This window comes from Mytilus californianus, unplaced genomic scaffold (genome assembly GCF_021869535.1).
Source record: "Mytilus californianus isolate M0D057914Y unplaced genomic scaffold, xbMytCali1.0.p SCAF_8, whole genome shotgun sequence".
NCBI classification, from domain to species: Eukaryota; Metazoa; Mollusca; class Bivalvia; order Mytilida; family Mytilidae; genus Mytilus; species Mytilus californianus.
In genome coordinates this window covers 114,603,347-114,675,435 of record NW_026262734.1, presented here as the reverse complement: position 1 = coordinate 114,675,435, position 72,089 = coordinate 114,603,347, and the positions used below count along the sequence as shown (strand labels likewise).

General features: G+C 31.7%; 1 protein-coding gene across 1 annotated transcript; it reads left to right on the top strand.

Annotated features, from left to right (window-relative positions):
* Positions 1–21,748: 21,748 nt before the first annotated feature.
* Positions 21,749–59,816, top strand: LOC127711895 (uncharacterized). Its single transcript, XM_052218055.1, has 4 exons — positions 21,749–21,775; positions 33,401–33,487; positions 56,451–56,552; positions 59,366–59,816. Exons 1-4 carry the CDS (start codon positions 21,752–21,754, stop codon positions 59,411–59,413), a joined length of 261 nt encoding a protein of 86 aa, XP_052074015.1. The 5' UTR covers positions 21,749–21,751; the 3' UTR covers positions 59,414–59,816.
* The last annotated feature ends 12,273 nt before the right edge of the window (positions 59,817–72,089 follow it).

Below are 72,089 nucleotides of genomic sequence, written 5' to 3'. Positions count from 1 at the left end.
TAGACTTTCAAACATGTGTCATGAATAATCGGTGGGTATCAGACAATTTGAAAAAATTACGGGTAATCCGACAAGGCTGTCCTTTATCATTTTTTTGTATGTTTTGGCGGTTGAAATTATGGCTCTAACATTGAGAAATAACAACGAAGTAAAAGGCATCACTATTAAATTAGATAGGAAAAGTCACAGAATTCAGATTTCGCAATTAGCAGATGACACAACCTTAACCTTATTTTGTAAAGATAAACACGATGTAGTAAATGGAATGAATGAAATAGAAATGTTTGGTTCTTTTTCAGGTTTATTGATAAATAGAAATAAAACAGAAGAATTATGGATTGGGAAATTGAAATTATGTAAAGATAAATCAGCCCAGATAAATTGGGGGATAAACCAATCAAAGCTTTGGGGCTGTTTTTGGGCATGATAAAGAGGAATGAAAAAAAAATAAATTAGGATTGTGAAATAGAAAAAAATGATAAAAATGTTCAAGACGTGGGAAAAAGAAATCTTTCAATTTTAGGTAAAATACTTATTATAAAAACACTAATCTTGCCTATATTTGCATTCTTGGAAAGCTTTTGCATAATTCCCGAAAGTTATCTTAAAGAACTAGAAACACGAAGCTTTAAATTTATTTGGGATGGGAAGTCTGACAAAGTAAAAAGAAACCTGATAATACGTCCATATGAAAAAGGGGGCTTACAAATGGTTGATTTTAAAAGCTATTTTATGTCGCTAAAGGCATCATGGGTATATAGACTTGTTAATGGTAAATTTGCCAACTGGAGGCTTATACCTTTTAAATATCTAAAAATGTCTAATAATATTTTGTTTATATTAAACATGAATTTAAATGATACAAAACATTTAGAATATTTCAAGAGTGTTCCAGATTTTTATAGAGAAGTAATAAAGTCTTGGATTTTGACTGGGGGTGGGCAAACAAAGCAACCAGTTACATATTTTGATATAAGAAAGCAAATAATATGGAAGAATAAATCTATTACATTTCATAAAGAACCAACTATATTTGAAAACTGGATTAAGAATGGTATGATATACTTAAATAACAATCTATTCAACATATTTGGATTCATATTGTTAAAAAAGAAGATTCTGTTAAAAGTACAGTAAAAGTACAGAGAAATAAGTTCACATGGAAAGATCGTTATTTTGAGACTATATGTTTTTCAAATAAAATGTTATATGATTCACTCGTGAGCAAAATAAAGGAATCATCAGTAGGGATAAACAAGTGGCTTTAAGTTATATCACTGTAAGAAACTACAAATATGAGATCATTGTATAACTTTATTTTTTAAAACATTTAACTGAAAATGAATTCGAAATTTTCAAATGGACACAGAAAACAAAAAATATAGATGTCAACATAATCTTTGGGAATGAATATACTTAGAGAGTAGACACGAATGATCATAAGATAATTAGTCCAATGTTATTAAAAATTAAAAGGAACATAATAAAATGAATAATTTTATAGTATTGTTATTCTAATGTTAACTTTACAAAATGTAAAATAGGTCAATAAATCTGATCAGCTGATTCTTCCCTGGGTAGTCATTGGAGTGTAACAGGGTACGTCAAGAGAAGCTTGAAATCGTGTTAGTATTTTGTAACAAGGAATATTTGATGAATAAAATTACAATGTTGTTAAAAAAAGAAGTACAATAACATAATTTAATCCAATAAAAAAAAAGAATTCTGATAGACTAAAATAATTCTATATAAAACTATTTTATTACATTCGACTGTTAAAATAATTTCATTTTAAGGATGTTGTATGTGTGTTAAAAAAAACAACAGTTAACTACTACGGAATTTGCAGTGTTCGCAAGAAAACATAAACAAAAGTCATCTCGTTTGCCAATGTAAGACATTGTTGTATTAATTTGCGTTTACTAACGACATTACAAAGCAATTGAATTAAATTCTGCAACATCAAGCATCCTTAGCTATTTTGTCTAAAGTTCAAATAAAATGACACTCAATTCATGTCAAAACAATACCTTATCTTGAATTGTACTAAATAAGTCAACATAACGTTAATTGCATATTAAAGCACACTGGTTTCCGGATGATTGGTAGAACAAAATCTGGTTCTTCTGATCTGAGCAACAGGGCAAATGTGACCTTTTATACAAATTCAAAATATATATAAATATTTTAAATATTTGAAAGGGTTCTACGGTATTCCGAAGTCCTTAAGCTGTCATTTGATATCAAAATAACCCCAATTTTGTACTTATTGACAAGGTTACCGATATGCGAAGGAACGATTTTGTTTTAAAAAATGTACTACTTTTTGACCGGGACTGCTTTAGTGGTTATATACATAAAGCAATGACAACTGATTATTTAGAATACAGTAAATGTATTGTATATTCGGAACCGGCAATACTACATTTAACATCAATATTTTTTTCAGATGTGAATTTAATTGCAAAATAGTAAAAGCTGTTCAAAATATATAATAAGTAATTCTACATAATTTCTGCCAAATTAAGATTTAGTATATAATCTGGTTTGCAAAATAAAGGTTGATTGAACCATAGAGAAAAAAAAAAATACCAATTTTTTCCACGGAAAAGGTAATTGTCCATTATGATGAATTGGTGTTTATGCGTTTGTAATTTTTGTTTACTTTATAATAATGATTATTTTTTTTGCTGTTTTCTTTCCCGTATTACTGAATTATCACAAAAAGTCCATGATAACGCCTAAATCAAGCTTTATCAACCAACGGAACATGTGAAAATGAAGTGACATATTTATGACTTGGTACAGGCAATTTCGGAAAAAAAAAACGGTGGGTTAAACCTGTTAAATAGGGAATCAAGTTTCTCCCCGGTTGGAACGTCACGAAGAAGCAGACATCACCAAAACGATAGTCTTTTTATATTTTTTGCAGATGCAGCTGTCATCCAGACCAGACACGTGTATAAACATTGTGCTAACGGATTTACATTACTTTTATTTATTGGTGTATTGATGCTTGATCGTTGATCTCTGAATTTGAACCAATTGAATGTCTACCGAAAGGAAAACAATTACTAATTTCATGTCTACCAAAAGGAAAACCGTTACCTACTCCATGTGTACCGAAAGGAACATAATTACTCAGTGCATGTCTACCGAAAGGAACATAATTACTCATTGCATGTCTACCTAAAGGAAAACCGTTACTAATTTCATGTCTACCTAAAGGAAAACCGTTACCTACTCCATGTGTACCGAAAGGAACATAATTACTCAGTGCATGTCTACCGAAAGGAAAGAATTATTCATTGGATGTCTAACGAAAGGAAAACAATTACTCATTGCATATCTACCGAAACAAAAAAATTACTCATTTCATGTGTGCCGAAAGAAAAAACTATTGTCCCTTGCATGTCTACCAAATGGAAAACCGTTACCCATTGCATGTCTACCGAAAGGATAAAAATTACTCATGGCATTTCTACCGAATGGAAAACAATTATTCATTTCATGTCTACAGAAAGGAAACAATTACTCATTACATGTCTACCGAAACACAAAGAATTACTCATGTTATGTGTGCTGGAAGGAAAATGCATTACCCCTTGCATGTCTGCCGAATGGAAATTCGTAATACATTGCATGTATACTTGAAGAAAAATAATTACTCATTGCATGTCTACCGAATGGAAAACAATTACTCATTGCATGTCTACCAAAAGGAAGACAATTACTCATTGCATGTCTACCCAAGGGACACCGTTACCCATTGCATGTGTACCGAAAGGAAAACTTCTACTTATTTCATGTCTACCGAAAGGAAAAGAATTAATCATTTCATGTCTACCGAAAGGAAAACAATCATTTCATGTCTACCGACTGGAAACCAGTTACTCATTGCATGTGAACTGAAAGGAAAACAATTGCCGATTGCATTTGTACGGAAAGGAAAACAATTACTCATTGCATGTCTACCGAATAGAAAACCGTTACCCATTTTATGTCTACCGAAAGAAAAAACATTCATTGCATGTCTACCTACTGGATAACAGTTACTCATTGCATGTGTACCGAAACGAGAACAATTAAATTTTGCATGTCTACCGAAAGGAAAACAATTACTCATTGCATGTGTACCGAAAGCAACACAATTACTCATTGCATGTCTACCGAATGGAAAATAATTACTCATTGGATGTCTACCGAAAGCAAAACAATTGCCCATTGTATGTGAACCGAAAGGAAAATAAGTACCCATTTTATGTGAACCGAAAGTAAAACTATAACCTTTTTTATGCGAACCGAAATAAAAACCACAATTTGATTTTGTACGGCATTTTGTTATTGTATGATTGTTAAATGGACTGATGTTAAAATCTTAAGGGTACAGCGAATACCATTGCCAACATGAGACTATTTTGCATTGAGAAGAAAGGAATCGCTGGCTTTGCACATAGCACTTCTACCTATTTATTTCCCTTATGAAGTACCAAAGTCAGGCACACGTGAAGCGGACAATGCTAATCTAGAAATACTCCAATGTTGATGCATGCATAGAGATCTTGATTTTGTTTAATCCCAGACGTGTTGTATTAAACGTCTTGATTATCATATCAATGTTATTTTTGTTGGTATGTCAAAAGAAAATTAACATAAATACCGAACTCCAAAGGAAATTCAAAACGGAAAGTCCTTTATAAAATGACAAAATCAAAAGCCCAAACACATCAAACGAGTTGAAATAACTGTCATATTCCTGACTTCGTACAGGCATTTCCTTATGTGTATTGATATATTTTCTTCCCCTTCGATAGTAAGTACACAACATAGCTGTCCAAATGTTGAATACTTCTACTGCAATTATGCAACAATTCAACAAACATTATCATTTAATAGTAAGCGTTACATGTAGCTGTATGCATACTGTGTTTTACCCTTTGGTTTTAGCCTGTTTAGAAATTATCTTGATATTGATATTATGTATTTGAATTCGAAAGATGCAACCGAGTTATAAAAATGGATGCAACTAGTTGTAAGTACACCGAGACAAGCATTTACAATACATGATATTGCCAGTAATGAACAGGTCAAGTTTGTGACATTAAAGACATTGAGTTTTGTTTAGCCTGTATTCATTCCTAGTTTTAAACCCAGGATGCAATTGATCACATTAGAATTATGGGATAAGGTGCGTTTGTCTTGCCTTTTTTGTTTGTTTGTAAAATACTTCAAATACATATGCATATATTTTCCATGACGATGCATTATCTTATAAATACACATGTTTGCAATACCCTTTCGGAACACCCGGTTAATGTTGAGGATCGTGTAATTAAATAATGTTTGACAGTATTGTTGTTTGGATTTTTGTCGTTTTTTTGTGTGTGGTCATGATGATTTTTTAAACTAATGATTTGTAATTGTTTTTCGTGTATTTTCTTACTCTTTTTATACAAATTGTTCAATGTAAATGTTATGTCCTGCTAACATCACAATGTTTGCCAATTTCACCATTATAAAGACACTGTAGACTTTTACATTCAGACATCCTCTGTGCAAAACGCGTACACAATAAAATTGAGAATGGAAATGGGGAATGTATCAAAGAGACAACCCAACGAAAAGAACAGAAAACCGCCGAAGGCCACAAATGGGTCTTCAACACAGCGAGAAAATCCCGCACCCTGAGGTGTGCTTCAGCTGGCCCCTAAAAAAATGTATACTAGTTCAGTGATAATGGACGTCACTCTTAACTCCGAAATATATAAAAGAAACTAAAATTGAAAATAACACAAGACTAACAAAGACCAGAGGCTCCTGACTTGGGACAGGAACAAACATGAATAAAATGATGACTTTACTCACTTTTTCAGTTATATATTTTATGTAAAAAACGCTTCTCCCGGTAAGTAGCAATTATAACATAAAAACTATAGAGAAACTTTCTGAGAGCTTTTATGCATATTTAATATTTGAAAGGTTTCTGCATGAGTGTACTTATATTTTCCATTTCATAATCTACTCAAAATTGCACTAGTAACGGGTTTTACTACTGAAACGGTCATTTTAAACTGAACATCTCTTAAATGCCTGAATTTACTGCAAGGAAAAATGTCAAGATCTTTTTCAGTTGTTCAGTACATGTTCAGTACACTAACTACTGCGATCGATTAAGTACCAGTCAGTACTGGTTCAGGTAATTAAGAAAAAAAGCCTAGCGTTAAATCTAGTACTGACAAGTACATTTTAGTATACTTTCAGTTCATCGATAGAATCGTTGTCCAGTACTTTTCAGTGTATCAAAATAATATGAGGATAGCTTCCCTATGATTAGCAGAGGAACAGAAATAAAAAAATTAAAAAAAGCGAAAAAAAAATTGAATAAAGAAATATAAAGAGACATGATCGGCAACGGGACTGTAGATACACGGTTTTGTTAACATGCGTTTCATTTTCATAAATTGGTAATTTATAACATAGATAATAACTGTTAAAATATTTGTATGAAAATAGCAATAACCAAATAACATTCTAATAATTATTCTTTAATGGTTATGCAAATATAAAATATTGATGACTGTAAACTGAGACTACAGCTGTAAATCGATTTCCGTAAAGATTAGAATGATGAAAAATCCCGATAGCTTTCGAAAATATCAACGCTTTGATTTCGCGCCGTTTGTCTGGTCTTTTAGTAGTTTCTTCAGTGTCCGACTGAATTAACGTAAGTATATATTCTGAAAACATTTTGACAGTTTCGATTGATATACATTCCTTACTTTACACAAGGATTTGCTATACATATCCTTGCTTTACAAGAGTGTTTGTTTGATTTGTGAACTAGTTGAATGATCATTATCTCTTTATATCGACGACTTTCACAAGAAAGGGGGTTTGGTTATAATACATCTGTTCATTGAAATTCCTGTTCTTCGACATTTAAAAGAAAATAATCTAAAACGAGCAGCTGATCAATATCAAGCATTAATAGTATAAAATTTAGCCTTAACATCAAAATAAACATGGACAGCAGGGGCGGATCCAGCCATTTCAAAAGGGGGTTCCATACCCAGGATAAAGGGGGTTCCAACCTTATGTTCCCATTCAAAAGCATTGATCGTCAAAAAAGGGGGGTTCCAACATATCCTCATATTATTTTGATACACTGGGCAGCTCACAGTGGCGGATCCAGAAATTTTCATAGGTAGGGGTCCAGTCTGACTGCCTAAGAGGGGGCTCCGCTCCAGTCATGCTTCAGTGATCCCCTTTACATGTATAATCAACCAAATTTTTTCCCACAAAAGGCGGGGCCAAGGCCCCCTGCCCCCCACCCCCTAAATCCGCCTCTGGCTCAGCTGGGTAACATTATCAGTGACAAGCATAATTTAACAAGGGAGCTGTCTGTCGGACCTATACCATGTAGACTATTTTATTAATGTAATAGTCCAAAATCGGACGAATAGAACTTAACATTGTTTTATATGGATTAAGTAAAGCATTTGCTTTCAATGGTTTTTCAACATTTTATTTATACAATATCAGAAATCAACGTTTTATCTTTATACACCAATCTCAAGTTTTTTTTAAGAAGGAGTTACCGAACAGCTGCCCCGCGCAATCGGTTCCTACTGTGACATATTAACATAAGCATTGTGACATATGAAATTTACTGGAAAGTGCATAAACTCGATAGTCCTCTATTTTGATGTAAAACAAATCACTTTGTTATGTAAAAGTGGCAACTTTAACCTATATATCTACCTGTCTATCTAGCATGCTACTAAATTATATTCCAATCTTAATTGTCTAGGATTGTCAGTTTTACTAGCAAAGGTTTGGTGGTTCTCTCATGACACTCCAACTTCCTCCACCAATATACACAGACCTCCAGGAAATAGAACAATCATGACAATAGTCATAATAGTGCTGAAAGTGGCGTTAAACACCAATCAATCAAAATATATCTATAATGCTTTTCAGGAATTTGTTTACCTACACTGACCTATTTTGTTTGTTAATCTAAACCTATAGGAAATTATGTGTTTTCAATACTCGATGATTTTTAAATTTGTATGAGGAAAAGAACACACAATGATACACAGAAGAAGAGAAGGCTGTATAGTTTATTGAAGAATTTAGCATCACACCTAATTCTTTATATGTTTTTGAAATTTATGAATTTCCTGTGAAGTTGAACTGTACATCAATCTGTTCACTAGCTATTAAATGATCAGTCTGGAAGATAGTCTCATTAGAGATCATACCACATCTCTTTATAATATTTTAAATAGTGCACTTGAGATAAAGTATGATTTAAATTATAACATAATCTCAAAGGCCTTTAGTTTTCTCATTTAACATGTTTAAACTGGTTCGCATTTTTTATGTTGGACATTTTATAGCTGACTATATATATTATAATACATTATGGGGGTTTTCATTGTTGAAGGTCGTACGGTGACTTATACACGTAATTGCTTATATCTTTGCCATTTGAACTCAGGTTTATGGTTGTCTCATTGGCAATCATGCCACATCTCCTGATTTTCAAATAAATTAGAACGTAATTTAACTCATGACATTAGTGTTCTCTTATGAAAATTTCAGAATTTGTCATGCTGTGCCTTTCATTCTCACCACACAATACGGTATGGGTTCTGGTCATTGTTGATTATTGTACAGTGCCTTATAGTTGTTAACATCCTCGTCCTTTAGTCTCGGGTGGATAGTTTCTCATTTACAATCATACAACATATCCTTATCTACTATATCCATGTTTATTACAAGTTGCTCTAGACAAAAGGGTACTGTAGAAGAGATCATTAAGTTATGAGATAATTTGTCTTTGATTTACCATATTTATATGTTTTAAGTATATTTCGTATTTTCTTGAACAATTATATGTAAAACAACTTTGATATCTACTTATTTGTCATAAAATTCATCATGTTCATAATTATCTTGAAAATAAATCAGCCCATCTAACTAAATTAAAAAAAGATCTTACAAAATTCCAGTTTATTTGTTAGTTTGATTCATTGCTGTGAAATGAAAGAATTTAATTAATAGGTAAAATAAAAAATGATTAAATTCAGATAGGCATCTTTAATTTTTTTTATAACTTTTTCAAATCAACTTGGATTTTCATCTAACTATACAGCTACCTTGGTAATATATTATTCTTACTGAATCCCAGGTTGTTAGGAAGTTTGGTGTTTTGCTGTCAAATTTAAGAATTAAATTAATCTAGGTCAAAAAAGCTAGGATTTGCAGTTCGGACAAAATAGAGATAGTACACTTTAATTTTTTTTATAACTTTTTCAAATCAACTAAGATTTTCATTAAACTATACAGCTATCTTAGCAATATATTGATCTTACTGAATCATAGGTCATTATGTAGTTTGGTGTATTGTTGTAAAATTTAAGGATTAAATTAATCTAGGTAAAAAAAGCTTGAATTTGCATTTCGGACTATATTCAGATAGTACACTTTAAATCTTTCTATAACTTTTTCAAATCAACTTGGATGTTCATCAAACTATACAGCTACCTTGGTAATATATTGATCTTACTGAATCAAAGGTCATTATGTAGTTTGGTTTATTGCTGTCAAATTTAATCTAGGTCAAAAAAGCTAGGATTTGCAATTTTGGACAAATTTAGATAGTACACTTTAATTTTTTTTATAACTTTTTCAAATCAACTTGGATTTTCATCAAACTATGCAGCTATATTAGTAATATATTGATCTTACTGAATCACAGGTCATTATGTAGTTTGGTGTATTGCTGTCAAATTTAAGAATTAAATTAATCTAGGTAAAAAAAGATTGAAATTGCAGTTCGGACTATATTCAGATAGTACTTTAATTTTTTTATAACTTTTTCAAATCAACTAGGATTTTCATCAAACTATACAGCTATCTTAGTAATATATTGATCTTACTGCATCATAGGTCATTATGTAGTTTGGTGTATTGCTGTCAAATTTAAGGATTAAATTAATCTAGGTCAAAAAGCTAGAATTTGCAATTCGGACTATATTCAGATGGTACACTTTAGAAGCAAATTGGATTTTCATCCAAATCTATAGCTATCTTTATTATATATTATTCTTACAAACAACAGGTTATTTGATAATTTGGTTTATTGCTGTCAAATTTAAATATCTAAATTATAGGTATCTATCTGAATTTTGTCAAAACTGAAAATTTTAGCCTTTTGTTACCTATTAACTAGGTCATTAAATTTGACAGTAATACACCAATATACAAAACAACCTGTTTTTTTGCATGACAAATATATAATAAAGATAGCTGAAAAGTTTGATAAAAAACCAAGCTGATTTGAAAAAGGTTATGAAATTTTAAAAAAAAGACACCTTTTTTTGTTAAAACAAGAATTTAATATCATGAACTTTCATAACAATCCTTGATAACCTTTTAAAAAAGGAAATGTGTTCCAAAGTTACAGTAAAAATGTATTTTAATCATATCTAAAAATATTTTTTGTCAAATTTAAAGACATGGCATACGAGAACCACTTTGATATGGTTTAATTACCTCAGTACAAATGAGTTTTACAGGTAAAAAGAAAGCCCTACTTTTCTTAAACTCGTGTATTACTTATCTAGTGAAATCAAAAAGCCCTGCGATTTAAGTTTAACAGGATGTTGCAATTTTGAATGAATGTTATTTAGAATTTAAAACTCTCTGGTAGGTGTGATCTTTTTAATAAGTTTCCCCAAGCAGGAGGTATTGCTTTATACATCACCACTAATCAGAAGAAATATTTTAATAATTTCTTTAAAGTTTGATCCCTTTTTGATATATTCATATTATATATATAAAAAAGGGATAAAACATTTAAGAAATTATATTACTATATCATATATACTTTATCCCAAATTATAATAAAAGATATTTCAAATATCCTAGCTTTTTTTATCTAGATTAATTAAATTCTTAAATTTGACAGCATTACACCAAACTACACAATGACCTGGGTTTCAGTAAGATTAATATATTACTAATATAGCTGTACAGTTTGATAAAAAAAAACAAGTTGATTTGAAAAAGTTATAACAAAAATAAAGTGTACTATCTGAATTTAATTTTTTTTTTTACCTATTAATTAAATCTTTCATATCACAGCAATGAATCAAACTACCAAATAGACTGGTATTTTGTAAGATCTATATATAATTTAGTTAGATGAGCTGATTTACACCAGTGAAGACTACATTTGAAGGTCTAGATTAGTCAAGACAGGTCGAGACTGGTTGAGACAGGTCGAGCCTTGGTCGAGACCATTTCAGACTACACCAAGATCATCAAGCACTGAATCAGACTAATTAAGTAAAGTCGAGTCCTAGTCGAGTACAATTAAATACAGTTAAGTACTGTCGAGACAATGTCGAGACTAGTCGAGTAAAATGTGTGCTCGACTTTACTGGTCGAGCACAAAAACTGGTCTTTTCAGACTCAGAGCAGTTTGTAGTGAAGGTTTGAAGGGTCCAAAATTAAACTTTGTTTGATTTCAACTAACATTGAATTATTGGTGATTTTTGTATATGCTGAATCTAACCATGTTGTTAGATTTTGGATATCAGACCATTCTAAGTAAATTAAATGTCCCATTTCAAATGTTTAAGATCATTGACCACATTTATTTTGTGTCAGAAACATATATTATGTCAAACATTTGATCACAAGCCAAATTCAGACAGTATCCAGCTTGAATATTGTGTCCAAACTTGCCCCAACTGTTCAGGGTTCGACCTCTGCGGTCGTATCAGGCTGCACTCAGCGAAGCATTTTATTTAATTTTCATTTATTGTGTAATTGAAATGCAGTATGAAATAACTGTGTTCTAGGGCCATGCTTGAATGCTTTCTCCTACCTAAATAAAAGTTGTTGTAATTGTGATTTTCTTCTTGGAATATAATTTTAGAGTACTAGTACTTACAATATTTGTTACACAAAACATATATAAACTAAAAAAACAAGTCCATTCTTAATATCATATATATGTTTTTTTGTAGATGATTCCCAGCTAGAAAAATGAAGCAGTCTACAAATGATAAATGTGCACTTATCATGCTTATGATTTGTAGGAAATATAGACGGATGTCATTTGTGGGTGAATTCATAATTTTGTGTATATTATTTATTGTTTTTGGAAAAATTAATAGCTCAAACAGCATTGTACAGTACCATGAAGTAATGTTGGGATTAAACTGGACAAGATGCAAATATTTCATTGAATAAATAGCACACTAATAATTTGTTAGAAAGATCATACAACTGGATGGCTGTTAATACCTTGGATAATTATTCATTTGAAATAGCAATTTGGAATTATAAGTATTCAAAGTCTTAGTGCATATATTTGTAGTGCATCATCATGCTCATACATGTATCTGAATTTAATCGTGCCTTGGAATAATAAAATTTCATAGATTCAGTGAATATTTATATTATAGTACACCTGAATTTTCTGGATATGTTGCAATGTTTACCGCCAATTGACTGCTTACTGTGCTTAAAGTCTAAATGTGTACCGATACATGTATTTCTGATAATCTTAATTACAAATGCACTGTTTATAACCAAACTGGCATTTTATTCTGGTCAAACAATACTTCAAAGTATCATTTTATGTATATGACCATTGATCACAGCTATGTTTGCTATTAAACAAAATTCAGACAACAATAAATATTCAATTACATGTACATGTAATTATATTCATGATATTGTAGTCTTGTATAATATAAATTAAGGAGATGTGGTATGATTGCCAGTGAGATAACTATCAACCAGAGACCAAATATGATGTTGCAACAAACAACTGCTAAACATGTGCCTACCAAATTTAAGGAAGGGTGATTGTAAGTTAGTTTCTTATTCTAGACTTAAAATTAGTATTTGCTACTCCTCAGTATGCATGACGAAGCATGTAGCATTCAAAAAAAGAGCTGAATGTCTTTCAGCAAACTATTTCTGTTTTGAGGTAGCATGCTTAAAATCTAGTTAAACCTAGATCGGTCTACTACAAATTAAAGCAAGTTTTTTACATACATGTATAAAAATGGTGTCCATAATATGCATAGTGTTTGCCATTGATGTAAAGCCACCTTCATTCATTGGAACAGAAAAAAAACACCATGTGAATACCAGTGTTAATAGAGGTCACCAGCTGGGGTCGAAGTCACATTATAAAAAAAGTTCAGTTAAGGCTATGATACAATACCAGTAATGCATAGATGGTAATAGTATGTTCCAATATTTGACCGGATTGAAGAAGTCCAAAACTTTCTTGTAGTCTGTAGTAATTTTTTTGCCATTATTCTAGATTGATTTAACCCCATCCAGACCTACATTACTGCGGAGTCTTATATTTTTAGCAAATTTCCTTCAGGAAAAATTGTATTCTTGTGGATATTTAATTTAGTGGGTTTGCCAAGTCTAAATATAATTCGTTAGAAAATGTGTACTTCGTTGAACATTTAATTTTGTGCTTTATCTTTTACCATGAAATCCAATATTTGGTATCCCACACGCTAATGAATCCAAAGTAGCAGACATCTACCCATCAACCAAAAATTAACAAATGTCTTATGGTCAACACATACTTATAAAAAAGTTTTTTGGAAATTTTAACTAGAGAATAAAAAAAAATTAGATGTGGTATAGTTGCCAATGAGACAAAAACCCACCAGAGACTCGATGACCTAGAAGTTACCAACAGACAACTATATATAGTTCACCATACGGCATACAGCAGTGAGTAAAACCAAGAATGTATATATAAATCCTTTGTAAAACCCAAACAGCATATTTTCTCCAAAGAAAATTTGGTCACGAAGATTGAACCTCCCCGACTGTAATTTTGTAAAATAACCTATGTTATCTCGATTATGATTCATTACATGCACTTGGTCCTATAATATAAGACTTCGGAGTTTCATATAATTTACATTCAACGTTTTTTATCGGATAATTTTTTTTTACTATCAATGTTGAAACGGGTTTCTCGTTGAATGTAAATGATATGAAACTCCGAAGTCTTACATTAATTATAGGACTATACATGCACTGTGTTTCTTATTTGAGTCTCGTAGAGATTCACACGATACATAGACCTTTCAATTTGCATTTGTAGTGAATAAAATTTCAGTTTTCAACTGATTTTTCCGGTTCATGTAACCACGTTCCTCCTTACTATTTTACCGAAAACGAACACCTAAAAATACAATTGTATGTACCACCAAACGTTTACAAATGGTTTATGGTGTTTAAGCATTTATGCATATATTTTTAATCATGTACAAATATGTTGTTAATATCTGTTTCCTTGTCAACCATGTCAACAGAAACCACTTATAACTACAACAAACACATTTTCGGGAGACGGATTTATAAAAGTTTTTCCAAACTTGTTTCCGAATCCCATATTTGAATTTCATGTACCATTGTACTCCTTAATTGTTATAATTTTTCATTAATAAATACTGTTTAAACTAAACACATTTAATTTGCCGCAAACTTAATATTCACTACAGTTATGCCATCGGATGCCAAAAGCAAAACAAATGAAATCAGTTAACAGGATTTAAATTATGTGTTTATTTCCGATGCAAAGACCCTTACATCTAGAAATTGACAATGAGGGATGGTTGAAAACAAAATTTTACGACAAAAGAGATGATTTCAGCTTCCCAATTGTAAACTTTCCATTTCTATGTAGCAACATTCCAGCAGCGCCTGCATACGAAGTAAATATCTCCCAATTGATACGATATTCCCGGGCTTGTATTTCCTATCATGGTTTCCTTGATAGAGGATTGCTGCTCACAAGGAAGCTATTAAACCAAGAGTTCCAAATGGTGAAGTTTAAATCATCCCTTCGTAAATTTTACGGACGCCATCACGAGTTAGTTGACCGTTATGGAATAACCGTTTCACAGATGATATCGGATATGTTCCTTATGTCGTAACTACAATACCCTTCCCTTTTCACGAATGTGACCTACCGAATTAGACTATTTACCGGATTTGTAATAACATAAGCAACACGACGGATGCCACATGTGGAGCAGGATCTGCTTACCCTACCGAAGCACCTCAGATCACCCCCAGTTTTTGGTGGGGTTCGTGTTGCTTAGTCTTTAGTTTTCTATGTTGTCTCATCTGTACTAATATTTGTCTGTATGTCTTTTTATTTTTGGCCATGGCGTTGTCGGTTTGTTTTCGATCTATGAGTTTGACTGTCCCTCTGGTATCTATCGTCCCTCTTTTATTGGTTGTCAATGTCGATACATATCCCGTAGTAGTAGTATTCAAAATAAACCAAAGTTTAATAGACATTGTCATCAACAGTAAAATAAGCAACTGAAAATTAATTTAATTGGCAAATATTTGAAAAAGTAAGGGACACTGCTGAGTAATATAACCAAGACTTTTCAAAGGATTAACTTGTCCTTTGATTTCACTCTTTTCCAATATCAACATAGTGACTGGTACAAATGCCGGAAAAAACTGAGATATACCACAATTCACTTTAGCATGAACACTAATCACTTATCAATTACTTTTACTCATCAAGTTTCAAGATATTTCAAAATTTTGGTGAGGTTTTTTTTCTTCTTGATATATAGTTACATGTTTACGTGTAGTGCTTTCTGTCTCTGTGTCTGTCTTGTCTTGTTTGATTCCGTATGACCATGGCGTTGTCAGTCTTACTAGTAATAGTAATTGTTACTAACTGTGTGTACATTCTTTAAATAAAGAAATTATTATTATCATACTACGACTTTGGAATTGATTGTCTATTCGTATCTATTTTTTTTTAAGACGCATATGTTTTTTTTCCAAATCCAAGTATTTCGTCTGTCAAGTCAAAACATTAAGTTTTGTGTTTATAAGAAAAATTTATTCAGCAAATCTTTGTTTATACCTTAATTTAAAAAAAAAGTATTAAAAACTACCAAGCTCCAAGGCATATTGAAAAGGAGTAAGTCTGCCAAATTTTCAACAAAGACATGTTTTTCATTTTGTGCGTATGCGTCGTTACCTTGCTAAACAATTGATATATCCACCGAATATCTTTTCATTCAAAGACGAAAGGTAGTAACAATCTTACTATATGTTGTTCTTGAAGATTATTGGACAGAATACTGATAACACTGATGAAACAATAAATAGTTGTTGGTTGTGCGGCATTCTAATAACTAATACAATCTCCGAACGCGTTTCTCTACAATAACATATATGACCTGCTATACATCAGGTTTTAAATCATTACATAACTCAAGCATGAACACACCATTTATAGGATCAAGTATTTTAAATACTTATACAATCTGCACGAGTTTATCTTTCATAACACATTTGACCTGCTACACAACAGGTTTTAAATCATAACACAATTCACGTATAAACACACCACTTATAAGATCTAGTATTTTAATTAACAAAGAAATGTACTTATCTGTAACAAAGTATAACTATGTATTTTAAATCTGCTGCCGTCTTTTTCAAATCCCATGGTCAAGTTAAAAGTTTTACACACATACGGTGCAAGTTACTTCAAAAGTTTGATTTGTACATACGTCTATTGCCTGTACCAAGTCAGGAATATGACAGTTGTTGTCCATTCGTGTTATGTGTTTGTGCTTTTGATTGTGCCATTTGATTAGGGACTTTCCGTTTTGAATTTTCCTCGGAGGTCAGTATTTTTGTGATTTAACTTTTTATCGATCGACATTGAATTTCACAAAATAATCTTACATAGACATAGTTAGTCATAAAGCAAGTTTTTAAAGATGAGTTAGAAAATAAAAGTGTGAGGTAAGTTTTTATTTCATTTTAGTTTATATAAGAAGGAAACATTTCTTAACTTTACAATATTTAAGGTATTATTACACTTATAGTAGACATATTGTTTTTGATTGTCTATATATGTCATTTCATTGTGCAATAATGGTGTTATATTATCGATGACGGGGAGATAATAGTTATTATCTTTATTAAAACAATTTGAATGCATTGTTTAAAGGGATATTGGAAATAACTTGGTGTGCAAAAGTGAATGTTTGCAAGTAAAAATGTTGTAAATGACATTTCTTGACTTCTAATTACATTTATGATATATTTAGACGGATATATTCTTGTAACAACCTGCAATTTATACTAAAATGAAAAAAAAATGGATTATCATGATAGGATTATAGTTCCTATGTTTCAATAGATTTAATGGAGATAAAGACGGAACTATTTCATTGTGTTTATTCCAACATTCATGTATATAGGTATGATGTTTCATTTGTAATTCTGGTTGGATGTTGTTTTATATCTTATCGTTTGTGGTTTTAATTCAATTTTTTTTTCTATATGCATGTAAAAGTAAAGATATTAATCACTTAGTTCATTTATGTGATTTTTAGTTTAAAGCAACTATTTGCACAGGATTTATTTGTTTTACACAGTTCAATTTAGGAGAAAAAAACCGACATGGTTATAACATACAAATAATTACACCATTACTAACACAATTCTATATTAATATTATTGTAATGGTTAGAAAATACATCAAATAACACAAATTACAAACTTAATCCCAATGTTTTATTTTTTTTTTAGAATTTAACCTGTGACGTCACTTTTTGTGGCGTTGATATATTCTATTGTGCTGTATTTGTATTCTGTCGTAAATTAATTTTAGGTGTTTGTTGTTATTCTGTGGTTTACAGGTAGAAATGTACTATTATTTATTTATGTAGTTCTCTGTCCTGAATGTTCTTGCATTTATTTGTACTGTATTCCTGTCACATAATGTTGTCATTTTAGCGGTATTTTTAACAGTGCCATATAAGCGGGAGGTTTGGCTAGCAATTAAACCAGGTTCAACCCACCATTTGTTTCTTAAAATGTCCTGTACCAAGTCAGGAATATGGCAGTTGTTATCAAATAGTCCGTTTCTATGTATGTTGCCGTTTGTTTTTGTACCAGTTCAGTGTTTCTGTTACAAGTGTTACAATCAAAATCAATGTATCAAGAACATTGTTAGAGGTCGCCTTTATCCAACTTTGTGCAAACACTTAATTTAGGCGAAACTAATCTGGTGAAACCTTTTAGCGAAAGCATTTTAATGGTTTGATGGTTTCTATCTATGTTTTATTAATTCAGTGGTGTCTTACTTTTCCCATATTTGTCAACACTCTGCTTTTCATCTTGAACTCATAACGCGTTTAGATTTTGACAGATAAGTATTATTCAGATTGCCGTACAAAATTATGGGCGTTGAATATTTGTTTACCTCTGTTTCAAAACTACTGATTATAGCTCTCCTTTTCAATTCATCCGTGTTTTGTTCTGTAGAAACAATTAATTATCTGTCTCTTCTATTTTGTCGAAATCCGTAATGAGTAAAACAATTCTGGAAAGAATTAGATTTAGGCGGGATATTCCTATGAAAAGCGTGATTGAACCGATAACAGTTACTGTTAGTTCTCGAAAAAAGTGTATATGTTTCTGTGTGTTTAAAGCTTATTACTGTTTGATCTTTGACACATTTGTGATATTCTAATGCAATTTCCGTTTTTGAATTTTCCTCGGAGATCAATATTTTTGTGATTCAACTTTTTCCTATGTTAAAAACATAACTTTTGCAACAATCTTTAAAACGGAATCAAACTAAACATTTTCTCATATATGATCGCCAAACACCTAATCAGTCGGTTCAAAAACTACAAGAAAATGTGTAAAAATAGTTTTCTATCTTCTATGTCCACAACCTCTTTAAAATCAGTCATTTGGAACAAAAATCTAACTCTTTCTGTAAATCCTCATTATTTGACTCTAAACAAAAACCTTATCAATAGAATAAAGCAATACAATAAAAAGGTCGGAAAAGATACCATATAGATTGACTCACTCACATTCGGAATAACGGTAGTACTGATGGAATAACGAAAAAACAATGTGCAAACCTATTGTCCCTACGGTCCCGAATGTACAGGGCTTAACATATGCGACAACCGCATAAACTCTCAACAGAGCAAGAACGAGTACGTCGATGCGGTTAGCAGACAGCTAAACATATCTTTTGTATAAGGTGACATACATTCACATCGAATTGATTAACTCATTCGTGTTGATGACCGCGAGTTATATTACGTACAGGGGAATTATTTTGCGGTAGGAGCATATTCCTGTTAATGAGGTTGTATATTTTGTACAAACACGCGCGTAACGTTATTGACAAGTGCAAACACTTTACGAGGTTACAGATGGTATGCTGTTCAAAATCACTTTTTTGTTTGGCCCTTTGTAATGTTAAATGATGAGTATTTTGTAGATGAAACGCATGTCTGACGTACACTATTAAAAGTCTGATACCTTTGACGATTTGTTTTTTTACTGCAATGGGATGATAATACTAGAGTTATGTGAAAACTAAAACTATCTATCAATCTAATAGAGAACTGTATGTTATTAAACAGAGCTTTTTGTTTGGGTGTTGAAATTTATTTCAAGTTACTGATATATATGCAAATCTAATGACCTTGCCAAGAGGCATTGTTAGTGAAAATTTTGTATGAATTTTTTTTCAAATAAGTACATTAAAAAGTCGATCAGAAAATTAATGTCATGATTAAAAAGTCCAGTATTCAGACAATATGATATTTGGAGTATTTGTTATGGTTCTTCACAAAGTAATAATGTTTATGCCATTTTGAAAAAGAACTTGCGCCTACGATTTCAAATTATGTATAAAATCGCATTGTTTCATTAAACGATACAACCTATATTGTAATTGGAAAGGAAGAATAGAAAGGTAGGGAGCTGAATAATCAAACGTTTAATATTGGGATAAAATGGTTATAATTTATTATTGAAGATTTCGGAGTAGATCTTTTTTTAATTTTGATGAAATCACATCCGGTTGATATCGCTAGTATAGTTTACATATTATATTTTTATTACCGCAATTTAGACAATATCGTTCTTGGTAAAAAGTGAAAATACCATAGGAAAATCAAAACCCAAAGGCCTATAGAAAACAAAATGGCAGAAAATAGGTAAAACACACTAGACAGAACAAAACTAAAGATTTAGATAAAGAGCAACATTTACCCCCCCCCCCCCCCCCCCCCCCCCCAAAAAAAAAAATGCAGGGTTAGTAGTTGTTGCTCCACGGATGGCACTGTCGTGTTTTTCAGGTCAATATACTTTGAGAAGTCAAATTTGATGAGTAAGCATATTCTGTTTAACGGTGAACATATTGAAATAAGCTTTGAAGCTATGTTACAATTAATGTTATGTTGAAAGAAGTACTAGTAATACAATAATATCACGGCCCCGTGAATGAGGAATACAGTTTGCAATAATAACACAGTGATATATAAAACAAAGTATGTATAAATGATTAAGTAGCAAATGACGTGACCACATTAGATGAAGTGTTATTGGTCTAACTCACATTGGTTAGCCATGGATTGTCCAAAAAGAAGTCAACAAGAATAAAAGCATAGTTGTTCCCCATACGAGTACCGATTGTTGATTGACGTCACAACACGTAACGAATGTATGGTCAATAAACAAACCAAGCATTGTTATCTTAAATTTGTTTGAATAAGGGTTATTGTCTTAAAAGTATATTTTCCACTTCCTTAAGAATGTTCGCTGCTTTGTTTCAATATAACAAGCTTTAAAAAGACAGTTATACATTGATAGTATATAAATAAGGGAACATAAAAGCAGAAGAAAATGAAAGATCCATATCCTTGCATGCGATATAAGCCATTGCCAATTTGTCGGGAAATAATTTGCTCTAAATTTTCCATATATCTTCCATACATTCAACATAAGCATATTTTTCTTTCAATAAACTATAAAATAAAATAGCAAGGATTTTATGAAATTATCTTAACTATAATTTTTTTTATATAATAATATTATGAAAAGAAAAGTAGGTGTTAGCAGGAAAAATTGTTGATGACACTACATAGATGAAACCAGAGGATTTCGAATACCCAAAAATAAAATAAAAAACAAGACTAGCGAACATCCTTACAATTATTTAATAAGATATGTGTATCTAAGTTGGCCATTCTTTCTGAGAAAAACGTAGGATTAGTTGGTTAAGTTATGGTATCTTTAGAAATTTTTAACAGAACTGGTCTGATGCAAATGCTTTTTTACATTTCGTCCCCGAGTATATCACCAGCCCAGTAATCAGTTATACTCATGTGCTGACATGAAATATCAGTTCAAACTGTTAATTATATGTCCTCAATGCTCTTCAACTATGTACTCTGTTTGGCCTTTTTATTTTTTTTTGTATTCGAGCGTCACTGATGAGTCTTTTGTCGACGTGTCTGGTGTAGAACATTTCAATCATTGTATCTATGATGAGATTATATTCGAACTAAAAAAATCATTCAACATACTAAGGTGCTTTTACTTTAAGGCATGGAAGGTCTATGTAAGGTCTTGCACACCGTTAAGATATTTTTGTTTGCAATGCTCTTCATCTTTCCTAATTGACATGACATTTTAACTGTTAAGTTTTCAGCGCCACCGTTAAGTTGTATGTAGAGGAAACAGCGTCGTGTCTGCTAACAGTTAAGTCTGGTCTTTTTGGGTCAACCGGTCTTTATGTTAAAGTACGTCTCTAATAAAACGGTTTTCTGAACATATTTCACACACACAGTAATTTTGTATTTTCTTTTACAGGTAGGAGATGGACAAAGACTATCTAAATCAAGTAATTATATTATAGTAACTGAAAATAATATTATTCGTATTTAGCATGAAACGATATCATTGCTTCATTAAAATCATATTTATATAGTATTCCTAATTCAGATTTTACTTAACATTGGTTTTACGCAGTAATGTTACTGCAATTTCGATTAGATTTGGTCAGGGGGAGGTAACCCCGCAAGGACCGCATTAAATATTCATATATTCATTAATGACAGAGAGCCCAATAAGCTGCGTTTATCGATAAAAATGTATGATAACAAATTGCATACATGCATTTGAAATAAAAACGAGAGTGATTTATTTACTGAAACGCGAATATGTATGTGTGTGCCTTAATTATATTGTAAACGGTTGCAATGGCTGTCTTTCTTGCCGAGATTTGTCAGCTTGTAGGAACCCGCCTCTTTTTGTAGATCAACCAATCAGAAGACGCTTGCCGTCGGAAAGATGCTTGTGGTTTGCAGAAGTTGCAGAATAGAAAGCACCTTGCAGCGGAAATTATTTTTGGTCTTTACAATGAAAATAACTTTGTGCGTAAATTTTTTGTTAAATGGTTTAAAAAATGTAGTACTTTTTTATAAATGTTTAAAGGTGCTTGGAGTTTTTCATAATCTTAGTAAAGGTTAACATTGTTCCCTAAAACATACTAATTACTTGAAATACAGGAATTGCAAATATATGTGGATGTTTTTTATATGCCCCGCACAAGGCAACGGGGGAATTAAGTGTTACCCTTGACTGTCTGTTAAGCTCAATTTTAGTTTCCGCACTCTAACTTTAGTTTGTCTCATGCAAATCTGATGAAACTCGTACACAATGCTAAGAACCACAACCAGCAGATACAGTTTTGGTTCTGAGTCATGTACCGTTCTAGAGTTATGCCCCTGTGTAACTTGGAAAATTGCAAAGCTTGAGCGGGGGCATTCGTGTCCTCAGACATTCTTCTTTTATTGTAGAGTGATTGTTGTTCCAAAATGATCTCAATAGATATGGTTCCTGTTATCAAATTTTCAAACACATGACTTTTTATACGCTTGTCGAAGACAGGACATATTAATTGTCTACCAATGTCCATCTGTCTGTCAGCACTTTGAAAGATAACTTAAATCTTATGTAATTTGATCACAACATCAAGATTTTTATTTTTGAAAAAAAATGCCCGTGTCATTCCAAAGTTACAGGAGGGTAGGAATGGGGCACCCCACGTAACGAATATTTGTTTAAATAACGTTGAAGATATACATTTTATTCCATTTGATGTCAAGTAGCTACAACCTGAGATATGAGGACAAAAAATGAAAACAGTAGCGAAAAAATAAATGTTAGACGCTTGACGATAAAGAGCATTCATATACCCTCCTTTAAAAGTTTAAATTGTGGTAATTTTTCACACATGCACTAACACCACTATGCTCAATACATGTACTCTATCATGTTTCCATTATGGTTGCATGGTTACGTGCTCAACAGCTGTCCAAGAAATCGATATTGAAAGTATGGGAATTGCGATCAATACATATTACCGGCCACCCAGAGTTATTTGTTCTATTTTTAAAACATGTACAATATCAGTTGAAATTCTTGGAATTCCGGATGACGTAATTGAATCTGATTGGCTAAGATAGAACAGTGATAAAGGGATTTTCCACTTTCTATTTTGGAAACACCAATAGTTTTTGTTACTAGTCCGTCGGGTATATTGGGTTTCAAGTTTTGATTGCCCGAGGCGTAAATGCTCTAGTCCTGGGCGTCGGGCTATTGGATTTTTCAATCCTTGATAAGCAAAAAAGCACGTTTACTGTTTGTAGTAAACGCTCGTGAACGCAGATTGTCATCGAATCCTGGATACACTGACCTTACATATCAAATGATAAGGTACATCATAATTAAATGACCAACTGGTCATTTTCGATTGACATATTGACGATTAAAGTTAATGATATGAAACCTCTTTAATTAATTGAAAATTGCCATTTGATTAGGTACTTTCCGTTTTGAATTTTACTCGGAGTTCAGAATTTTTGTGATTTTACTTTTTAATCATGGTATATATCTTTTTTCTGCACAAATAAACAGTTCAAACATGTCCTTCTTTTATTCCAATAATTAAATCATCGCCAACATCCAGCAGTTTTCACATCTCAGACTGGCTCAAATATAACAAAATTATTTGACTGCATGAACCAAAACTGACCACATTTGCACTTTATTATGTAAATCTACATAGCCGCATTGCAAATCAAGTAATATGTTTATGTCAGGATGAGTTGTATAATACAAATGACAGCAATATTGGAAAACCATGACTACAAAATTTTGTTTGCATCAATTTAGAGTGCCAGCGTGTCCTCTTTGTATTCAAAATATTGGATCGTAAACAAATTTCGGTAGTTTTGATACCTCAGGCTGACTCGTATAACAAAATTAATTGTCCGCATAAACCAAAACTAACCATATTTGAACTTTATTATGTAAATCTTATAGTCGCATAGTAAATCAGTAATATTTTTATGTCAGGATGGATTGCATAATACAAATGACAGCGATATTGGAACACAATGACTACAAAGTTTTGTTTGCATCAAAATAGAGTGCCAGCGTGTCCTCTTTTTATTAAAAATATTGAATCATAAAAAATTCAGTAGTATTGATACCTCAGGCTGCCTCGTATAACAACATTAGTTGACTGCATGAACCAAAACTGACCATATTTGCACTTTATTTAATAGATATATATAGCCCCATAGTAAATCAGTAATATATCTATGTCAAGATGAATTGTAAAAAAAAGATGACAGCAATATTGGAACACAATAACTACACAATTTTTTCCGCATCAATTTAGAGTGCCAGCATTTCCTCTCTGTATCCATTATAATGAACCGTCACTAAAATCAGTAGTTTGGGATGTTTTGTATTTAAAACGAAACTATTTAACGGCATCATCCAAGACTGACATGACTGATTTCATTTGTACTTTACAATGAAAAGTATGAGAAGTTCTCTTCTTGGAATAGTATAATGTTCGTATATCATGTCGGTTGTTTAATTTTGTTTGTAGCTAAACGTCCAGGGGCAAATATTTCATTCATGTTCAGAACGAGTATTTTTTTTTCGGACGTCCTAGATATCATTTATAATCGGTAAGGACAAGTCTTTCTAAATTGACGAGATGGTTACAGGTACATAACTATACAACACCTTATTAATAACCCTTCACTGTACAATTTTCGTTTGAACATTTGGCAAAAACAGAATCGTAAATCAAAGGCAAACAAGGTGAATTACGATGCAAAGTTCATGTATTAAATGCATAGAGTTAAATTTAGGAAGGGACTGTTAAAAATGGGGAACGAAGCAACGTAAACCATGATGTTTATATTCCATCATATACAAATATTTTTTCGATGCGTTGGATAACCTTTCTTTTATGACAGCTGCATGTATATTTGTCGATCAAAAGTGTGTCATTTTATAGCCAATATTTAATGTGTATAAGAATATGAAATGAAAAAGAATGTTTTAATGTGTTTAATATCTATACAGAGTCTAACGAGTATAGTAATTTGTCCATAGGTCTGGTCTGGAGAAGACTTGCCGATAGGTCTGCAGTATTCCTAAAAAAAATGCAGACATAGGTCTGGTCTACCAACGACGAAGTTAACTTGATTGTCTGCTTAAAATTTCTCCAGTTAACTGAAGAATCTGGTAAAATCATTCCTGACGTTAGAGATGAGTTGGTACGCTCAGATAATGTTCAAGGTTCTAGAAAGGGTTTATATGCATTTTCGCGACGTTTCCGTCATAGTGGAAATATTTTTGTAAGTCGATATTTATACATGTAACTTTAAAAACGAAAATATTGAAAATCCGCTACTTAAAGTTATTGGAACTGATTTTTTTTGCAATTAATAAAAATTAATAATTCGAATTAAAAGTGTTTTTGAATTGTTTTGGTTTTAAACACATATACGTAAAATATAAAGATAAAAGTCGTTTTAATAAAATAAAAATAAAATAAATGTACAAATGTACACGAACAAAATTGGAAGTGTATTTCATAATTTACACAATGAGTTAACGCGAAAAGAAAACGCGCGTTTACTTTCAAGTGCACGTAAATATACACTTGTGAAATCTGTAGTAAACGCCCGTTTACTTTTAAGTGCACGTAAAAGTAAACTTGTGAAATCTGAAGTTAACGCCCGTTTACTACTGACTAAACGGACACAGAGTAAACGCGCGTTTACTCGGGTAGACATTAGAAATTTCCATTTTGACCGCGTTAACGTAATTATAGTAAACGCGCGTTTACTAGTAAACGCGAAAATTGAAGTTAACTAACGAAATATGTGCACGCGGCGTTAACGTGCGTTTACTTTATGTAATAATTGGTATGCACCCAACTGTAGGTATTGTGACTCAATTCAACTGTTATTAGGATAAATACTTCCTTGTCGAAAAAATTGCATTAATATTTGTTTATGATCAAGGATTCAGAAAAACAGTGTTTGTTTGTTTATTTTCTTTAGAAAATTTGAAACCAAGAGTGAAGGTCTTTGAAATATAAATCCATGGATTTTCTTTCTTGATGGAGTAAACTGGTATATCATGTATATGTTGTATCAAATATCTTAATACAAGATACACATTTCATATCAATTTTCAACCCCCTTCCTTGTATGAACACTTTGATGACATATATGACACATAATGAACAGCATTTCTTATAAAAATAAGAAAAAAATGTATGATTGCCAATGTGACAACTCTCCACAAGAGACCAAATGACACAGAAATTTTAAATCAACTGTAGTTCACCGTACGGCCTGCAACAACGAGTAAAACCATACCGCTTAGTCCTGCTTATAGTATGTCCACTTTGTACTTTTTTATTGATATTGGTTGGGCATAAAAATAATGAGGTGATATGATTGAAAGGATCTCTAAAAAAATATTATAAAGACAAAGGTGTTATTGTTAAGTTGGTCAAGGTGTGTAGTTGCTAAATATACATTGTAGATTTAATTTATCTTACAAACTTAGATATTGTAAAGTGCTCAAGGATCAAATGATCTCTTAATTGGTTGTATTCAAGAATTAGTTACATTGTCGGTGTAATGTTTATAATCGATGCATGACTTCATTTTTCAGCATTTCATTGATGGATTAGTTTTAGTGTCAGATGTAAGGACTTTCTTATTACTAGTATTTTGGAAATGTTTAAAAAAAAAATGCGTTATACTCATTAGGTGGCACAACAGTACAAAGAAAAGGTAGGAATTGTATATGTTTCCTGATTTTGAGTATGAATGTAAATCATGTATTAATTTAGTGTGGATCTATCCTTTTTTAATTTACAGTTTAAATCAATAAATGCATTTGTGTTATGACTAATTGTATTTCACAGTCAATATTTTGTTCCGACTTTTTAAATCAAATACTATTTTAATATGTCAGGGAAATGTTCTAATAAAATGCCTTTAAAAGTTTTAAATATATTCAAAACTGAAATCAAATTCCCGTTCTTTCTTTTTTTTCTTCATTTTATCGGAATATTGGAAATACGTATTCTTCCCAACTGCTGGTCCAGTAATCAGAGGTTTTGAAAGCTAAAGATTTAGGTTATTATTTTATTTCAAAACTTGTTTTTTTTTCTTTTTTTTTGCATTGCTTTGATATTGTTATTTGTTTTTAGTAATTTGAAGTTATTAATATTTTCATAATAACATTAAAGGTACAAATTATACTGCACCAAATCCTTTCAATCTGATAATTGTGCTTCAGGGCAGTTGTAAATCATGTATATAAACTTTTTGTTTTGGACTGTAAATAGACCCAAAATATAGGATAACCCCTTTACTAAGAACATGATTTACATTCATTCTTCACAATTTAGAGACATCAAATCCTACATTTTCATTGGTTGAGAGCACTTTGCTATATTCTAAGCCACTGTAAAATGAGAAAACCCATACTGTATAATCAGCTATAAAAGGCCCCTACCTGGAAAATGTGATACAATTAAAAAAAAAAGACGGACATTAAACAACGACAACCACTGAACCAAAAGCTCGTGACTTGGGACAGGCACATAAAGAATGTGGTAGGGTTAACTATATTTGTGTGTGCTCAAACCTGGGACAGTAGTGCAACACAGCATAGAACAAACTGTAAAAATTAGTTGCAATATAAATTTCACTTGAATATTGACCACATAGTTTCAGTGTATTAAATGAAACTCTTGAGCAGTGTAAATTTTGCTGGATCAGTGGAGTAGAAAATATAATTGAAAAAGAACAACCGAATCAGTTGCGGGGGTCTTTTATAGTGCAGCATACAATTTATATTTTCTGAGAGCCTAGCTTAGTTGTGTGATTCTTCCATACATTTCTCTTTTCCATTACCCATAATCGCGTGGCGTCAATTTCTGCCACTTCAAACATTTACAAAAGTAAAGAATTTTTCAAACTGACTTTGAAAGTGGTGTCTGCTGAAAAACATTGTCTAAAAAATGCAGACTATATGACTACTTTAATGATGTTAATGCAGGTCAACTATAATCCAGGCAAATATTCAGACAAATACGAACATGACTGGATTCAGGTAGGTGTTGCACAATTCGAAAAGCCGAGTTTTAAGAAACTTGGGACAGTACGATAGCCAAATTTTGAATTTTTTTTTTATATTTAACGGATGAAGACTTTTTAACCGTTTACATTAAGACATAGTCTCCAACCTTCATATCTTTTTATTATTTGGCAGATTAGCTCTGTTATTGATATATATGAGATAATATCTAGCACAATTTTAAACTTTATTTTTAATTTCGAAAATTTTTTCAGTTTACATTTTACTACATAAGGAAGAGGGGAGGGGGTTGGGGTGTGTGGGGTGGAAAGGGGGTGGGGGTGGGGGTTGAGGGATGAGGGTATGGGGGGGTGCATTATGAAATGCTGTGAAACATGTGATATGGTGTAAATAAGACATTTCGTACATGGAACAGGCATAGATTAATATAAGCATTTGCGTATCCAGTTCAGTAGTTAGGCTGTGATGGTTAGTATTACCATATGGTTAACTATCTTCTGGTTCAGTTTATGTGTGTGTTGTGAGGGGGGAGGGGGGGGGGGGGGCACTTTAGTCATTTTTGGTAGGGATAGGCAGCTGCAATATCCAGTTCCTTGCATTTCCATATGTATATTTTGCATATTTATTTCAAAATAGAGCCTCCCACAAAACATATAAAGTTTTCATAGCATGCATGGTAAAGCATGGACAAAACCATTTCTACAATTGTAATTTGTCACAATTAACATATCTACTATATGCAACTTTCATAGGACTTCAATTCTTTTTTTTTTTTTAGTTATTAATTTTAGTTATTCCAACATTGATTGCAATAATCTTTGAAGGCAGTCTCCATAAATTTCGTTCTCTTTTGTACACTTTAACAAACATTGCTCGTCTTGCATGGATAGATGGTTGCATCTGGGTTGAAAATTGAAAAATAGTTATCATACCTCCAAAATGGTATTGGGGTGTGAATAAAAAATGATAGATTTTTCTTAAACTTTGCACAGTTGATCCCAACAATACGTTCATAAAAAAAAATATGGAAAATAAGTTTGTGTGTGTGTGTGTGGGGGGGGGGGGGGGGGGGGGGGCATGATCCTTGTGTCACATTTCCAGACATATTTCAGCATAAATTACCTCAAAGCCACCATTTAGTCCTAATGAGCCCGATTGCCGTATAGCAGGGGGTTTTTTTTCGCGGGGTGTTTATTTTCGCTTATTTTGGCGGATTAATGAAAATCGCCAAAATATATGCATACATTTGGTACATTCTGATTGTTATATATCGTTTTGTGAATGATCAATGTTATTCCGGTCGGCAGGTCAATAACAGTATGTGTTTGTTTGAACAACAATAGTGCCAAAGGGCACTGTATATACATGTATTTTATAAAAAGACGTCATGAGTGCTAATAAAAAAATGTATATGCATACCGTTTTGATTTAGTGTCAAATAATATAAGCGAGTAAGGTACTCTAATTGATTAGTGTAAAATTATATACATGACATAAGAGTTGTAAGTCACTCATGATAATTGTATAACCTAATTAGTACATCAAAGGTCCACTCAATTTCGTAACTAATCATACTAACATTAAAAAGAAGATTGTACACCTGTGACAATTATCTAAGTTATCGATATTCTATTGATTAACTGTAACTGAATATGATCAATAAATAAGACGTCATTCAGCAAAGACAGGTTTCACTGTTTTCTTCTTGTCACCTTTACAACTTTTTAGGAGCAACCAATTCAGTGTCTGCCAAAATATTTAATTGGGAATTAAGAATCCGCCAAAATAACAACCACTTAAATTTTTCGTATACTTTGTTGCTCCTAAATCTCGATATTTTACACCCGCGAAAAAAAACCGGTATACGGTATGTAAATTGAAAAAATTATGATTAAAACCAAATGTGACTTATCATGAGACTATAACTCGTCAGCAACACAATGGGTGTCACTTGTGGAATAGATACATGTACTTTCTGACCACTAGATGTAACTTAACGCTTTTAGATTGCAATCCACTTTTCTGTCCATATTATGAGATTTTTTTATTTATCAGTGCATATGTCGTATCTATTTGTTAATGTATTTTTCTAAGAAAAGATAACTGAAATAATTGATAACGAAGATCTAACTGTCTTTTAAGCCGTGCCTAGTGGTCTTTATTTTGAATATTATTCCAAAATTGATATGTCCGTTCTGGCTATAATTATTAGATACATATCTGTCCATAAAATGTTGTACTTTAAAGGATACAATTCTTTTAAAATCTCAAATAACAAATATCGAACCTTCCGCTTACTTCACATACATGACATACGTAGTTAAAATAGCATTTGTTTTCTTCCTGTCAAGTATATGACTTTACCTGTGATATACCAGATTCTTCATTATATAAATAACACATAGCAGAGAGGGGGATAGAGCAGATTGTTACCCCGAGAAAACATTGTCAGCTGAGGCGAAGCCAAGGTTGACAATGTCTTTTCGAGGGGTAACAATCTGCTTTATCACCTCTCAGATATGTGTTATTTAATTTATTATACTGAATGTTTTGTTATAACTGTCGATTAAATTTTAAATTCAAAGTAATAAACTATGACGTATTGAGCATAACAACCATCCGTTTTTAATAAATCGCACACTTGATCAAGCGTCTCCGTGAAGGGTAATAGAGCATTTGCCATAGGAAAGAGTCGTATTTAATAAAGCGCATACTTGATCAAGCGTCTCCGTAAAGGGTAATAGAGTATTTACCATATAATAGAGTAAATTAACACCCTCGTATAAGCCAATCGAAATATTGCATTTGTACGTGAAGTATGATAATACGTATTATTACCCTAATCAGCTTCGTCTGGCCTTACCTGCTGATTTTTCTTTATTGCACCTGTTAAATTTAATTCGGTACTAGCATGATTTATATTAAACTTTTTTCTAAAAGTGTCCGTTAAAAATTTTAAAATTATAAAGAAACTAAGGTATCAACTCCCTCAGGCAAAGATAACAAAGATGGATTTGGCTATCCTTGTATGTCCTTTTATGTCATATAACTCTTCAACTGTTTCGATTCTTATACATCCTTGGCTTTGAAGTATTCGGCTTTGATGAAGGTAAATCAGAAAAGCGCTTCGGACGCATGAAATAAATAAGGTGTTGTTTTCAATTCCGAACTGAACATCAGTTTTCAGGTAAATTATGTTGGCTTTCGGTTACTGACCGAGATTCATCAGACTGTGTGAAAGACGAACTGTAAATTGTTGTTTGACAAAAATATCATTAGATACATTTTGTTGTATTTGTCTTATCTTCATTGACGAGTAACCTTCTTTTCCGTGTATTAAAAATCAGCATTAGACAATTTTGCTACCGTTATTTAATTCCAGGACTTAATATAACAAACAGCTCCGTTTTTAGAACTTTCAAAACATATTCAGTCTGAAGGTCAACTATATAATTGCTTTTTTTTAATATGTTGATATATCTAAAATAACGAGGTTTCCCAACTATGAAAACTGTGACAATTCTTTAACTGTCTTGGTGTAAATTTAAACGAATCCAAGGTTAAACGTGACTCGGGCAGATCATTCTCACTAACGGAGATCAACAACATATCTGACATTCCTTAAACATTGTGGATCGTTCGAACATCACGTTTAAAGTCTTTTATCGGGCTTATGTGTATCGCAAATAATACGATAAATTATTCAGAAATAACGCTTTTACTTTGGATCCAATTATTGTTAATTTTTGTCGAGCGTGCGACATTTATTTCGCGAAAGCGAGACATAGCGGTCTTAGATTCCGTCGTCAGTGTCTGCGGCGTCAACATTTAGGTTCAGTGTGTGATTAAAGTTTTTCAGTCATCAATAACTTTGTCAAACCTTCATGGAATTTTATTAAATTTAGCCGGAAGCTTGTTTATCACTACAAGACAGTAACAAGCGACACTTTTTTGTTTTCATTTTTCTGTATTTTACTGATAAATGAACTTAGTTTTTTTACAGATAACATTCAGATTTAGTCTGATGTTAACTTTTTTCTAGACATCAATAACTTTGTCAAACCTACATGGAATATTATGAAATATGGAGAGAGGTATGTTTATGACCAACATACAGTATATTTTATAATCTACAATTTGGATGCTCAGTCGCCTTTGTATATTTCTTTAGACATACAAGTTCTGAATGTGTTGTTAATAATGTAAGGTAACAATCTAGTCGAATGTTAGTACCTAACTTATTTATGTATATATGCTCATCTTTTACGTGTTTTGATATTTGTGTTTTGATGATATGAAAGAGGAAAGACTGAATCGAAGGATAATTATGCCTTCAGGAGTACGCAGTTAATTGCACTAGAGAAACATCTGCCTGTCACTTGTTGTTAATTAAAATCAGTTGATATATGGATAGTGTGTACATGATGACATTTTGAAACCAAAATGCAATTGAACTTCTAAATACGAATAATGTTTATACCCGCTTTTATCTTCTTTTTTTTTTTCTTTACAATTTTTGGTTTTTATATTATAGAGCTATTGCATTAATAATGAGATATATTGCCCCAATCGGTATATCATAATGAACGAGTTTGCGAGTACTAACATAGTACCAACTATTTCAGCAACATATATGATTTGTCATCCAATTCCTGCAACTCTGATGCCTGCAGCAGGGTGCAATTTACATTTCCGCCATTTTGTTTATCTGCGATCCGATTGCATGCACATGTCGTGTTACTCCGAATCTCTCTGGTGCGTACCAAACTTTTAAGACGAAGTATATAAGGCAATAATGAATATGATGCAATATAGGTCAAGATGAAAATCAAATCATCAGAAATGCTCTTCTGTTATGTATTCTAATATATTTATACATGTTATACACAAAGACTAGATAACATATCGTCAACTATTGCATTTGTATTTTACAAAGACATCTAAATGACATACTTGATACTAAAGTACAAAACCATTGTTATTTAGAATTGAGAATACTGGTCAAATGGAATATATATGTTTTTTCTTACAGGGTCTTGGTGAGGCAGCTGCAGCCGGGAATTTGGAAAAAGTCAGAAATTGTCTTGTCGAAGGTGCAGATATAAACGATAGTGTGTGGGTGAGAAACATATAATAAAAAGTTCAATGAGAAAATAAAGTGGTATTCAACGATACGACACAGAATAATGAATAACAAATGTCAAAATCTTATTTTTTTCCTATACACTTCATCTTTAATTCTAATTTTCTGGAAATGTCGATCTTCTCGGGGTCAACTGATGATCGTATGTAATTATGGAAAAATAAAAAAATTGTAATTTTTAACAAAGGTTGTACACTAATTAAATGTAACTTTTGTTTTGATGATGACCCCATTGAAAATGTTAGAAATTATAAATATTTAGGTGTTTTTTTCTGTTTCTAGGAGAATTTTTATAGGGCTTGATATGATTTGTATCAAAAGGGGTTAAAGGCGTTCTTCAAGTTATAAAGTACTTTCGGTGAAAATATCCCGAATATTGATAGTTGTTTACATATCTTTGACCACACGATAACGCCGATTTTATCATATAGCTCAGAAACTGGAGAAATAGTACTTTCAAATTTTAAAACGCTAAACAGACAGTCTTTTTTTAAAATAGAAAAACAATTAGTAAATTTGATTCCGAAAACTTAAGTTAAAAGTTCTACAAAAACATTCTCGGTGTAAGTAAAAAAATCATGCAATTTAACTGTTATGGAAAGGCTAGGGCGTACTCTATTGCACATTGACCTTATTTGTTAAATTTAAAAGTTTTACAAAGACTTACTAATTTAGAAGAGGGTTATTTGTTTAAACAAGCCCTGTTCACAAGTATGGACACTCACAGATGTAATGAGTCCTCTCGGTATTCTAGTATTGTATATATTTTAAGATGTATTTATGTTGATATAAACAAAATTTGTCGTTGAAAAGGTTGAACATATTTGAATTAGTAGATATAGGATTTACTGGAAAAATACTATAGATGATAATGCAAATGTTAGAAAAGGAAGAGTGCGTACCTTATTTAAAACATCTTCAAAAGGGAAGAAAAAACTACATTGTATATATATCTTCTTTGTGCAAGTGTATTTATGATTCAACGTAATACACGACAGTGGTTAAATAAATACCATTGTTACAATAGCAATGGCATTTCCGATATTAAAGAGCTGCAACTCTCCGCTTGCCTCCTGCAACATCATTCCTTACTGCAGAAATTAAAGCAATAATTATGGCCTTGCAGTTTATTGCTACTTTTGACAAGTCAACGTTTATCATATGTAGTCCAGCTGATTCTTGTATATGTTTAGAAGAATTGTGGGTTTGTTGATTAAAGCATGAAGCTTTGCACAATTGAAGATATATAATTGGTAGTCAATTTAAGCTATGAACCCACTCTGATGTAACATGTTGACATTTTTGACATTTTTACCTATTATGTCTGTTTGTTTTGTTCACACATCGCTGTCAATATAACGGAATTTCATGCGACTGTCATACAAGTGAGAGGTTTAGCTAGCTATAAAACTAAGTTTTAACCACCATGTTCTACATAAGAAAATGCATGTACCAAGTCTGGAATATGACAGTTGTTATCCAATCGTTTGATGTGTTTGAGCTTTTGATTTTGCTATTTGCATAGGGACTTTCCGTGTAAAATTTTCCTCGGAGTTCGGTATTTTTGTTATTTTACTTTTTGTTGAAAAGGGACTGCTGACCAGTCTTTCAATCATTCCCGTTTTTTAGTGGAGTTGGTGTTGCTTAATTGTTAGATTTGTGTGTATTGATTCCTGACTGATGTTAGTCTAATCTTTTTTTTATCCATATTCTTATCTGTTTTGTTTTATTAATGATGTTTGAGTACCTAAGTATCTTACCCCTCTTTTTTATGATCTAAACAGAACATATTATCGATGTAGTTTTCAACATGTTTCTCAAAGACAACACATGCAGTTTTTGCCCCACTCCCCACTACCCTTTAAACAGCACCGTATATAACATCATTGTCCGCGAGCATTTTCATCTACTGTGACATCCGTTTTATATCTGCCAATCACATTTTATTAGCTCATTACAAAATGTTGATACCTTTGTGATTAATGTCCAATAGTGTATATACTATTCACATTTACTCAAAGTAGCACTCTTGGTAAAAGGCCGAAACATTCCCCAGCCTCAAGCTTTCACATGCTTTGAGAATGGTGTGTGTTTGCTTTTAAACCGTTCCTGATGAAGAACATCATTTGGGTTTTCCTGATGACGTTATACTTATTCAAAGGTGGATTGAAACTTGTTAATTACTAAGGCCGTTCCTAGACAAAACACCATTAAATGCCGTAGATGTGCGGTATTGATGGTCAATTGGATTGCCCTTCCTTCTCCTTTTACAAGTGTGTAATTCTACTCATTGGCTTGATCTACGTGTACCATTTTTAAATTACGTTTGCAACACTTAAACTGTATGGTTAAATGACATTATATCGCGCACGGGTACTGGAAGCGATAATTTGGAAAAAAATATTCAAAGAACCAATAAATAAGCTGTCTAATGGAATTTTAATACACCCAGAAGGAACATTCTCTTAATGATTCCACATCAGCATGTCAAGTTCAATATTTAATGTTACAGACCAGTTGTGGTTCAGTGGACTCTCAATTTCCCTCTAATAAATTCATTCTTTGAATGTTACATAGTTCTTACAAGGGTCTCGTCCCCAAGTAAAAATTAAGTTAGGATCTTTGCATAAGAATGAGAAGTACACCGATTGTAACCTCATGGGAATGTTTTGTTGATGATGCATAATGGCCTTTAAAAAATAATCTGCTATTCATGAAGTACTATGTTTTCTTTAATATGTGTTCACTGTTTTCTAACTAATCACATAAGGTTCGATATCATTTCTATATCATGAATATGAAGACTTGAAACAAAACTATTTGTTTGTTCTGCTAGAAATATGTGTGCCCAGTTCCGCTGTTCCAATTTTGCAAAAGGAAAAAAAAAGATTGATCATTATGGTAATTGATACATGTCTCGGAAAAAAATAACATATATTTGGATTCTTTTCATGGAATGTAGAATGGTTGTTACAGATTTGATCCCTTCCTCAAACATTGGTCAATACGGACAGATGTATAAAGGCGGGTGACCATTTATCTTGGCTCTACATGCGTGGAATGCTGTCAAGACATATTTAATGTTTTCATTATAAACTGCTTCAAGTAGTCTGCGTAATCATTTTGTTAACTTAATTATACCATGTAAGGATAGAGTTGCACAATTGTCTAATTATACCAGGTCGGCATACATTTATTTCTGTTTAGACAATTGTCTAATTATACCAGGTCGGCAAACATTTATTTCTGGTTAGACAATTGTCTAATTATAGCCTACATCGTATCTTTTTGAACTACCTGCATGTGCAGCTTTTTCAGGTATCGTTGTTAAACAGGTTATGGCGCTTGCTTGTTAATTGTAACACCAAAATAATCAGTAAACAGAAGAAGCAAGTACCTGCTTTGTAAATGGCCTGCCAAGCCTGACATTACTGCAATTTTTTAGATGATTACTATGTTCTCTTTCAGTTGATCATGAAGAACACTTTTAGAGTCGAGAAGTATACATTCTAATTAAGTCTAGCTTACATTTTGAAATTATGCTAGTGTCTATACGTAATCCCTCGTTATAGGCTACTATTCTGCAAGAATGGTGCCGTAGTAACGATTTTCTATACTTTCCTCACAAAATCTTTTAAAGTTTGCCTTTAGGTTATAAAAGTGGCATACGCTTTTTATTATAGGGTACTTAGTTTTACTGAAGGTACGTCAAAACAAAACACTTTATAACCTATAAGGGATATTTGTTGATTTTGATAACTTATGGCGGCCATCTTGGAAAATACCGCCATATTGAAATTTCAATTTGGGTCCATAGCTTATATTGTTCGAAGCACCAAGCACTACTAAGATGACAAATTTGAACTAATACAAGGGATATTTTGATATTTTGTGGCGGCCATCTTGGAATATGCCGCCATATTGAAATTTCAAGGTGGGTTCATAGCTAATATTTTTCGAAACAACCAACACTACTATCATGCCACATTTGACCTTAAATGTGACGTTATATAAGGGATATATTTTGATTTTGATATTTTACTGCGGCCATCTTGGAATTATCCGCCATTTTGAAATTTCATGGTTGGTCAATAGCAAAAATTGTTTGAAACACCCAGAACTATTACCAGTATTTGGTGCTTTGATCATCGAACCCACAATTGTCTCACCGATCTGCTGAACTAATGTTCTGATTCGTTAACATGTTTAAAAGCAATACAAAATACCAAAATTAAAAACCCGTTAATTCTAAAAATCCTTTACGTAATGAGAAATTTGAAAATTCTCAATAATGAAATTATATTTCTATAGGTGTCAAATCATACAGGCATCCACGGAAATACAGTTGTAGATCAGGAAGCAAAGAATGCCTTGCACGACCCAATATCTAAATGTGAAATAACATATAATATACTGATTTTAAATCTTATTTAAGGGAATATGTTTAAAATATATGGAAAAATGCTTGGAGTAAAAGGAACGGCAATAAATTGCATGAAATTAAACCAAACATATGCAAACCTTTAAACAAATGTATATGCAGGAAATATCAGTGTGTTATTTGTAGATGCCGTATTTGATATGCTAGCAATTCAACCGGTATGTATACCTTGCGATTGCAAGTATACAATTAAACATATCTTAATTGAATGTATTGACTTTTCCGATATCCGGAAAAGAACATTTTAATGTAAATGATATGTATGATTTATTCAATAATATTCCTGTTGAAGATATTGTTTTTGTTCTAAAAGAAATTGGAATATATTCCAAACTATAATATATTGTATAAGTGTAATATGATTTTATAGTTTTATTAATTTATCTTATTTGTGAATTTTCTATGTACATAGATAATTTTGCTTTAAACTAAAGTTTTAGTAAATTGAAGGACCATTTGTCTGATTTCAAAAACTGTCTTTTGTTTAAATATTTGAATTCGCTCTAGCCTCGATATAGCCTTTTTGTGTCGATGCGGCGTAAACATGGTAAAGAATTCAATAATCAATCAATCAATCCTATATTAAATTACTTACACTTTCAAGTCTGTTTTTAAACACTTAATTGTCTACTTCATATCAAGAAACTACTATCATATATAAACAAAAATATTTCAAATTGCAATTACATTAATTTTATGTTATACCCACATGTAATAAAAACAAATATACACAGATAAATGGTTAAACTGTGATGCAGACATTGTCATTATAATGGTTATATAATTATTCAGGCTGTTTGCTTATAATTTTACTGATTATATAATATTAACGAAGTCTACCATTAAGAAAAGCATGCAAAATCATCTGAATACAAGTTTTTAGTCACGACTGGAGGTATCGGCAAACAGGAAGTAAAAGGTTGATAGAAAAGTGCTTACACATTAAAAGTCATCACTATAAAGCTATATACCAAATATCAACTAATTTTGCAGCATAAGAGTTGAGAAAAGTGTGATGAAAAATTCAAAATTTCAAAGCATCGGCAAACAGGAAATAGAAGGTCCTTGGGGAGGTAATTATTTAAATTTAAAGATCAATAATTTCGGAAGAGCTTTTGATTTCAAAGAAGTAGGGTCACCTCAATTTTCTTTTATCTGAAATTAATTTATATACAAGCCAAAAACTTCTGTATGGCACCTATATTCATTTCCAAAAAGAAAGAACTGTTGGCCATGTTCTTTTACATACACACTAATAGACACATCTTTTTAATCTATCACCCTTTGAGTGAATGTGCTTATAATTGGTTTCATTCAAATCAGTAGTTTCAAAGAGAAAGATATTCTGAAGTTTAAAAGTATGTTAACAACCTCTACAGACAATGATGGTCTCAAAGTGATACCATTAATTCACATTACAGATAAACAGGTATTGTTCTATGGTGAATTCAAGGTTACTCAAACTGAGAACCAATAGTTGTTACCAACTCTGAAATTTCATTATGGTATTCAAGGGTCTCGATTTCCTGCAGAACATTGTAAGTATCCTCATCATCTTCACTTATATCTGATTTTACCACTACGGGTGAACAAAGTTAAACATAATGTGCTAAGAGACTTCGAATTTGGGATCGAGAAAGGGCTTCCGCAGTGATGTTAAGGCAATTTCGATTAGATGTGGTCAGGGGGAGGTAACCCTACAAGGACCTCATTACAAAATCATATATTCATTAATTGCGGAGATCTCGTAAGCTGCGTCTATCGATACAAATGTATGATAACATATTACATACATGCATTTGAATTAAAAACGGGTATTAATATGATGTAATTTATTTACCGAAACGCGAATATTGTATGTTTGTGCCTTAATTATTTCGTAAACGGTTGCAATAGCTTTTCTTCTTGCCGAGATTGTCGGCTTGCGGGACCCCGCCTCCTTTTGTGGATCAACCAATCAGAAGACGATCGCCGTCGGAAAGATGCTTGTGGTTTGCAGAATGGAAAGCACCTTGCAGCGGAAATTATTTTCACTTCTACGTAAAAATCTAACAAGAAAAGTAAGTGTAAGACACCAAATATGTAAAATTTATGAAACATACGTTGTTTCTTTTGATAATCATTCGTATCAGATGGCGAAAAAAGGCACAGTATAAGAAAAAAAAACGAGTTCAGTGTTGACAAGCATGGTATACACGTGGTCATAACGAAACTAGTCTGCAAAAAAATATATGAAATTAAAATAATTTATAGAATCCAGTCAGTAAATGAAATAAGTTCCCTGCATCTTGCCAAGATCCCATTCTCAATACTCATCCTGAAATTTGTTTCTAATTTACGTTTTGCAGGCATCATGTCGGGGTAAATTTTATCACTGCCTTCATAGTTCCTTTGGAGCACTGAGTCCACGTTGCTTGAGCCGGGATCCCAATCTCCAAAGCGTGGAGTCTCATCACTGGAGCCTGGGGCACAAAACCTTGTTCGAATTAATCACGAGCCCCTAATTTGGAGCCTGGGGCACACCAACTTGCTCAAAAGGAACCCTGATCCTTTAATTTGGAGCCCACAGGCCGTGTTATCCCCCAATTCTAGTCTTAAGTCCTGATTATAATATTTTGTACTGAGTGCTGTCGGTATTTTTCAACACTCAATTTTTTATAGATCCTTACGTGAAGTTGAAGGCGTCAAAGCAATATTAAAAACAGCATTCTTTCCGAGACGTCATAATTATTTGGACTTATATTGTTTAGTACTGTAAATTCAGAAAGAATTGCGAGATTTTCATGAATGCGAATAATGCGGCTGGATGAGTATTGCAATAATAAAAACTCACATTCTGGTATCAGATGCATGTACATGTATCTGTAGTATATGTACCTGATGCAGATTTTCTTGAATCACAATTATAAAAGCACAATAATTTAAGAATTTACAGTAAAAATTAAGAAACAACTATTATAACTAGTTATGTATAACTTTCTTATATATATATCTGATATTGAATTAGAAAAATAGGGCACTAAAATTCAGCCACAGGATTTATTAACAGGAAAGGTCAAGAGAAAGCTTATTTTTTTACTTTGACAAGTATTTGATATACCAACCATTCATCTTTATATTATTTTTGTGGAGGGGGGGAGGGGTATGTTTTTTCTAAGTACAATCAATGTTAAGTCTGGGCTTAAATATGAACAATCTAGGCTTGCTTAATTTGAGGAAGTTATAAATTAACACTAAACATTGCTTGTAGTTTTTTCTTAATCTTATATAGTTGTTGGAAAAACTCAAGCACTATAGGCCATAGAGAACGACAAAATTAAAGAATACGTTTATACAAGTACTTGATATACAGTGACATAATGTTGCTAACATCTACGTTATTTGGTTTCTGGTGGATAGTTGTCTCATCGGTAATCAAACCACATACATGTATTATTTGTACATTAAAACAAAACCAGGCGCCAAAATTTCCTAAATCATTAGGCCAGGAACTATCCTTAAATGGAATTTGTGCTGCCATATAATAAAACAAAAGTCAGACCATTTTGGACTTGACAATGAAACATAAAATGAGTGCCTTCATTTTTTTGTTAAATGGTGTAAAAAATGTAGTACTTTATTATACATGTAGGTTTGGAGTTTCTTGTAAAGGTTAACGTTGTTCCCTAAGAACATACTAATTACTTGGGACACAGGAATTGCAAATATCTGTGGGTGTTTTTTATGCCCCGCCCTAGGCAACGGGGGCATTAAGTGTTACCCTTGACTGTCTGTCTAGCCCAATTTTAGTTTCCACACTCTAACTTTGGTTTGTCTCATGCAAATTTTATAAAACTCATACACAATGCTAAGAACCACAACACGCAAACAGAATTTGGGTTGTGAGTCGTTTACCGGTCTAGAGTTATGCCCCTTTTTCACTTGGAAAATTACAAAGCTTGAGCGGGGGCTTCGTGTCCTCAGACATTCTTCTTTTATTGTAGAGTGATTTTTGTTCCAAAATGATCTCTATAGACATGGTTCATGTTACTAAATTTTCAAACACATGCCTTTTTTTACGCTTGTCGAATACAGGACATATTAATTGTTTACCAATGTCCATCTGTCTGTCAACACTGTATACGATAACTTAAATTTGATCTAATTTGATCACAACATCAAGATTTTTATTTTTTAAAAATTGTGGCTGTCATTTTAGAGTTAAAGGACTTTAAAAGGGTAGGAATTGGGTACCCCACATGACGAATGAGAATAGAATATTTGTTTAAATATAGTTGAAGATAAACATTTTACTCTATTTGATGCCAAGTAGCTACGAAATGTGATATGAGGATAACAAATTAAGGCTTATTTGACGCTAACGGTTGTGGAAAATAGACGTTTGACGCTTGACGATAAAGAGTATTCATATACCCTCCTTTAACAGTTTGAATTAAGGTAATTTTTCACACATCATGCATTAACCCAAGTTTGCCCAATACATGTACTTTACCATGTTTACATTATTGTTGTTATTGGTAAAAGGAAGCTCCCTCTCAATTTTGTTGATGTTCTGCTCTTTAGTTGCAGAGTTACACAACATTAATTGTCAATATCAATTTCATGAAAACGTGATAGAATAATCGTGGTGTCTATGTTACATTACATTAACTCACTATTTTTTAAATATATAGATATAAGAATAAAACTGTATATTCAAAAACATGTTTGTGATTACTTTGCATATGTTGTATTAGATGAATATGAAAGGTAACAGAATGGAGCTTGAAACGTCTGAAACCATATTGGACATATACTGAATATACATGTATAAAGGTTTTTTTTAATTAGCCAGTAACCCAACAACACAAAAAACTATAAGCAACATAAAGCATGTCGAAACATCAATATTTTGATAAGCAAATTATTTATGGTTGCCGTTGTTTTATATTTAATATATATTTAAACAAAGGTTGGTGTAGGGTTTCGTTTTTACAAATAACATTAAAATACCAGAGTTCTAAAAAAAGTGAATGTCTGCAGGTTTTGACCACCAATTATTTTCAAAGGACTGACGCAAGTTTGGTATTTTGCAATAGAAATAAAAGTGAGAACCAGCAGATTTTCTTTAAGGACCACTAGGGAAAAAAGATTTCTAGAACTCATGTTTCCCTTGTCCAGTTGTCAATATCTAAATTAAACCATGACAGCCATGAAATCAGATTCTGTCAATTCTTAATAGACAAGTTGGTATTTGAAACGGATCAATCAGAAATGTTCAAAATAAAGCCTGCAGTCGTTATACATGTACGTCTGTCTTTAACGACATGATTTATTATTGTCTGTCCGTCCGTTTGTCGTCAACATTGGTGAATTGTTTATATCTATTGACATAAGCGTTCTTTCAATTCAAATTTTATATTTTACGTTTCCAAGTTATGGGATTTCATCATAAAAAAATGGGAGATTTTCCAGTTTTTTTTCTACAACTCAAAAATTTCAAAAATGCTTTCACCAATTTTTTTTTATAATGTTGCTAACATCTACGTTGGTGAATTGTGTATATTTCATACATATTATTTATTGACATAGGTTCCCTTTCCATTTTAAAAATTTTGGATTTCACGTTTTAGAGTATTGGGACTTTATTCATAGAAAAAGGGGGGGGGGGGGGTTTCTTGTTTTTTCGGACAATAACTCAAAACTGTTTTCACCAATTTTCTTGAAACTTTGGTGAAATGTAAATTTTTTTTAGCTTAAGTTCCTTTTCGATTTTTTTCTATTTTTTATTTTTATGTTTTCGAGTTATGGGATTTTATTCATAAGAATTATTCATGTTTCATGTCAATGGGTATCATTGTGTGTGCATGTTTTTTTTATTTTTTTCTTTTTTTTTTTGGAAGGGGGGGGGGGGGGGGTGTGTATTTGAGCAGTGTTGATAGTGTTTATTTCTACTTGATCATAGAATTGATTTAAAGCATAAAGACGAACTAAAAGGAAGACTGGCATATCATGCGCTCATTGCACATCTTTGTATTTTGAATATGATAAAGCAAACGTTCTAGAAAAGCAAGAAACAAATCGGCATTATTTCTATGAAGGAAATTCAGATATCAATTTAGGGTTGCTGTAATTTCTTTATTTTATATATTATATTTATGTATGTATCATTCATTGTAATTAATCTGTTTCTTATGTAAAAAAAAGTACCTGTATGTGTATTAAATAATTTCGTTCTCTTATTTATAGTTGACCTGTCAAATACAAGATACAGAGTGTCATTCCCACTTTAATGAAATATTTAAAGGAATGGTTGGAACTAGGGAAGCTTTTTTATTTAGCAGGTAAATTGATACATGTTTTCTTTTTGGTCCTTATTAAAACTGGTTATCCTTTGTTTCTGTATATCATATTTGTTTTTTTATTTATTGTTATTATACATAAATCAGGCCGTACAGTGACCTATAGTTGTTAACTTCTATGGCCATTTGTCTCTGGTAGAGAGTTGTCTCATTGGCAATCATACCACATCTTATTTTTATATATGCATATATGGAGCATCACATTCATATAACAAATAGTTACATAAGAAAATCTATTAATATAAAGATAAGAAGGTGTGGTATGACTGTCAATGAGACTACTATCTACCAGAGACCAAGTGATCTAGATGCATGCATGTATATATAGGTTGCTTTGCTGTCTTCAACAATAAGCAAAACCCATACCATATTAAGCTATAAAAGGCCTTGACAAAAATGTTATACCATTCAAACACCTCCTCCCCCTTTTCCTTTTTCTCCTTATCTTGGACAGTAGTGTAACATAACAACATAAGAACAAACTGTAAACAATGGTAAAAGATAGTGAAAAAGGCTAGACTCTGACTCGTCAAAGCAACATATAACACAAAAAAGGCACAAAGTACATGCAGTTACTGAAAGCTAGTTTAAATCTAATTACAACTTATGGAAGAGGCATGTTTCTAAGACAAAAAATAAATCATCGGTACACATTCAATAGATTTCGTTTAAATTCAGAAGCCCATATTTAAATATTATTGAACATTTTATCATACAAATACAGGTGTATAGATAATCTGAAAGAATAAAGCTATATTATAGGAATATATAATCTTCTGGTATCCTGCTTCTGTTGCTTGGAAACAGTTATGTTCAAATTGCTTTTTATTTTGCTCAATTTTGGGTCTTTGCAGTCCACATTAAAGCCAATGCTATGAAATAGGAGAAATGCTATGCAAACCTTGCTTTTCTTCCTGTTTTATAATTTGTGTAAATATTTTTTGGTTTTCTTACAATGTAAGAATAGTGTATGCTGTAAATTCAGAAATTATTTTTATAAATCTGAATATAAAATGCAACTTGGTGAGAATCACATTCTGATCGCGATACATATTACTGTATGCATATTTTCCTGAAATAGCAATAATTAATCTTGCATTTTTGTTCTGTTTTCAATAGTTGCAATAATAAATGCATGCAATAATTTTTGAATTTACATTAGTATATATATATAGGTTCCTGTAATAGATATGCTCAAATCTGGATTAGGATAAGATTTTTTACAGTCATTTGCAATTATCTATATCTTTTTTTTTAATTTAGGAAACAGATATGAATGAATGTAGATTTGTATCCCTCTTCAATTCATCTGAAAGCCTGATGATTGATGAGCGGTCTTGAAAAAAATGTACATAAGGAGTCAGATGGGCTAGTAGTGCATTCATTTCCATAATCTGGACTCAGTAACTGTTCCAGGGTACGTGGTTGTAACAAAAGTGTGATGTTATCATAATTATTTGTTATTAAATACAGACAACAAAAGAAAAAGACTTTAAAAACATTTTGTCTTTTTTGGGTCGAATTGAGAACTTTTCAGGTCAAATGACATAGCCTGTTTCACCACTACAGTGAATGAGTATTTTATCTGACACCCTGCTCTTTTTAATATGTCCGTCAATGAACAACCATTATAGTCAGTTAAATTGACCAAATTATAAAGAATTAGGCATTGTATTAATTTCCACTAATTTCGTTTAAGAGTTATGGGACTTTATATTTTACATGATAAGCAATATTTCATGTTTTGCACATTAACAATTTATGAAAAATGTTTTTATTAGCCCCCTACCGACGAAGTCGAAGGGGACTTTAGGTTTGCACTCCATTCGTCTGTCTGTCTGTCCGTCCGTCTGTCTGTCTGTCTGACTGTATGTCTGTCTGTCCATCCGTCAGTCCGGCAAATCAGTTTTCCTCATTTTTTTTCTTTGTCCTTAAAGATATTGATTTGATATTTGGTGTATTGTTTTATCAACACAAGTTACAGATCAAGTTTAAATGTTGTTCCGGTCTGATGATTTTGTGCAGAGTTATGGTCCTTTGACTTAGAAACTTTACTCAAATAATCAGTTTTCCGCACTTTTTTTCGTAATGCTTGAAAATATTAAATTGATAATTGGTATATAGTTTCATCATGACAAGTTACAGATCTAATTTGAATTTTGTTCCGGTCTGATGATTTTGTGCACAGTTATGGTCCTTGGACATAAAACATGTATTGCCATGCAATACTCACAGATTGCTTGTTATTTACAATTTTGATTCTGGTGTTCTATAGTTCGGATACTTTCATCTTAAAAAATGTGCATCTGTATGATATTTTTGTTTGTTTACTAGCTATAGCATGTATAGCTAGGACAAAGGTAAATTACAGAACTTTTCATTACTGCATGAGGAAAATTACTAGTTCTAATTTTGTGGAAAATTAATAGAAAATAAAAATCCTGATTATATACCAACTATTGATCTGCATGTATTGTTAAAGAACAAACATCCTGCAAAGTAGTAAAATTATAATTTAAAAATTGCAAGTGTGTGCTTGGAAAACCATGTACAGGTACCTAGCATGAACAATTTCACCAACTTTAAAAGTTGAAAGTTCAACTTTCCGTCTTTTGACGAAAATATAAAGAAAGAAAATGAATCCTGATAAAATGCACAACAGTAATATATTTACTGATGCCTTTTATAATGTAAAAAGTTTTATCCTTAAAAATGAGGACTTGCTCAATGAACAAACCATTAACCCTATATAGGGTGGACTGACATTGGAAGGACAATCACTTCCCTCTCAAACTCTTCTTTGAATGGGGCATAACACGAACAGTTTGGGGTTTGTTTTTAAATGCATTATTGACACAGTTGGTCTGTTGCCTATATTTTTACTTGTATGTTTAGATTGCTGTACTTGCATTCTGTTTACTGCTTGTGGGATAATGTTCTGTGTTCTAGTTTATGTGATTATCAATTGTTGTATTTTTTTTTCTATTTCAGCTTTACTCAATACCTGAGTGTACCTTCCCAGTTACTATTTACAATGATCTATGTGTTGCCTAAATTTCATATTCTTACACTTCTTTGGCACTGGTCAGATAGAATAAGACGCATCTCTGGAGAAAAAGACAATCTCTGTGACATTCAAGACAGAATTAATGAAAAGGATCAAGAACTAGGACAACTTAATGCATGTAGTACAGATGTTATTTTTTATGAAATGTTTCATACTGAAGCTACACTTTAAAAATATATTAAACCAGGCTACAATTCAATTTTAAGATGACACTGGACATTCTTAGTTGATATTACTCAATGAATAGGTAGTTTATAGCACAAGTTATTGTGACCCAATTCATCTGTTATTATGAAAGATACTTCATTGTCAAAAAATTGCATTAATATTTGTTTATGATCAATGATTCATAAAAAAACAGTGTTTGTTTGTTTTCTTTCGTTAGAAAATTTAAAACCAAGAGTGGAGGTCTTTGAAATATAAATCCATGGATTTTAGTTTCTTTATGGAGTAAAGTATGTATATGTTGTATCAAAGATCTTAATACAAGATACAAATTACATATCATCAATTTACAACCCCCTTCCTTGTATGAATAATATGATGACTAGACATGTCACATACTGATTTGCATTTCTTATAAAAAAAAGAAAATGTGGTATGATTGCCAATGAGACAACTCTCAACAAGAGACCAAATGATACAGAAATTTTAAAACAACTGTAGGTCACCGTACAGCCTTCAACAATGAGCAAAACACATACCGCTTAGTCCTGCTTATAATATATCCACTTGATTGCCACTGACAGGATCTCTAACAATATATTATAAGGACACAGGTGTGATTGTTAAGTTGGTCAAGGTGTGTAGTTGCTAAATATACATTGTAGATAAAATATATATGTACATGGTCTCAAAATAAAAAAAAGTAAATATTTGTACAAAGCATATACACAGGTATAATTTGAATTATCGCCTGCCATTTCTATCCTGCTTGAGCTTAGTAACAAAACAAATGCTCTGTTGATCCATCAACAACATCAGTTTGTAAGGATGCTCGACTTTTGAATGTGGTTTCAATCTGATTAAAAAGTAAAATCACAAAAATACTGAACTCTGAGAAACATTCAAAAAGGAAAGTCCCTAATCAAATGGCAAAATCAAAAGCCCAAACACATCAAACGAATGGATAACAACTGTCATATTCCTGACTTGGTACAGGCATTTTCTTATGTAGACAAATATTGGATGAACCTGGTTTTTATAGTTAGCTAAACCTCTCACTTGTATGACAGTCGCATCAAATTCCATTATATTAAAGAAATTGTTCACAAGACAGCAATCGTTATATCCATCGGTATGTTCGTGGTTACACTTTGGCCTAAAGTTAACTGATGATGCATCACTTAGACTATGGACTGTACAATGATCGACACATGTTGATTCAGATGACAAATGGCCTTTCATCTCAAACTTTAAGTGTTGGTTTGCACTAAAAAAACAATCTGTCTTAATTTATCAGCCTTTTCTTCCTCTAGCCCAAATATTGTAGTCTAGATATCACTTCTGATAAATTTTCAACTGCTTTCATCCCATCAGCTGTTATATTGTCTAGTCCATGCAGATTATTTTTCCGAGAAGCTACACAACAATTCAGGATGTTGAATCATGTTGATCTACTGAATGTTTCATAACCCCGGTCCTTGCAGTATGCAGTTTAACATTTGATTAATCTAGATGTTCTATATTTCTCACTACTTTCGGAATTGTCATCTCTAAGCCAGAAGAAAGCTGTAATGTTTTAGGTCCATAGCCTACAGCTTGGTGATACATAGGGATTGATATAAACTCAACAAAATGCATAAGTTGTGGTTGACTCAAGCGCATTCTATATATTTTTGTATAAATGTTGAGAATTTGGCCTGGTTTTTCCAAATTTGCAAGCTTTCTGGCAGCATCAATTTTTGACATAGTTAAACCGGGAATTAAAGTCGTGAGTTTTTGTTTTGTGAATTTGTGGGGAAACAGTGGTAAGATCTGAAGCCGAGTCTGAAGACCATTCTGGTCTATGAATGCTTTAATAAGAGCTTCGGTCATAACATTCAGTTGCAAATTTGACTGTATTTCGTCTGTTTTCCTCTTTTCTACTACAGATGAGAACACTTTATCGACTTGTTCAGGTACAATATAAATCAAAACTAAATCAATAATTTCTGATGCTAATTTTGTATAAAAAGCCTTCGTACTTTTGGTGCATCATCCCATGCCAGATTTAATTGGTTCCTAAAGGGTGGAAACTTTCCATTACAAAGGATATGAAAGGCTCTGTTGAGTTTCTCCTTGTCAAAAATGTTATCGGCATCCCGATCTGATGCAGAAGATTGTGAAAAATTAGTTGATGCCGTGAATATACTCCTCTCTGAATCTTCATTTGCATTGTGGTTTTCATCTCCATCTAAAAAGATACGAAATCAATCTACTTTTTAGAAATATATATATATCCCTTATTAGATTAAAGTTAAATAAATTCTCAAAGATACAATGTCCATTATATATTGCCTTAGAATATGAAATCCATTTGGTCGAGGCCGACTGGACAAACTATATCAAATCTATCAACAAGTGCAGTCATTGCTATACCACATCAAGTTTATAAGATAAGACCTAAATCGACTAAATGCAAAAATAAATTAACCAAATCACTCAAGCGGAAAATGTAAGTCAAAGTGACCTTATCAATAGTAACCATGTTGTACTACCCAAGACATCTATCCACCGGTCAAGTATCAATGCAATACCATATATATTATCTTAGCAAGAGAGACCTACACACACAAAATTAACTAAGTTGCTCAAGTGAAAAAGGGATCAACATGACCGTTTAATAGTGAGTCATGTTGAGCTACCCAAGATCTATCCACCTGTTAAGTATCAATGCTCTACCATGTCTAGTATCTGAGATATTGACCTAAATGCATCAACTTAACCATGTCACTCATGTGGAAAATGTAGGTCAAGGTGACCTAATTAATATTATGACCCCTATTGCACTACCTAACCTATCTGCTGGTCAAATTTCATTGCTATACTATCATGTTTATATCTAGTATCTGAGAAATTAACCTTAGAACAAAAAACTTAACCTAGTCTTTCAAGTGGAAAATGTAGGTCATGGTGACGTAATTAATAGTGCACATGTTGTTATATTAAAGATATATCTACTGGCCATGTCTAGTAGCTTAACAAAGGATCTGATCTTACACTATCATTGTTTCTATATTTCTTTAATTGGGAATTTGAAATTGAGTTATAATTATTTTTTATTAAACAAATTATTATTTTTAATGAATATCTATCATTTTGGCTATTTCAGCAGAGGCAGTGTGGTTGTATATAATACAATTATGTGAATGTTGTACCTTTCTGTTCATTCATAAAATACAGTATGATAATAAATGAATGAGGTCAAGTATTGCAATGCCATGCCTTCCTTGAAGCTGACCTGGTATTTTTGGTATCAAGGCCTGTCCACTAAGATTGGATATATCAGGCAGTTCAGAAAAATGGATAATACTAGAAATCACCAATAAATATAATTCATGAGCAGCAAATAAAATGTCCTTGACAAACATGGACAAACTTTTCAGTAATTAGGATAATTAGGATTATCGTGATTATAGGGGCCCATGGGCAATTTAGCACATTCAAGTTGAAAATTCCCCATTATTTTTGTTTACAAAGAATGTTAAAGAATTTCCCAACTGAACTTCTGAATGTCAATAGAACATAATTCATCATCAAAATTCAATCCTAACCAATTATTTTTCAACCCACCATTTGTTTCTTAAAATGTCCTGTACCAAGTCAGAAATATGGCAGTTGTTATCAAATAGTCCGTTTCTATGTATGTTGGCGTTTGTTTTTGTAGCAGTTGAGTGTTTCTGTTGTTCCGTTGTTTTCCTCATATAGTTTATGTGTTTCCCTCGGTTTTGGTTTGTGACCCGGATTAGTTTCAGTTTAATCGATTTATGTCTATTGAACAGCGGTATACTATTGTTGCCTTTATATACTAGATTATATACGCATGTCCCCGATTCATTTTCTTCACAAACTTTCTCTTACTCATCATTAATGGTACATGCCATTTTTATCTGCAGTATCTGATACAAATCTGTAAAAAAATAAGCATTTTTATCTGCAGTAGCAGATACAAATCTGTAAAAAAATAAGCAATCTTATAATTCATACTACCTAATGTATCACAGTACACAACTATATTGACTAGAGAAAAACAAACTCTGTTTTACAATATAGTGGCATTTTAATCTTAATCTAGAACTTCATGACTCTTTTCTGCAGCTTCAAAATAAAAAAAAAAGAAAGTAATTGATAGTAAATTTGAAAAGATTCCAGAGAACTTTGCTAATATTCCTAGCGTTTTTATTCGGAATTTCCTTTTGATAAAAATGTTGTATATGTATAAGTACCCTGCCACGTCCGGTCTGTGTTTTTGTTAGATGTATTTCTGCTGTGTATCGATCTAATGAGTTAAGCCCTTGTCAACTGATTTTTGTATATTAATACATGTTTATGTTACAAATGCTAAGGTTTATGGTCGATATCCTTGAAAAAAAAACTATTTATTGCATGTGTGGCAGTTTTAAAAGGGAACCTATTCATCATAATTAGCAAAAAACTTTTATATTTGACTTTTACCTGATCCTATTGGGATTAGTTCTCTTTTCAAAAGCCAGTATTGTTTTGGCAAGGTTGGTGAGGTTCCCCTATCAGCTTTTGCCTCACTGTCAGCAGGATGTTCTTTTAATCTACACTTTGTTGAACTGTCCTGCCAATAAATCCCCAAAAAGTCTACCATGGACATATTGACAAGTTTACAACAGCACGATCAAAAGAAAAAATGCATCTTCTATATCAAATTAAATGTCCTTCTTGAAAGTTTCTTTAAGAGGCATCAGTGCTGTGATGAAAGTTAAGGTGGGTGGTTGTGTCCTTTGTACAAAGATAAACCTTGTCTAAAAGATTAAATGTATAGTGCTTGGATTGTCCGCAACAGCTTCCAAGATGTGAAAAATTGCACCGAATAGAGACGTCTGCGTTTCCATCACTGGAAGCTGTCATCTTGCCACCAAAAGATTTCCACTAAGGGAGACAATTCAACCACAAAAAAAAATCGAGGCTACCTTTGGATAACTTAATGTTATATTTTATAAATAAGAAAGAAAAAAAAAACTAATAGTTAGCCGAAACTATGAGAATTATTGTCATTTATGGATATCTTGGGAGCATTTTTCAACAACATTTCATTATTTGCCAAGCTAATGTTGTTTACTTGTCTTAGAACTGATATGTACCTTTCAAAATATAATAAAAGTAAAAAATAAAAAATATGATCTTAAAAGAAAACTGCTATTGAGTACAGGTACTATATGCAAGTTATGTATTACATCTGTTGCACACACCTTTCTGGCAATCTGCCAAAAGGTTAACAATTCTCAAAAAGTATTTGTTTTAGTTATTAAATGAAGTTCTTTGTAAAATATAATAAAAGGAATATTTTATTTCAGAGATGTATCATTAATCTAGACCTGTAAAAAGAATCTAAATATGGTTTTTTTTTGTCGCCATTTTTTTAAAATAATGCACTAATATGCAAATAAGGCTGTTAATGAAAAATAGTGCAAATTAATGAAAAAAAAAAATGTATATTAACTCCTGAATACCCAAGGTTTTTGGAAATATATATAATTTTGTCAAGTATTAATAAGCAATTTGGACAAATTTTGGGATTTTGCAAGGTTTTACGGCGGACTGACTCTTAAGTGTGATAAAGTAACAGTCGATATCAATCGTAATGAGTCCCCCTTTACCCTTATCTGATATTAGAGTTGATCGTTTTACTTTATAATGTTTTCCGTTCTAAATGAAGTTAAACATTTCTCTTTTTAAACTACAAATATACGTTTTGTTTATGACTGTCATACTTGCTTCGTATGTAAATCGTGGAATTATAGGTGATGTGATTATTACAATTTTACTGATAATAATAAGATGTCTTTTTTTGCTTTTCCAAACTTATTTTCCAATTTTTATTTTTCACATTCTGTTTTATTTATACTAAATACCAAGTCTAATACTGTAACGACTTTGTTGGTGAAATTTATATTATCTTCTTTATCTTTTGGTTTTTTTTTTTAGTTTTACAGATGGGTGCAGTCCCAACCTGTCCAAAAGTTAACTTGAAGCAGACTTTTTGACTACTTTCCAAGTTAACTTGATAAATTTTAAGCAGACATCAAGTTAACTTCGTCGTTGGTAGATCAGACCTAGGTCTGCTTTTTGTAGGACGGCTGCAGACCTTTTGACAAGTCTGCTATGGACCAGTCCTGAGGACAGGTCTGCTACTGACCAGACCTCAGGACAGGTCTGCTTATGACAGATTATCGTATTTAATACTTTTCATATTAGACCTTAGCTTTTATTATGTAAACAAAAATCTTATTGTTCTTTTTCCCCAGTATAGCAAATAACTATACTCGTTAGTGACTCTGTGTACATATTACATGTATTAAACACATTAAAAATTTCTTGTTTCATTTCATATTCTTATATACATTAAATAATGGCTACACAACTTCACACTTGTTGATCGACAAATATACATGCAGCTATCATAAAAAAGGAAAGTTTTTTTTTAATTGGAAGGCGGAAAAAAAGGTTATCCAACGCATCGGAAAAATATTTGTATATGATGAGATATAAACATCATTGTTTACGTTGCTTCGTTTCCCATTTTTTTTACAATTTCTTCCCAAATAAAACTCTATGCATCACATGGATTATTCATCGTAATTCACCTTGTTTGCCTTGGATTTACGATTCTGTTTTTCACAAAATGTTCAAACGAAAATTGTGCATTGTCCGGATATACACGGTGTTGTATAGTTATGAACCATCTCGTCAATTTCGGCAGATTCATCTTTACTGATTATAAATGATATCTAGGACGTCCGAAAAAATATACTCGTTCTGAACTTGAATAAAATATTTGCCCTTGGACGTCTACCTACCAACAAAATCCACCAACTAACATAATATACTAACAATCAGTCAGTATACTACTCCCAGATGAAAACTTCTCATACTTTTCATTATAAAGTACAAATATAATCAGTCATGTCAGTGTTGAATGATGCAGTCAAATAGTTTTGTTATACAAACCATTCTGAATTACTGACTTAAGTGACGGTTAAATATTATGAATACGAAGAGGAAATGCTGGCACTTTAAATTCATGTGGATAGTATTTTGTTTTCATCATGGCCATTGTGTACCAATATTGCTGTCATTTGTTTTGTACAATCCACCATGAGTTAACAAAATTATGATGTATGATGCGGCTATAAATTTGTTTTACCATGTTTATTATAAATTACGAATATGGTCAGTGTTAATTGATGCTGTCAAATATTTTTGTTATACGAGCCAGCCTGAGATATTAACTGTACTGATTTTTTGTGACGCGTCAATTTTTTGAATGAAAAGCGGATACGCTGGCATTCTAAATTGATGCGTACAAAATTTTATAGTCTATGTGTTCCAATATAGCTGTCATTTTCATTATACAATCTATCCTGACATAAAAAAAACATTGATTTATTATGCAGCCATATCAATTTACATAATACAGTGCAAATATGGTCGGTTTTGGTTGATGCGGTCAAGTAATTTTGTGATTCAAGGCAGCCAGAGATATCAAAACAACTGATTTTTTTTATGGCGAGTCAATATTTTGAACATGTTGAATAATAAGACATGCTGGCTCTCTAAACTGATGCGGACACACTTTTGTGGTCATTGTGTTCCAATATTGCTGTCATTTGTATCATTAGTTTTATATAATCCATCCTGACATCAAAAAAAGAACACTGATTTATGATGCAGCCGTATAAATTTACATAATAAAGTGCAAATATGGTTAGTTTTGGTTGATGCTGTCAAATATTGATGTATAAGAACCAGAGGTATCAAAACTACTGAATTTTTGTTACAAGTCAATATTTTGAATAAAATGAAGACACGCTGGCACTCTAAATTGATGCGGACCAAATTTTGTAGTCATTGTGTTCCAATATTGCTGTCATTTTTATTGAACAATCAATCCTGACAAAAAAATACTGATTTATTATGCGGCTATATAAATTTACATAAAGTGTAAATATGGTTAGTTTTGGTTGTTGCCGTCAACTAATTTTGTTATACGAGCCAGCATGAGGTATCAACACTACTGAATTTTCATTACGAGTCAATATCTTGAATAAAAAAGAAGACATGCTGGCACCCTAAATTGATGCGGACAAAATTTTGTAGTCACTGGGTTCTAATATTGCTGTCATTTGCATTATATAATCCATTCTGACATAACAAACATTACTGATTTATTATGCAGTCATATCAATTTACAAAATAAAGTACAAATGTGGTCAGTTTTGGTTAATGGAGTCAAATGATTTTGTGATACGAGGCAGCCTGAGATATCAAAACTACTGATTTTTTGAGGCGAGTCAATATTTTGAACATGTTGAATAAAAAGAGGACATGCTGACTCTTTAAATTGATGCGGACAAAATTTAGAAGTCATTGTGTTCCAATATTGCTGTCATTTGTATTATACAACCCATCCTGACATAAACAAATACTGATTTATTATACGGCCATATAAATTTACATAATAAAGTGCAAATATGGTCAGTTTTGGTTTATGATAATGTGTGATCAAGGCAGACTGATATATCAAAACTACTGATATTTCGTGGAGAGTCAATATTTTAAACATGTTGAAAAAAAGAGGACATGCTGGCACTCTAAACTGATGCGGACAATTATTTATAGTCATTGTGTTCCAATATTGCTGTCATTTTTATTACACAATCCATCCTGACATAAACAAAAAATACTGATTTATTATGTGGCCATATACATTTACATAATAAAGTGCAAATATGGTCAGTTTTTGGTTGATTCGGTCAAATAACATGGCTAATATAATTTATTGTTCTGACAGTATTGCTATATGGTGTTCTATTCTATACCTACGTACAGTATTATGAACAATTCTACTTTTTATTTCAGTATGATGCAACTCCCTTACACTTAGCTGTTAGAGGTGGACATGTCGAAATAGTTCAATTGTTATTAGAAAGAGGAGATATAGATCCAGATAGAGAAAATGAGGTACGGAATGAAGTTCATTACAGGATTGTCCGACTTTGCAAAATCATCCATCAATATCATTTACTACTAGCAAGATTTCAGTCTGACACGTTCATTTTGGTCTTATCAAGTCTTAATCGACTGAATTTACCGCAAGACAAAATCGTTAAGACTTTTTCAGACTTTCAGACGCTTTTCCGATCTAAAGTGTTCAGTCCGTTCAGTCATGTCAAGATAAACAAGACAGATTGTTCTAGGTTCGATTAAGACTTAAACAGACCACGTTCAGACCAAAGGTAAAAATGCTGTTTAGATTTTTTGAGATCGTGTGCAGTCGTGTTAAGATTTTAAATATTCGGGTGAAACACGGGCGACTAGTTATCTGTGTGTATCAGGGAGTATCCCCCCTTTATGAATAAAATCGGCATAGCTTGAAGAATGTTCTTTTGTGGTCTTTTAGTGTAATATTGTATGCCTATTTAATTAAATAACGTATGCAAATTTACAATTAATAAAGAATATTTTCGATAGCATTTTTAACATTAAATTGGTTATATAAGGACAGAATAGTTGTTATAACCCGAAAAAGTGTGTAAGTCATGATAAGAACTGTGCAGTCGTTCTTTCTGACATTTTAATAATCCTGTATCTATTAATTTCGTCTGTACAGATATAATGATTAGTAATATATCACAAAAATGTTCTTTAACAAATTTTCGCCTTTGCGATTCGATATAAACTTTAAAAATCTGCTTCAAAAAGGGCGTGATTTCTATTTATCCTTTAATGCATATTAATCTTTAATATTTTTGCCATTATGGAAAAAAGTAAAATAATAAAAAAAATCTAACTCCGAGAAATAAACTAAACGGAAGTCCCAAGGGGAAACGGCAAAATCAAAAACTAAAACACATCAATCGAATGGAAAATAACTGTTTTAGGAATTGTTTGTACGTGTACAAATTCCAAAAAGTATTATCAAACCACTTCGTCCTATCTATGAATAGTTCAAAATAATTGTTCTTAGTCATGTAAAATTTTTCAAGGAAAATATATTCTGGGTATCTGATTTACTTTTTGTTTTTAACTTTTGACAGATGTTTGCTGAAAGGTATTTTCATTTTAATAAAGGGATTATCATAGCAGTCAAACCGAAATGGATTGTCACACACCATCTTAACAATTAAAAATAACCATGGCTCACAGTGCAGCATAAAATAAATAAATGTTATTTTATTATTGTGTCACATATTGATTGTACATTATTAAATAACATAATAAAAATTTACATACTAAATGATATCATGGAAAAATACAAACAGGCATAAGTTAAGAAACGTTTGATAAAATGAAAATGTACATAATCATGTGATTCTTCGGAATTGATGCAAGAGCTATGAAATAATGTAAAGAATTGACGTGTACCAATAACCGGGAGCAGTTTATAAAATTTTCATTTCGATAAAAAAAAAATGCAAATTAAGTAAAATTAAGGAATTTGTATCATGCTGTTACATTCAAAAGTCTTTAACTGTAAGTAAATGATTGATAGAAATACATTGATTGTAGTGTATCGATCGTAAAATTAATGTCCAGTGTCAAGTATTACACATCGATGACCGCTTAGATGGTCAACTGATTCAACAGAAATTTAAAGTTAGATAAAGTTCTAATGCAGTTCATTACGCTACAATTGTAATTATTATTTATATTTTTAAACATGCATGTCGAGAACAAAGACTCGAGTGACACGAATATGCATTGATTTGGTCTAGCCAAATATGTCATGTCTACCAGAAGACATTGTTGTGAATCCAAGCCAAATTGACCAATGTTCCAACTTTACTCATAAATAATGCGTGCTTGTGGAAAAGAAGTTAATATCAATCTCAAAAGAATGCGTTTCGGTTGTTGAACAACAAATCCCCTGCACACGGGGACAGAAAGCTACCGAGACTTCCAATGCTAATTCATCAGTCATATTTATATAATCAGAATATGCATGGTGGTGTTTTCAAAAAAACTATTTTGATTGTTGAATTTAAGGAATGCTCTGATTTTACCAATCAATCTTTCTCTTTTGTTTTCGCTTGATATCATCCTGCATATCATGTACTATTGTTCGCTGAATGGTCAGCGATCAAAGCCGAGCATGTTTACGTAATGCAATGTGTAGATACAAGTATACAAACTGTTTTTAATTTATTTACATGGGAAATCATGAATCGTGTGTCGTGTTCTACCTATTATCATCTAATTTATTAGATTGACGTTAACTATTATCAATATAATTATCATTTTGCATCGACGTTACTCTATATGCGTGTTTTTGCCACTTTACTTAGAAAGATGTGCATTCCTTATTCCATTTAACACTTGTCTTAAAAAAAATCAACATATTTTATTTCATTTTTGCCATCGAAGTTCTTGATAGATATGTCTTTTATGATCTCTCAGGTAAATATCAAAAAAGAATCTAGAGTTGTGCATGTAAATGAACGGATGTGAATCAAGGATTAGGTTCTGTAATGACAACTCATTTCCGTGGATGGTTGTACAAACTTGCAATTCATCCTCAGTCTGTCTTAATTATTTACAGTTTAAGGAGCGTAATTCATCTTTTGCAAATAGATAAAGAATAAAATTTAAACCCTTTTTCGATTGCATACAGGCAGAGAGAAACATTTTTTTTTCTTTTAAATTCAAATAATTACAGAAGAGTATTAGTATTAATATTAATTTAACATGAACCTTGTTCCAATTTGAATATATGATTTGTTTTTTTTTTCCTGCACATGGTAGATAAACATTGTATTATTCAACTTTTTTTTCAGAGGTCTGAAAAATATTACGATCCCGGGAATCACACGTCTCAGTATTGAATTCTCGTAAAATTCCGAAACTTGCAGTATGGTCATATCAAAAGGATGCTGGGCTTGTCATATACCAAACAATAGACAACGCTTATATATATTGTTAGAATTAAACAAATTTGAAAGTGAAATATTACTATACATTTTATGGAACGAACCGGCTGTGGTATACAGAAAAAGAAATAACACCGAAAGTAACGAGGCTAAACCGAATTTGACGATTTTATGCTTAAAAAAACATATATTTTCCAATTAAAGGGGGAGCTTATGCCCTGTTCGCCCCCTGAATCCGTCATTGTCTAGCAATTATGACATAGTTGATCAATTTGTAGAAACATATGAAATAGAAAGTGTTTCTTATTCCTTAAACTGGGAACATTTTATGATAATTTGTGGATAATGCAAATCTTAAAACCAGTGTTTCAAAGTCAAACAAGATATGAAAAAAAAACAAATTCTGTAATTTCAGCAAAAAAAAAATAAACGTTTTTTTGAATCAGCAAATAATTGAAATCGGATTTTGATTAGTTTTGTAATCAATGGAATTTATTTAGACTAAAATATAATAAAACATGTATTCCTTTATATCTAGTATTTTGTGATCGAATTTAACGAGGTTAATATTTAAGTATGTGACAAAACAGGTACACAAATACTAGTATAAGTTGCAAATCATCCAGACTTCGTGTGGATGCGACATGTCTTTACAATTTATACAGTTAAAAAATTGTTGGAGGAGGGAGAAGTTAAGGATTGAAAAGTTAAACTTGATTTCTTTTAACTTTGTACAATAAATCAAGGTACATCTCTCTTCGATTAATTTTCCTAATTAATGAGTAAATTCATGGCTCAAGGGAAAGAGAAGCAATTAATTTATACTTAATCACCCTTTCAGTTATGATTTGTTATAAACCGACTTAAAAGTACATCAAACGGAACTCAACCAGTAGGAGATGTGGGTTATACGTCAATGTGACAGCAATCAAACGACACAAACAAAATAAGAACAGATTGAGGGTAGCATAAAGTCTTCAACAAGAAACAAGTGTCTACAAAATATGTCAAGTTCTCAATCGTCACGAATTAATATAAAATGTGTGAATACATTTAACAAAAATAATCAAAGATCTGCCATTAAAACGCACTTCTTAAAATAATGTAACATTTTAGGAGAAAGTCTGAATGTAAAAATAAAATAATAATTTATAAAGTACCAATCTTTTACTACTTTCCCTTCTTTCCTTTTACTGGTTTCCCCTTTCTTTACCCTACGAGAGAACTTTCCCATGAGTCATGGATAGAATATCGTCCGCATATTTCCCAAACTTTTATGTAAATTGAAGGCGTCATGTGTTAAAACAGGAAAAGGGTCACCCGAACCGTGCAGATAAGATGGAATATTACGATTTGATTGTTCAATAATTATAACATATTAAACAAAATCCAGCGGACAGAATATTAAAAATCGACATACTTTATATACATTAATAGTCTCTCTCTCTCTCTCTCTCTCTCTCTCTCTCTCTCTCTCTCTATATATATATATATATATATATATATATATATATATATATATATATATTTATATATATATAATACGTGTCTAAATTGAAAACAACGTTCAAACCTATGATTGCGTTGGATAAAAACCGCAATTGTTATACGTGTGCATGTAAAACAAATGTCTTGGTAGAGGGGTCTAAATACAGCAGAAACAACAATTTCCAAAAGACCAAAAAAAGTGAGAAAGTCTATTTTAACAAAACGCATTTGACTAACAGGTCGAACAACTGATGTTCTTAAACCCTGCTTACTGCTATTGGCGATTGCCAAATAAATTGATCTTACATGTTTTACATGCACACGTATAACAATTGCGGTTTTTATCCAACGCAATCATAGGTTTGAACGTCGTTTTCAATTTAGACTTGTTTATATATATAAAACGTCTGAATAATAGTCAACGATTTTTCCCACAAGGGCGCTGGATCGTTACGAGTAACGATACATGTACACAATAAATAAATTATATAAACGCCTAAAAAGTGTACACAACAACACCAATAACAAAAAAATTAAATATAAAATGTAATTATTTATAAATGTTTCGGATAACAGATATCCTTCATCAGTAAATATGACTGTGATGTTAAATGAATCATATATCAGTCTACTTAGATTAAACTATAACAATCTTGAAATGTATTATAAAAAAGTCCAACCGAACATCAGGTAAGACGCTTGCACAATTCTAAATATGTGTTAAACACGACACAGGTTATATGACTAATTACAACAGAGAGTTCAAATATATGCTTTAAATAAAAATAATAATGTGCGATATGAACTAGCACAATTCGTAAGCTTTAACGGTGACGACAGTTATGATGTTACAAGAACGATTGCGTCAATAAGAATTCCAAATAAACAGCACTGAACGATCTAAATTTGTAAATATTTCAAATTTGACAACGATAGAGTAGTTACAACAGAGTCTGCGTATTTAAACATTGCAAACAAAAAGCCGTTAAAATATAATAATAAATTTTGACTAAGGTTAACTAGTTGAACGTGGCTTGGTACTTTTACATCCCTAAAAAAAGTCAGCAATTTAAATTGGTATATTCAACAGATTTATTTTAGAGATGAGTAAGGTAAAGAAATAGAAACAGAGACTGTAATAAGAAGTAATATAACCCAAATGTGAAGCACTGTGAATATACCAATTTAAATTGCTGAATTTTTTGAGGGATGTAAAAGTACCAAGCCACGTTCAACTAGTTAACCTTAGTCAAAATATATTATTATATTTTAACGGCCGTTTCTTTGCGATGTTTAAATACGCAGACTCTGTTGTAACTACTCTACCGTTGTCAAATTTGAAATATTTACACATTTAGATCGTTCAGTGCTGTTTATTTGGAATTCTTATTGACGCAATCGTTCTTGTAACATCATAACTGTCGTCACCGTTAAAGCTTTAGAATTGTGCTAGTTCATATCGCACATTATTATTTTTATTTAAAGCATATATTTGAACTCTCTGTTGTAACTAGTCATATAACCTATGTCGTGTTTAACACATATTTAGAATTGTGCAAGCGTCTTACCTGATGTTCGGTTGGACTTTTTTTATTGTATACATTTCAAGATTGTTATAGTTTAATCTAAGTAGACTGATATATAATTCATTCAACATCACAATCATATTTACTGATGAAGGATATCTGTTATCCGAAATATTTAGAAATAATTACATTTTATAGTTCCTTTTTTTGTTATTGGTGTTGTTGTGCACACTTTTTAGGCGTTTATATATATATATATATATATATATATATATACGCCTACATAGATTGAATGTTGATTGCTGCTATTTTTAGACACTATATATAATAGTTTCATCAACATTTGAAATACTGGCCAATTACGTATACTATTCCTTACGCTAATAAATCTTGATGCCTAAAAGGTGTCATGTTTTTATTTCTTTGCAGAGAAAAACAATTTACATTAACTAAAAAAGTTTAGATTGTCAGACATGAAACTCTTATTTTAAAAAAAACTTTAATTATTAATATAACATTGCATTCTAAGTATGTCATTATTTTCATCATTTTTTAATGATGCGACCGTAATAACTTTTACCTGTATAATTATTTTGTTCAACAAAATGTTTTACATTTTAACATTTGATCTTCTCTATTGCCCTCATGCTTAATGTCATCGTCATTTGTATAATGGAAGGCAATAAACATTTTGTAATATTTACCATCTGTTTTTACTTCTTACATTGGCACACATCTAAAAAGTTTTTGTATGACGTAATAATTACGAATGTAAATTTATCGATTTGGTAACTTCAGTAGAATATACATTTAAATTGCATTCCTGCACTGGCAATGTTTTTAAAAGATATTTTAATCTGACGACAAGAATACATTTGTTTGTTTACGATTTATTCGTGATGTTAAAAATTTCCCGTACTGAATTTTATTTTTATTTTTCAACAAACTGTACCTATAACGAATTTGATGATATTTAATTGTCATTAAAATTTTAAATATAGTTGAATAAAAAAAAAAAATGCGTTGCACAATAAATCCATAATAATTAGGGGATTGTTTTCTTCTTTTAAACTTATATTGCGAGGACATTAAATTACAAAAAAAATAAAAATCTAAGGACCACGTCTCTTTTACGACAAAGCATATACAAAAGAGAAAACATATCTCCTAATGTTAATTTTTTCAATGAACTAATGCTTTATTATAAGAACATATCTTCTGAAACAGTTTTTCGCTCTGTATTTTATTTCGTAGAGCCAGAGACATGTATACTATATATTTATATAGAAAATTTTGGATTGTACGTTGCGGCCAAGGTTTTTCCTAAAGCTTTTAGTTCACAAAATCATTGTAATTTAACAAAGCATTAAACATGTGCTGACTTTGGGGTCTATATCAGGAGATTGTTTTACCTAGTATTAAGGTCTTTAAAAAAGACCTAATATTCAAGAATTAAATTGTGGCCTTTTATAATCTAAAAAGTTGAAATCTAAGGCCATAGTTTACCGAAAGAGAACCCTTTCCTTTCAACACACAATTGTTCCGAATTCAATTACAAGAACTTGTTTGGTCTTTCCTAAAATTTTCGGAGAACATGTATATTTGAAGTAACTGCGATTTTAAGGCCACGTCGCGGCGATGAATTGCTTAACGTCTAGAGGCAAATTAAATGGATATTCAGGACGAGAACATGTTAAAGTAGCATAAATATAAACCCTGCTGTGTACTAGACCGACGCGCTTAGCCGGAGTCTGAACGTGCTAGTTCACAATTTTACATTCCGGAGGAAGACATGTAACCTTACCTGAACACATTATTCTGACTTAAAATAACCCCTTAACAATAGATAAAAACAATAAAATGGCGGGTATGCGTCAGCTAACGGACAACTAACAACTTAATAAAAAAAAATAAAAATCAAATGATCAATATTTTGCATTCGTCAGCAATACGCAATTGTCATTTCAATATGTCAAGTTAACTAACGCTTCTAGTTGAAATACGTTACATATATAATAGTATATTCAAACTTGCATAAAACCGATTTTCAACAGAAAAGGAGTAGGCCCTGTAAGACCCCTTTTTGGCCCCAAAATTTAGCATTTTTACAAATTTGTTGTTATGTAAACTTTTAGCTATTTATTGGAAAATAGAATACTTATGTTCCATAAAAATGGACTGTGTGTTTTTGACAATACGATGCACATGTATTAGGTACTAGCATCATAAATTCATGTAAAATCACTGAAATCGTCACACTTTTAGCATTTGTGCTAATTTTAAGACGCATTTGTGTTCAGTCTTTATATTTAGATATATGTTGTAATTGATGATAATACATAACATATATAAAAGTTTGAGACTGAACACGAATGCGGCCACTTGCATTTTAGACAAAAATGACGTTTTAAGGCATATTTGATAGATCTTTCATATTAAAGCTTGAATTTGAGCGTCTTTAATGACCAAATCAGTTCAAATCTTTGATATAAACTAATTGAATCGACTGAAGTAGACAATTAAGTTGTCTCATTGGCACTCATACCACATCTTCTTATATCTACTTAAGTGTTTAAAAAATGTCAAAAATCTTTCATCAGATGTACTTCGAATTTTAGGCCAAAACTAGCCCTTACCTTTCCTTTCATTCAACAAATACAGTAGACCTATTACTTATAGTGTCCGATTACAAGACAAAGCCACGAAAACGTAACATTTAGCAATGAACCATGGACATGAGTTCAAGGTCAGATGAAACCTGCCAATCGAGTATGTACACCTTACAATCATTCCATACACCAAATATAGTTGACATACATGTATTGCTTATAGTATCTGAGATACGGACTTAACCACTGAACTTAACCTTGATCACTGATCTATGAAATTTAGTCGATGTCAGGTGAACTCTGTCTGACGGACACGTTAGCCTTGCATGGATTCCATATGCCAAACATAGTTATCCTATTACTCATAATAAGTGAGTACTTCACATGTTAAACGAAGCTAAATAAAATGTTCAAGCAGTTGATCAACCATAAACATGAGATCAAAGCACTAGTAGCAATATTTAAGTCTGAAACGGTCATTTTGGTCTGATCAAGTCTTAATCGACTGGATTTACTGCTAGCGAAAAACGTCAAGACTTTTTCAGACTTTCAGACGCTGTCACGCTATACTGTGTTAAGTCCGTTCAGTCATGTCAAGATAAACAAGACAGATTCCGCTTGCATCCGATTACGACTTGATCAGACCATGTTTCAGATCAAATCAGACCAAAGGTAAAAATGCTGTTTAGATTATGTAAGATCGTGTTTAATCGTGTTAAGATTTTAAAAAATCGCATGCAAAACGGGCGACATTTTCTTTGTGTTTACCAGGTGTTGTTCCTCCTTTATGGATAACATCGGCAAAGAATGGAGGGTATTCTGTTGTGGTCTTTTAATGTTATAGTGTATGTCTATTAATTACATAGCGTTTGCAAACTTGCAATTCATTTTTTTCTGATGTTTGTTTCAAGTCAACATTTAATTGGTTATAATACAAAAAAATAATTGTTGTAACCGGAGAAATGTGTAAGTCATAAAAACTTTGCAGTTGTGCTTTCTGGCATTAAATAATTTACTTTATTCATTCCGTCTGTAAAAATATAAAGATTGTAATAAATATCAAAAATGATCTTAAAAAAATTTCGTCTGTGATTTAAACTAATTGTTCTTAGCCATATAACATTTGTCATGGAAAATATATTCTGAGTATCTTTAATATTAACTTTATATTTGTTAAATGTTTGACAGATGACAGATGTTTGGTGAAGGTTATTTACATTTCAATATACGGATTATCTGAGCAGTCAACCAAAACGGGTTGTCAAACACTATCTTAATAATTATAAATACCCGTGCAATGCTGTGGCTGTTTTATCCATGAAAGTTAAGTGAACTATATTTCCATATTCTATCATATATAAGGATACACCGGATAACATTATTACATTTACACATTATTAAACATTATTTCAAAATAAATGCAACAAGAATGCAAGAACTAATAAAAGAATAAACTATATTATAGTAAAATATAAAATGGAATAAGTTAAGGAATGATTGGTAAAAAGAACATGTACATAATTATATATCTAGTTTACAGTTTATATTTCTGTTTCGTAGCAGATTTGTTTTTTATAGCACCCGTGTTACTTCTCATTTAAAAAACAAAAATGTCAAAGTGGCTTGGTACCTAAGCGGCTTCATGGTGCTTCAAAAAATATATCCTTTTAATAATTAAAATTTAATAGATCTTCATTTTCAAGGCTGATGAACAATTTCCCAAACTGTAAAAAAAAAAACGTGTAATAAAACGTAATTTGTTCAAGATTTTTCTCTTATACATTCAATCAATTGTCAGCAAATTATTTGTGACTTTTGGCCTATAAAATTTGTAACTTTCTGTTCTGTGACTATATAACTGTGTCCGTTAGAAATGACCTCCCGCACTCAGGGAGAGAAAGCTGACGAGACTACCAATGCTAATTGTTACATCAGTCATTCTCATTTGTATATATATATATATTTCGATTTTCTTTCAACAAAATTTCCTCCTTCAATTTGCTACTCGTCTTAAAAAAAACACATTTATTGTTTATTTTTTGATAGATATGTTTTTATAATCTATCTATCAGGTAAATACAAAAAATCAAATCGAGAGTTTTGCAAGTACATTGACGGCTGTGAATTCAGGATTAGTTACTTTATGGAAAACTCATTTAACTGGATGGTAATATTAACCTTAGTCTGTCTTTTGATAATGTTTTCATCTTTTGCAAATTATAGATAAAGAATAAAAAGAAAATTTGTTTTCGATTGCATTCAGGCAGAGAGAAACATATTTTTTGTTTTATTTCATATAATTGCAGATGATTTTTAGTACGGATATACCACTATTTTTAATTTTTTCTTATTTGCAAATATAATTTGGTGGTTTTTTTTTTTGCACATTGAAAATTGTATGATCTAACTTCTTTCAGAGGTCTTGAAAATATAACAATTCCGTGGATCACACGTTGCTACATATCATTCTTGCGAAATTCAGAAACTTGCAGTACGGTTATATTTTATATCTCTCCGTTTAAAAAGAACGTGTTAAAATAAGAAGGTGAAAACGGGAAAAGGGGGAGGGTTGTTACACGATACGTTCTTCTCAATTAAATGTTGAACAAATAGAAACTATCTTACTTTTTTTTACAAATATCGAATACACAATCAAATCTCTAACTTGTCATTTTTTAGCAGTAATTGTTTTATTGACAAGTTTCTGGAGGCATTTGATTGGACATCAGATTAATGAAGGCGTGGCAATGTATCATTTTTATCCAATCAGCTGTCTTATAAAACAAACCTGATGCTTGAATTGAACAGTGTCATTTATTATCTGCATAGTTTTTTTTATAATGAATTCTACATGTAAAGGATGTTGTTGCTACTGTGGTCTTGTCATATAAAAATAGACAACATTTATACCTATATTTATCTTCCACTGAGTATATTCATGGCTTGAGGGAAATTAACTCGATAACCCTTACAGTTATGATTTAAAAGTTATCAAACGGAACTCAAATTGTTGGAGATGTGGGATATACGTAAATATTAGAGCAATCGAACAGCAAAAACAACTAATGAACATATAAGAACCATACAGATTAAATGACATACACCGATTTCCTTGCTCAATAACTATAGCATATTAAACGTTGTCCAGCGGACAGAATATTGCGAATCGACACTTAAGGTGAAATTGCGTATTTTTCCCCTCTCTCTCTCTCTCTCTCTCTCTCTCTCTCTCTCTCTCGTCAGTATTTTTTTTTTTGATATGACTGCATTTAATTTTTTTGAAGTAGTTGAAAATAATCTTATAACTGAATTATGACTGTTTGTCCGTGACATTTTGTTTGTGATGTTTTGTCCTGTGACTATTTGTCCTAGTGTAATCATGATTACAAGTTAAATACAAGCTATTAGTGTATAACCATAATCAAAAGTAGGAAACAAGCTATTTTGTATTTTAAACTAGAGTCACAATGGACCAACCCACCATAATAGAAACTATAAATAAACGTGATTAACAATTAGAAGGGGTGCTGTTACATGCACATTGTTTTCATATTATGGTAGAGATTGATATTAAATACATCAATTCCAAATTTTATAGAAATAGAACCACACATAAATGAGTAATTCAACAATATATAGTGGCAAGTGCCGTTTTTTCTTTGATATTGCCAAAAATCAGAGAAACGATTGACACGAGCCAACTTATATAACAACTGTTAAACAATCATAATCTTTTTCATTTTAAATAATTAACAATTGTAAAGACTAGTGCTAAATATTTTGTTCTTATTTACAAAGATTAAAAAGACAAATCATTTTGTTTTTGTTTTATTTCTCTTCCGATAAAGTTATATGCGTGCATGGCTTTGATGTGCATCAACTATTAAATTAGAATGTGGTCAGTTTTCAAAATGTTTATATATTAAAGACTTATCAAGACAAAAAGAATAGAAATGTCGACAATAAAACAACATGATATTCTATGCTCAAATAGATATAAGAAGTTGTGGTATGAGTGCTAATTAGTCAACTCTCCATCCAAGTCTCAATTTGTAAAAAGTAAACCATTATCGGTCAAATTTTGGCCTTCACCGAACAGCAAGCTATAAAGAGCCCCATATGACTAGTGTAAAACCAGTTCAAACATGAAAACAAACGGTATAATTGAGAAACGAAAAACACTTATGAACCACATCAACAAACGACAACAACTGAACAACAGGTTCCTGACTTAGTATAGGTGCAAACAAATGCAGCGAGTTAAAAAAGATATTCAAAAGCCTTATTATACGAATAATATACGAGACTTACGTTAAAATGTTCTTGATATTTTCAGAATCGTATGTGTTAATTGAGGGCAAAAGATATAATTTTGTCAGAAAAAAATATGATTCATACAAATTTAAATAGCTTAGAAAATATCCTTTTACCAAATGATGAGAAACTATTTTTAATTTGTAATACTTATTACTTCATAATCTATCTCTGACACGACTTCTCGTCCAGAATATGCATGAAATGTTTGCCGATTGACATTAAGCAGTCAACACTCAATCAACCAAAGTTTGCTCTTAAAAATGAAGTTAACAATATAAGCTACAATTGTAACCATCACTTGGTGTCTGTTGTCTGTGTGTACCGTTACCATACTGAATTTGTTTTTGTCAAGAAATATATTCCTTAAACGAGTTCAAGTATGTAAATATATGCATAGGGTTATGTGGTAGTTCCAATTATTCAGTGCAATCATTTTGTGTCCGTCGTCGTCTTTCATGCATATCAAATGTTGTATCCACTGTTTGCTGTTCATGTGTCCGTTGTCTGTTGTTTATGGCAGTCAGGCCTCGATCTTTAAATTTTTTCTCCACTTAAGTAATGACCAAGCATAGGGGTGAATTTTTTTTTCTCTCGGGACAAACATTTGTTCTTTACTAAAAAAACACTAAACAATTTTCTATATTTTATCGTACATTAACCGATGTATACTTTAGATTTAAACTATAGAAGTTGAATTAAAAAAAAAGATTTAAAAACAATGATACATCCCTAAGTATTTTTGTGGTAAACAAATCTAATGTCTGGGTTATTTATTCATGCAAATCATTAAATTTTCATTTTATTTAAGATAATAGTGTAACCAGTTATGTAATTTGACACGTGTCTTACGGTTCACGGATTTTCGGCAAAATCAAAGAAAAACCGGCACGTGCTTAAACATCTTTCAAATATTCATTTATTTGGTGTCTTCGACCTATATCAACAACAAACACGGGCGGATCCAGAATTTTGATGTCTGGGGGGAACCATGAGACCAAAATTAAATATTTATTTAGAGATGTATATATGCGAGTGTGGGTGGTAATGGTTTGGGGTCATCGTTTGTATAGTTCTATATCTTTAAATTGTTTTTGTTGTTTATTCTTCTGCCAATTGATCTGTATTATAATTGTCCTAAACATTCATGCAATGTTTGCCACTGGAAATTAAGCAACCAACAATCCCCTCTTTATTCTGTTATTTATATTTATTTATATTTATTGGTCCCATTATTCTCTTTTCTGTAAACCCCATCAGTAACCCTATTCATATACTTATAAATGGTGACCCATTCCTATCCTCATACATGTATGTACGTGGTAATTGAAACAGGAAAAATTACTGTCATATATTACTGTATGCTTGGACTAATGGATAACAGTTATGGCATTAGTTCCAGATTATGTTTTATAACATACACTTGCGTTTTATTAATGTTTATATATTAGACAATGACACTCATTTTTTTTATGGAACGAAGGAAGGGGGCAGTTTTATGAAAATAAATTGTTGGTTTTTTTTAAAAATAGAAGTGAAATGAAAATACGACATTCAGTTTAAAAAAAGTCTTGTTTGAAAAAAAAGTTTATTGTTGAATAAAGTCACTAAAAAGTCAGTTTTGAAGAAAGAAAAATCACAAAAATGGTAATGTGAAAATTGTGTTATGAAGACATATTCCATATATCGATACTCACATTCTTGACACTAAACATTTATTTGTACATATTTGTTTAAAACACAGATTTTAGTTAGTAATTTTTTTCCTGATCAAAAGATTAATCTGTGATATTGTATCAAAAACCAATAAAAATATTCGTACTTTTCCAATCAACATATACCTGTATATAGTTTACATCTAATAAAATGCCATTTACAGCTACTTAACCACTCAACGTTCCCTCTTACACGGAACGAACACGGAACGAACACGCGAATAGAATGAAACGAGAACGAACGAGTTAAATCAGTCAGAATCGTGTATCTCCACTCATTTCGTTTATTGAAGTCAAATCGTGTTTTGCCGCTCAAAGTCGTGTGTGTGAACGAAACGAACGAAACGATCAGTATATTCCGTGTAAACAAACATGTTCCGTTCAGAAACGATACTATCTAACCTGATTGGTTGTTTGGCGATTATGCTAGTTTTCAGATTTCCAAATGAAACAAATAATTGTACTAAAGTTAATCGGTAAATTATACTACTCATTATTTGTTAATGAATAGTTTTATTCATAACATTATTTCGTTATTGCTTTTAAAATAAAAATGATAAGTCTGAAATGAATAGATAAATAGTAATATAAAAAATATATATATAAATTATGAAAGACTATAAAGATCAATCTAAATATCAAAATATCTTCTCTTCTTTTGCCGGCTAGTCATACGAGTTCTTAAAAAAATATATTACTTGTATAAAAAATTTGACACGCACATTATTTATTTTATTATTCTTTTTTATTACTAAAGTTATTACTATTGTCATTTTTTTCTATTTATTTTTTCTTAGGAATCTTCATATTAGTTAGTGAGATGTACATCGGAAAGACGTGAACAAATTTACGAAGTATCTCAGAAACATAATTAAGTGGCAGTCGCTATACCTGGTTAAAATTAAAAGAATATATTATATTAAGCTTTCAAAACATTTGTGTGTCAATCTTTTTCGTTATCCACATCAATCAATTTGCA

Bases quoted from the DNA above. Each gene is read 5' to 3' on its own strand.
- LOC127711895 (XM_052218055.1), top strand. From the start codon at position 21,752: ATGGACAAAGACTATCTAAATCAA. The intron at 21,776-33,400 runs GTAATTATATTA...TTTTTCTTACAG, and splicing joins ACAAAGACTATCTAAATCAA to GGTCTTGGTGAGGCAGCTGC. The intron at 56,553-59,365 runs GTACGGAATGAA...CTTTTTTTTCAG, and splicing joins ATCCAGATAGAGAAAATGAG to AGGTCTGAAAAATATTACGA.